Source organism: Pinus tabuliformis, chromosome 7 (genome assembly GCF_031772625.1).
Source record: "Pinus tabuliformis cultivar Carrire ecotype Pingquan chromosome 7, CPIR1, whole genome shotgun sequence".
NCBI classification, from domain to species: Eukaryota; Viridiplantae; Streptophyta; class Pinopsida; order Pinales; family Pinaceae; genus Pinus; species Pinus tabuliformis.
This window is the reverse complement of record NC_142293.1, coordinates 1,372,296,618-1,372,368,706: the sequence shown is the minus strand read 5'-3', so window position 1 is coordinate 1,372,368,706 and position 72,089 is coordinate 1,372,296,618.

Below are 72,089 nucleotides of genomic sequence, written 5' to 3'. Positions count from 1 at the left end.
AGTGCTGGTTATGGGTTGGTGATCTGAACCAAGGTTTCACTCATGTGGAGGATGATGAATGATGGAACGAGATCTCAAGGCTTGGAATGATTATCTTCATATGGTTTGACTGTGGATAGATCAGATCTACTGACACATGTTTATTATTATGATCTGGGTATGTTTTATATAGCTGCAGAGTTATAAGTTAGAATCTGCAGATCTGTACGCGGGTTGGCTTTGGTAAAAGAGCGTATACACGCAGGTTGGGTTCATCCAAGTAGCGTATACAATGTGAAGTATGATATTTGAAGATGAAGTTGGATCTGGTTGTTGTTATGTTGTCTGGTTGTTGTTGACAGGGTTACAGTGATTCAGAATTGGGTGTTTCAGTGATTGATGATGCAGGTTGTTCTACAATGGTGATTGTTTCATGGATCCAGTATGAAAATGTATGAAACGTGGTCCCGGGAAGATCATAGGCTGGCACCTACATACTGGTAAACATATCAGCCAGTACAAGAGCCAAAGGGGGTTGTAGCTCCCTTCCAGGAGAAGCTGGAAAACGAGTGAAGGTTGTAGCCTTCTGTAGGGTTGGCACCTACGTACTAGTAAATGGATCAGCTAGTACAAGAGCTATGAGGGTTGTAGCCCTCTGCAGGTTGCAGCTTGCGTGCTGGTAAATGACTGCACCAGTGCATTGTAAAAGAAGTTTCTTATTAAAGAAGAAAGAGACGAATTGCAGCAGGTGGTTTTCACCCACATTGGGTTTCCACCTTATATCATGGTGTTCATGTGTGTGGCTCTTGTGTGATGTTCTGTTCTGTTATTCTGCACCTGTTTACTGTTAATATGCTTAATAATGATCTGATGCATTTACTGAAGATTAAGATAACTGAATTATAAGATCTCTGGATATACGCGAGTTTCATTAGACACAGTAGCGTGTACACGCGGGTTTACTTAATTGAAGTAGCGTATATGTTTCTGAGTATGAAATTGAAAAAGTTTGATTGATCTGATAATACTGATTCACCCCCCCCTCTCAATATTATTTCCAACAATTGGTATCAGAGCAGGTTTTTCAGAGAAGCTTGATCGCTTGAAGGAGATTCGTAGAACAATGGGGAAGAAAGCACGTCAGAAGAAGAAGACAACTCAAAGGAACAATGACAACCTGTCGTTGAGTGGAAGTAAGAATTCAGATCCTGAATCACCTCAGAATGAAGATGGACAAACAAATGAAGCATCAGATCAAACCATAGATCAGCAAGATCTACCTAGCAAAAAGGAGAATGCCCTCAAAGAAGAAATCATCAAATTAGAAGATCTGTTGGAATGTGCCTCCAGAACTCGACAAATGCTGCTAGCACTAAATAAAGAGCAAGAAAACGAGATCCTCAAACTAAGGCATCAGTTGGATGAAGGAAGAAAAGCTGAAGAGACCTTGAAGAAGCAATGTCTAGACAAAGAAGAACAACATCAAGTTGAGGTAAATATCTTGAAAAGTAAATTAGAAGAAAAGGGTAAACTATTACGATTTCAAGATAGTACTAAGATCTTGGATGATATTCTTAGTAGTCAAAGGTCCCCTACTATCAAAACTGGTCTTGGTTTTCATGAGTCTATTGAAGGTGAATCTGGTTCACAACGTAAGACAAGAATCTCTAATGCAAAATCTGAAAGGCTCTACAAGGAGATGAAAGGTCAACCTCATCAACAATCAAGGAAAGAGACTCCTCAAAGAAAATCTTTTACTCCTCCCATGAATAATGTTGAATGCTATGTATGTCATAATCTTGGACATGTTGCAGCCATATGTAGAAGAAGAAGGTTTCAAGATCATCATGCAGAAAGATCATCACATTCAAGGTACTTTAATGGATATTGCTTTTCTTGCAATATGTTTGGCCACAAAGCTGCTGATTGCTATAGGAGGAATATGAAACATGTAAGATGCTATGCATGTAACAAGTTTGGACATAGAGCAAAGGATTGCAAGAACAAAGCTCATGATAAGAAGAAATCATCAACATGCTTGAAGATATGGAAGAAGAAGGAAGTTCAGCCAGAAAGATGTGGCACAGCACAGGGTACTCAGCACAGCACAGACATAACAGACTCAGGGGGAGCTGAAGGCATAGAACTTCAGTGTTCTAATTCTCATACGCAAGTTTCATGAAGTAAATCCGCGTATATACGCGAGTTTCACACTGCAAAATCGCGTATATGTCAGTCTGAAGAAATGCAGTGGGGACAGACTCAGAAAAGGGGTCTGATATGATCCAGTCCAGTATATGCTCTATTGGTTAACAACTACAGTCTACTGAGGATGTCTGGAAATGTCTTGATACTTATGGCACAGGCTCAGGGGGAGCATATACTTCAAATAATGCATTGTTGACATTATGGTTAGAAGTTGTTGATAAAGTCTATGAAGCTAAATGACACATCTTACTGGTTGATCAAAGGAATGGTATTGCAGGCTGTTGCTTATGGTACAGATCATGATGCTGCTGGTGGCCTTCATAAGTCTTGGTCTAGATATTTCATCACTATGTCATGTATCTCTTTTATGATGTCAAGGTCATGTAACGGCCTATGTTGGTTTCCCCACTATGCCTGGGATGAATGATGTAATGTTCATGTTTTATCATGAGTAAACTCTTAATGTATCTCCACATTGTTAGGTGGATGAGTCAATATTGGTATATCCCCACTAGGTTGGGTGATGAATGTATGTATTGAGTCTTTTGGTGATAGGAAGGTCTTCTATGGTGTATAAGTCTTTGTTCTTCTTGAAGAACATCTTTTGCAGATCTTGCCTACAGTCAAGGGGAGCATGAACAGCACAATTCAGCAAGAGCAGGATGGATAGATTGGTACACTTTGGCATACACAAAGGGGGAGCACATTTGGAGATTGCAGCAGGTACTCAGGGGGAGTATGGACAGCAGAAGGTATACCAAAGAAGAGAATATCTTGGTTCGCCCTTTGCCCTTGATGTCAAAGGGGGAGAGTGACTTGGTGTGGTGGTTGCCATCAAGTCCAAAGGGGGAGATTGTTGGCATTATGATTCAAGTGTTTTCCTTGATGGCAACTCACTCAGAGGTTGGTACAGGTACTCAGAGGTTGGTACAGGTGATGGCACTTAATCAGAAGACAGATCTTAGTACAGCAGACCAAGAAAGTTCATACACGCAGGTTTGTTAAGCCCAAGTCACGTGTACACACAGGTTGGCTTCAGTAAAAGCGCGTGTATGTGAAAACGTACCTTTGGTCCATGGCGGTTAGTCCTTGGAAGTTGTGCCTATGGTTTTGGACCATGGCGTCTCGACGAACGTGTTGATCCCTAGTTTTGAAGTTGATGGTATTGTGTTACTATGGTTTTGGACCGTGGTATTGTAAAGGGCCTAAGGCTATATAAGGAGAGGATCATTAGGCAAATGGATGCAAGCAAGGTGCAAGAGTGTGTGAGTGATGAAGATCTGAGGGAGTGTGAGATCCAAGTGTTGGTTATGGGTTGGTGATCTGAACCAAGGTTTCACTCATGTGGAGGATGATGAATGATGGAACGAGATCTCAAGGCTTGGAATGATTATCTTCATATGGTTTGACTGTGGATAGATCAGATCTACTGACGCATGTTTATTATTATGATTTGGGTATGTTTTATATAGTTGCAGAGTTATAAGTTAGAATCTGCAGATCTGTACGCGGGTTGGCTTTGGTAAAAGAGCGTATACACGCAGGTTGGGTTCATCCAAGTAGCGTATACAATGTGAAGTATGATATTTGAAGATGAAGTTGGATCTGGTTGTTGTTATGTTGTCTGGTTGTTGTTGACAGGGTTACAGTGATTCAGAATTGGGTGTTTTAGTGATTGATGATGCAGGTTGTTCTACAATGGTGATTGTTTCATGGATCCAGTATGAAAATGTATGAAACGTGGTCCCGGGAAGATCGTAGGCTGGCACCTACATACTGGTAAACATATCAGCCAGTACAAGAGCCAAAGGGGGTTGTAGCTCCCTTCCAGGAGCAGCTGGAAAACGAGTGAAGGTTGTAGCCTTCTGTAGGGTTGGCACTTACGTACTAGTAAATGGATCAGCTAGTACAAGAGCTATGAGGGTTGTAGCCCTCTGCAGGTTGTAGCCTGCGTGTTGGTAAATGACTGCACCAGTGCATTGTAAAAGAAGTTTCTTATTAAAGAAGAAAGAGATGAATTGCAGTAGGTGGTTTTCACCCACATTGGGTTTCCACCTTATATCATGGTGTTCATGTGTGTGGCTCTTGTGTGATGTTCTGTTCTGTTATTCTGCACCTGTTTACTGTTAATATGCTTAATAATGATCTGATGCATTTACTGAAGATTAAGATAACTGAATTATAAGATCTCTGGATATACGCGAGTTTCATTAGACACAGTAGCGTGTACACGCAGGTTTACTTAATTGAAGTAGCGTATATGTTTCTGAGTATGAAATTGAAAAAGTTTGATTGATCTGATAATACTGATTCACCCCCCCCTCTCAGTATTATTTCCAACACGAATGACATGGCTAAACCCAATAAGTAGTCCTTAACATCACTCAAGCCTCTCATGTGCTTCATGTCACTTTGAGGCTTCTTCCCTTATGTTGTTTTTATGCTTTGTCTTTTGTGCTGATAAAATTCTCAAGAGGACTTTTGGTTTCCCTAACAAGGGTAGATGGTCTTGCCTGCTTCATTTTTCTAATTGCCAATCTCCTTGGCTTCTAGTTTCATTCTATATATGGATGGCTACGTCTTTTTTCCTAATACAATTTTGTGAAAGTCAGTCTCTTCTTCATATAGTTTCATCCTGTATCTCGCTAGCCAAGTTTCCCAAGCATGTAGTCCTTGTACATTTTTTGTAATAAAATGACTCCTAAATTACAAAAAACAAAAATAAACAAAAATAGATAAAAATAAGTAAAAGTAAATTATGCAAAAAGATAATTTAAGAGAAGTTTAAGATGGATATAAAAACACATGATAATAAGTGGATTATGTGAATGGAGTTTTTTTTCCATTTTTGGATAAATAAAAACACATCTTTTCTCCTAAGAGATTATGGGGAAGTAAGGATTAGTCATCGACAAAAGTAGTTGATTGAGGACTAGGGGGTTGTCGATTATAGAAAGACATAGTGCACTTGAGCCCATGATTGGGTGGAGAGTCACCCCCCACATGTTGTTTGTAGTCAACATGATTATAGACCAGCACACAATAGCTTGAAGTTCACAAGTTGATTGTAACTTGAGTTCTTCAACTCTGAGGTACAATTTCTCCCACTTACCTTTTATGTTGATTATGTAATTATTAACCAGATATTCTCTATGTTTACGAGTTAATGAGTTTGAATTTCTCTTGTATGTTTAGTTATTTAATCTTGAAGTTTGGACCATTACGATCAGATTTAAAATAACTATACTACATATATAAAAAATAATATACTAAATATATTAAAATAAATCAAACTAAAACAATGGGATTATTGGGAGTTCTGAACGTCCTAAAACAACCATCATCATGAACGGTGACTGCATATTTAAAAGGCCGGCAAAGGTTTTTCTCGGAGGAGGTTTCTTGGCCTTGGCTTCGATCACTTTTGGCATATTCTACTATATTTTGACATCTCGGCTTAAGAAACTAGAAAAGCAAATGCAAAATCAGAATATTGCAATGACATAACCATATTGAGGACAACCTCTTCGGAATCAAAATATTGCCATGGCATAACCTCTATGTTGTGGTTGTCCTTGTGGCAGTTACATTTGGCAGTTGTGTTATGTTCAAGTATTAGAATGGTCAGTGAATATTGGATTAGTCTTTAACAAGTTTAAATTTTATGAGTATCTTTGTGATGCTTTAATGATTTTAAGACATGTTAATATATGAAAAGGAATTTTTTTTGGGTGGTATATCGAATATTTCATTTGAATTGAAAAAAGAATTGGACAATAATCAATATGTGATATCATGGATTTATGCTAAATTATATAGATATTTAGAATAATGGAAGAGCTGGAAATATTGATATAAATATGGAAAAATATTATTTTTGAAATACTTGTAAATATATTTAATTAAGTAAATAGATTGAGGATGGTACACGTTAATGATGATTTTTCTTACTATTATTCTGAATGTAAATATGGAAAAAAAACTATCTACTAACTTGAAGAGATGATTTGAGTATTTTTATAATTAATTGGACTATGATGTAAAAGGATGAAATATGGAAATAATAACTTTTTGAATAAATAACTTTTATTTATATAATTTGTATATAACTATACGAAATTGAGTCTTTTTAATACATGCTTGTTATCTTTTATGGAAAATATAATATATATGTTTTTTTTTTTTTTTTTTTTGGTAAAAAGTGAATATATAAATAATAAAATTTCTATAAAACAATTTATAAAATTATAGAGAACACATTGTTCTTATATAGGGTTATTTTTCAAATTTTATAAGGTCAATTTTATTTTATTTCTATTATTATTATTATTATGGAAATCATTATATCTTTGAAATTAGAAGGCCTTGTGTTAGTGCAAATTTCAAGGATCTTAACATTATAAAACATTTTAAAATTTTTTTAAGGTCAAGATCTAGATTTGTACTAGTGAAGTGTATAAATTATTTTAAAAATGATATAGGTGATAAAAAAGTTGTAACAAAAATAGAAGATGTATATTTTTTTAGATTTTGATAGCTTTCATGTCAAAATAGTAAACCATATTAATTTCTCTTAAAAAGTTATATATTTGGTTATACAACATTATTATGGATGGGTTTGTTTAGCATATATAAAATAATGTGAAGAATACATATATGGAAAGTCATTAAGATAATTTAATATTTGATGTATTTGCAACCAAAACCACTAGGTTTTTCATTTTGAACCTAACTCCAAGATAACCAAATCAGTGAAAACATATCATAAAGCTGCCATATTCACCTTCCTTGCAAAATAAATAAATACATAAATAAGGAAATGAACATTGTAGAGTTTGTTCCCATTCTAGAGTGCGTGAACATTCTAAAGTGCATGCATGTTCTAGAGCACATGCACATTTGAGAGCATGTGCATGTTCTAAAGTGCATGCATGTTCTTAGAATGCCAACACTTTTTAGACAAGCATTCACAAGGTAGGATTAATAAGAATGTGACAAAGGAATTTTGTATGCATCTAGGGCCATGAGCAGCATTCTGACCTACTGCAAAGGACCTTTCAAGGGCATCCTTGCTCTCTTAATGGGGATAGTCAACATATAAGATTTTGAACATTGAAAATGAGTCTCCAAAACTTGGATATGGTCACGAGAACAAACCTAATAATTAGGCCCTAAAGGACGCTTATAGGCTTCTGGACCCAAGAAATGATAGTTTGAATGACCACAAATTACCTGTTGAGGGTATCCTCTTCCTCTAACTGGGTATATATACACCAACAATAATTTTGAGGACTCGGTATGAGTTTTGGGGCCCTGGACATGGGTAGGAGACGAAACATGATCTTTACACCCTAATAAGCTTATACCAATTTAGGACTATGAAGAATGCCAAAAATAATTATTCATGACTTCTTGAGGGTATCATTGACCTTTTATTATGGATGTTAGTGTCATCAAGAGGTTTTGAGTAGAAGATAGGTGTCGTAGGGCCCTAGAAACGATATAGGGAAGAAAGATATGCCTTAGGTACTAAAGAAAACTTTAAGGCTTCTAGAGCCCTGAAAAATACCTCAAAACATGACACATAACCTTTGGATGGTATCCTTGGCATATAAGAAATATGTTAGTGATCCCTCACAATTTTTTGATCATCGGGTATGGGTTTTTAAGGAATTCATTTGGTTGAGCGAAGAAACTTAATATTTTTCTGATGTAACCCTCTATCTTGAACCCCATCCACCCTTAAGACCCTACCTCGACATACATCCCAATCTTCCCCTGACCCAACAATGCCCTCTTCCATTAGAACCTTCCCTCTACCCTAACCACCTTCACACTATGACCATAGCCCCTCCCTTGGTACTTCATCAACTCTATCATTAGACCCTCTTCCTTGGAGACTTATTCCTTAGTTATTCGTATGGCCCTATTCCTACCCCTAAATGCCTTTTCACCATTTAACCCTATGTTTGGCTCCCCTTCACCATATTCCCCACATTCCCTTGAGGCATAACCTTAGCCCCTAACCCCTCATCTATAAGCCTAGCTTGAATTAGAATGCCTGGCCCCCAATTCCCTAGACCTTATCCTCCCAACCTTATATCTTTTACTAAACGATCCCAAATCCATTTTACCTCATCTATGTAGATTTGGTTACCCTTTCTATATCCCCCTCTTCCCTTGTATCCTGATTTCCCAACTAGCCCCTTGCACCCATCTCTTCGAACTTGTTAACAGGGGTGGAATTCCATGCAATAGATAGGGATGCCCTCGAGTATCAAGTCCCATCTAGACCTTACACTATTTGATATGAGAGATGCATTTGTATTCTAGCTTAACTGCCATTTTATGGTTCTTGATTTTCTATTGATTATATTGAAAATGAAGAATGAAATGCTTTCTATTCTAAACGTAGAAAGTGAAAGATTCATGTGTACAAATCCTAGATAAGGGTAATTAATAGTGAATAAAGGAACAATAAATGACCAAAAAATTGTTCATAGACAAAATATAGTTAGTTATTTTTTATATGAATAAGAATTAGTAAAATCTAAACTTATTTGATAAACACAATAATCTATATAATAAATTAGTTAGCACCATCAATTCATTATTCAAGAGAAATTATAAAGGAAAATATAACATAATGAGATATTATACTAACTAATATGAGAAAAGTCAACTATAATGAAAGTAAAATATCACAAGAGTGCATGCATAAATTTTTTACTACAAAAAGTTAACAAAAACTCATATCAAACACTAGAATTAATCTTTCTTCCCCATGAATGGCTCTTCGGGATTCTAAGATTACATCCCTAGAAATAATTCTCTATGTTTTATGTTGCTGCATAAGGGTGACCTGGGTTTAGAGTTAAGCCAACAAAACCCCCTCAAACACTAACATTTTCAGAGCCTGCGAGCATGTGGGGTCCAACCAGAGGTATATTGATGGGTTTGCAAGAACCTTTGAAAGTTATGCAAGAGAAAAGGGGAAATAGAGATGACTCTGGTTTCCAATAATCCACCCTAAACTACGGTATTCATAATATGTCGCAGTTATGCCCATGTTGTGGCCGCAACATCCCCATAATTTTTGAAAAATTATTGTGGGGACCCTCCATGTAAATTTTGGTCAAATCATTTCTTTGATGCTTTATTTGCGTGATTTCCACTTTTCTCAATTTTTCGTTTTAATTGTTCCATTGTGTGTGGTTTCTCCCCAGCTTCCTAATGACTCAAATTTTACTAAATTTAAACTGACGATTTGAAAATGACACTTATTTAAAATTAGGTTAAATTTAATTATCTAAATTTAATACATATAAATTTGTATTTTACTATAATTTTTTTAAAATAATTTTTTTAAAATTTATTAATAAATATTAATTAAAAAACTTTATACTAAATTAATTATTTAATTATTTTTAAATATTCTATAAAACTACCGCAACCAAATTCTTTATATATTTATTAGCTATATAAACTAATAAAAAACAAGCCAGAAATTCCCATAGTTTCATCCGAGATCCCTGTGGGAAGTCAAACTTTAGAATAATTGACATGCATGGAAGTTTTGTTTTATAATCTAAAAATAATATAGAAAAGAGGCCCACATTAGCTCACCCACTTCATGCTCAACATCCACACTCGTGGCTTTAAGCCATGAAGCATGTCATTAACTTTTTTGCATTTCATTTTATTTTAACTTTTTATTTATTTTATTTATTAATTTTATATATATATATATAATTTTAAAATGATTTTTAAATTTTATATAAAATATTTTTTTAATAAAATGTCTATACATTTTTTAAGTAAGAAATTAATTTTGAAATTTAATCTGTGACAACTCATAATTTAATATTTATTAAGTTAAATGAGGTCTAGGACAGCTCGTTTGAAAACTAAGATTATAGAGAAGATTTTGGGAGTAGGTATTGGCCATTTACTGTGATTAAAATTTAGCAAAATGTTGGAACTTCGAATTTACAACAAAAAAATGAATTTCGTGATTTTGTTTTGGAATAGTTTTCATTATCCCAAAAGGTATGGTTGCAGCAAATTTGTTCAAAATTATTATCCCTCAAAAGAAATCTCTACATGGAGCAATGGGAGCATAGATCTTATTTTATTTAATTCACTTTGATTTTAGTGGAATGAATTGGTTTTGACAGTTTAGTGTTTTGATTTCATGTGCAAATTTAATTGGTTTTTAATTATATTTTTGGTAGCATTTTTGCAGAGAGTTGTTGGAGAGGATGAAGAAAAGAGATTTAGGGACAATGAAATTGCACGAGCAAAAGGAAAAAGGTATTTTTTCCCAACTAAAATGAGAGATCTCAGCGATTCTTTCAACAATTCTCATTTTTGGATTTTTTTTTTCTAAATTATAAATAATAGTTTTGAGAATGAGGACATTGTTCATTTATTCTACAAATTAGAGGCTCTTTGCACTTCTGTGAAGGGAATTCTTACTGTAGGTAGAGAGGGATACTCAGATCTGAGTCTTGGGGGTTCTTTTCAAGATTTAATCTTTGTATTTGAGGTAGAGCTTGCAGTATTATAGCTCTTTTCTCTAGTGCTAGAGCTCATAGTCTTGGGAAGATTGTTGAAGAGATACAATGTAAAATAGAGAAAGGAAATCAGGTTTATTGATTGTATTTTCATATACTTCTATTTGTTACTAAAATCATATTCTTTTTATTGGCATATATGTGTCAATTGTTTCATATTTTTCACTTTTGTTAGATATCAGAATGGTTGTCTACTAGATCAACTATCTTATCTATTGGTCACATAGATTTGTTATCTATTTTCAACTTTATTTTATGCTTTAATCAAATTTCTGAGTAACTATTTACTTAGGAATTTGTCATTTTAAATAGATTTAATTGTCATTGAATTGTATGAATTATTTTTGCAACTGAATGGCTTATCTATCATTATTTTAAATCGCTAAATCAAAGAATGTATGACACTTAAAATATCAATTGTTAGAACTTCTTCAACAACTTGATATTTATCATACAACACATGTTAAATCCTTATTCTTTTAAATCATTTTGCTCTTGATTTGGATGAGATCTGCATCTTGTCTTAATCGAGAGAAGATAGATGAGATCTGCATCTTGTCTTAATCAAGATAGGATAAGGTAAGATAGAGTATCTTCGTGATGCTTTAATGATTTTAAGAAATATCAATTTATGAAAAGAAAAAAATGATCATTTTATGAAATTAAATATTGAATATTTAATTTGAATTGAGAAAAGAATTGGAAAATAATCAATGTGTGATATCATGGATTTTATGCTAAATTATATAGATATTTAGGATAGTGGAAGAGCTAGAAATATTGATACAAATATGGAAAAATATTATTCTTGAAATATTTATAAATATATTTGATTAAATAAATTGATTGAGGATGGGTACAAGTTAATGATGATTTCTTACTATTACTCTGAATGTAAATATGGAAAAAAAAATCTACTAACTTGAAGTGATGATTTGAGTATTTTTATAATTAATTGGACTATAATGTAAAAAGATGAAATATAGAAAATAATATTTTTTGAATATATAAAGATGAAATACGGATATAATAACTTTTTGAATAAATAACTTTTATCTATATAATTTGTATATAACTATATGAAATTGAGTCTTTTTAATACATGCTTCTTGTTTTTTATGGAAAATATAATATATATGTTTTTTTTTTTAATTGTAAATAGTGAATATATAAATAATAAAATTTCCATAAAACAATTTATAAAATTATAGAGAACACATTGTTCCTATATAGGGTTATTTTTCAAATTTTATAAGGTCAATTTTATTTTATTTCTATTATTATTATTATTATGGAAGTCATTATATTTTTGAAATTACAAGGCCTTGTACTGTTAGTGCAAAGTTCAAGGATCTTAACATTATAAAACATTTTAAAGATTTTTTAAGGTCAAGATCTGGATTTGTATTAGTGAAGTGTATAAATTATTTTAAAAATGATATAGGGGATAAAAAAGTTGTAATAGAAATAGAAGATGTATATATTTTAAGATTTTGATATCTTTCTTGACAAAATAGTAAAAAATGTTAATTTCTCTTAAAAAGTTATATATTTGGTTATACAACATTATTATGGATGGATTTTTGTAGCGTATATAAAATAATGTGAAGAATACATATATGGAAAGTCATTAAGATAATTTAATATTGATGTATTTGCAACCGAAACCACAAGGTTTTTCATTTCGAACCTAACTCCAAAATAGCTAAATCATTGACAACATATCATAAAGCTTCGATATTCACCTTGCAAAATAAATAAATAAATAAGGAAATCAACATTCTAGATTTTGTTCCCATTCGAGAGAGCGTGAATATTCTAAAATGCATGCATGTTCTAGGGCACATGCACATTTGAGAGCATGTGCATGTTCTTAGAATGCAAACACTTTCTGGACTAGCATTCACAAGGTAGGATTAATAAGAATGTGACAAAGGAATTTTGTATGCATCTAGGGCCACGATCAACATTTTGAGCTACCGAAAAGGACCTTTCAAGGGCATCCTTTCTCTCTTAATCGGAATAGTCAACATTATAAGTTTTTCAACATTGAAAATGAGTCTCTACAACTTGGATATGGTCACGAGAACAAACATAATAATTAGGCCCTAAAGGAATCTCATAGGCTTCTAGGCCCAAGAAATGATAGTTTTAATAACCACAAATTACCTGTTGAAGGTATCCTCTTCGTCTAACTAGGTATACATATACCAATAATATTTTTGAGCACTAGGTATGGGTTTTGGTGCCTTGGACATGGGTAGGAGAGGAAACATGATCTTTACACCCTAATAATCTTATACCAATTTAGGACTATGAAGAATGCCACAAATAATTATGCATGACTTCTTGAGGGTATCATTGGCCTTTTATTATGGATGTAAGTGTCATCAAGAGGTTTTGAGTAGAAGGTAGGTGTCGTAGGGTCCTAGAAATGATATAGGGAAGAAAGATATGCCTTAGGTCCTAAAGAAAACTTTAAGGCATCTAGAGCCCTAAAAAATACCTCAAAACATGACACATTACCTATGGATGGTATCCTTGGCATCTAAGAAATATGTTAGTGATCCATCACAAATTTTTGATCATCAGCTATGGGTTTTTAAGGAATTCATTTGGTTGAGTGAATAAACTTAATATTTTTTCTGAAGTAAAGCTCTATCTTGAACCCCATCCACCCTTAAGACCCTACCTCTACATACATCCCAATCTTCCCCTGACCCAACAATTCCCTCTTCCATTAGACCCTTCCCTCTACCCTAACCACCTTCACACTATGGCCATAGCCCTTCCCTGGGTACTTCATCAACTCTATTATTAGATCCTCTTCCTTAGAGACTTATTCCTTAGTTATTCATATGTCCCTATTCCTACGCCTGAACACCTTTTCACCATTTAACCCTATGTTTGGCTCCCCTTCACCATATGCCCCACATTCCCTTCAGGCATAAGCTTAGCCCCTAACCCCTCATCGATAAGCCTAAATTGAACTAGAATCCTTGGCCCCCAATTCCCTAAATGTTATCCTCCTAACCTTATATATTTTATTAAAGGATCCCGATCCATTTTACCTCATTTATGTAGATTTCGTCACCATTTCTATATCCCCCTCTTCCCTTGTATCATGATTTCCCAACCAACCCCTTAGCACCTATTGACAGTGCTAGACTTGCCAACATGTCACAGGATCTCCTCGGTAAGAAGTCCCAATTAGACCTCATACCATTTGGTGTAGGAGTCCTAGCAATGGGTCATATGGTAATGCCTTGACTACGATTTCGCATAGAGGCAAGTAATATGTCCCTATTGGTAGCAAGGGTGTGATAGCTCAGGCGAGTCAAAGAAGGTGCATGAGAGATTCTAACACATGGAGGGTGAGGTGAGTGTGCCCCTTGGAAGCCTGTAATAGTACTCATCTTGGAAGGGAACACACTATCAAAGATGAATCACCGGATGGAAAGCAAGATAGCGAGCAATCCAAAGTGATGTCTAAACCAACAAAACATCTGCAACAAGATTCATACAATTACATACAAAATATTTCATGCACAAATGCGTAAGTTAAATAACATACATTGCTACAACAACCAGAATAGTCCAACTACAATAATAACATATGCATGAAAACATGTTGGCTCTATTATATTAAGAAGTGTAAGTTCCAGTCATACAATACATCCATGTCCAACCACTAGCTCCAATAGTGTAACGTTACAACCACCACCGCCTACTCCTCCAAAGAGATATACTAGCTCTGCACAGTGGAGAAGCCAAGGCGCGTTACAATACTATCCAATCTTTCTCTAACATACTCCTATCAAAGCTTGCCTGACCAAAAGCCTTTACAATGAGTTATGAGGGACTATTTATAGAAAATGGTGGGGTGACCCTTGACATTCCCCTTTGTGACAATTCATCTACCCTCATGACTCTTCATCTACTCTATGACTGTTACATCCAACTATCGACAGTTGAACTTACACTTGACAAGAAGTTATGTTAAATGCACATGTACCCACGTGAGACAAAAATGGCTTGAGCAAGCCATTGAAGACATCAATATGACTTAGAAAATTGTGGGAAGTCCAACTCTTTGACATCCTCGTGATGATCGACAGTAGCGAACTGAAGCCAAGATCGATAGTCTATGATGGTGTCCATGTACTCCAAGGTGACATCTTTCTAGAACCTGACTCTTTCCACCATAGCATTTGGGTACATTGATCGGGCTCCTCTTTCCAACTTGTCTAAAAGCATGTGCATCATTGTCTTTAACACGGCTAGACCAGCAACATATGTGTGCATGATGTTTGCACTTATTGGAAAGTATGGGCTAGTGGTTATGTGCATCAACTCATCAAAGTACGAGTCAAGCTCTAGTCAGACCTGTGTCTTTGTCTTCACCTAGGTGAGATTCCCAATAGATGGGATCGCATGTGCGTGCACCACAACATCCATACTCTTGAATACACGTGCATGGGAAGCCTATAGACTAGTGATAAGCTACGCGAGCCCTTCATAGCTCCAGATTTGACTGCGGATGCATGCCTTCAACTCGACCACTCTGGGATTAATCATCTTAGGAAAGTGAAACGGGTCTCCCTTGTATCTCATCGTCCATGTTTTTATGTAATCAATGACAACATGCACATTTGATAAGATACATGATCTTCTAGCACATCGCTACTGCCATTTATTGACATGGACAACTACAATATGCACAGTACAAACTTGGAATACAATGCATGCATGACTATGTTAAGGGACAATACTTCATCTAGTATTGCCTTCTTCAATTCTGCTCGAGCGAATGTTGTAACCAGTTCTCCTCCCTTCTTGGTCGTCTGTAGCTCCTTTTTCATTCACTCATTTTCAACTATCAGAAAGCAAGGACTCGAGCTAGTGGCTTCGGCAAAAGATTTGGTAGAATCAGCCAATGTAGCTAGATGTTTACGCACGTCAGACACAATCACTCGTTCCTCATACTGTGCAGGAGATGTGTGATCTTTCAGAGTTGACACCCTGCGATATTGTACAACTCTATGTTGAGACTCATCGAATGAGATGCTGTGCATCTCTCCTTCCAGCTGATCTCCAAGGATCTCAGTGTCTCCTTGATCGCTTGGGACTTGCTCATATTCTGGATGCGGTGAAGCTAGTGGGTCGACCTATTGGTGGCAAGGCATGAGGTCTGTGTCCTGCTCTAATTCCTTCCCCTCCATATCTATATCTATTTTTCAAGTGCTTTCTCTATCTCCTGAGCGAAGTGTTGTTCCTGCGATGGTTCACCCTGTTTTCCTGATGCCAGTTGTTCTGATGAGTCCACTACCTGTATGGGCGTTGTTTCATCCATCTTCACAAGATGCACCCCCTATTGTACCTATTCTTATTGCGCTTCCTTCTCCTATCTATGTAGCTCCTGTTCCTTCCGGAGTTGCTCCTTCAACTCATGCAACTCCTTCTTCATTTTCTCCATTCTCCATTTCTCTCTCTGCCTTTCCACATTTTGCTTATCGCATTATTTCCTCTTCGCCTCTATAGCCATAGCTACTTTCTCCATAAGCATATCTACTTGGAACTTGCATCTTTTCTCTTCCTCCATGTGATCAACAATCTTCCTCTTGCCCTTGTTGTGCACTGGTATGTTCACCTCTGCTACTGTTGTTGCTTATGGTGCTCTTTGGGATGCCACTTCACATTTCTTTGCTAAGCATTCCATAGGGAAGCTGACCAGTTCATTGAGTCTAGAGGAGTCGTAACAATACATCCATGGGTCCTCCTCCACCCAATGACATGCCCCTTGGATCCAGTTGAACTATACTCTCGTGCAGTGATCTTTCACAAGACAATGTGGGTCATACGGATTGTAACTTCGGAGGTTGAATGGATACCTATGCATCTACTTTGCTTTGACATCCGCATGCTTGAAACTATAGATCTCGTATAACCAAATGCATAGCGGAAGAGTGGGCCAAGGTGCCTTCTTCTTCCGATGCAGCGTAGCTATCAATCCTGTCGAGATGTGATATGTTACTTCCTGCATGACGAGTATGTCCAAGGAAAACTTCGGTAGAACATGTGGAGGCTTCTCCATGCTGTACCTCTGTATGAAGGCGCCAGATGGTGAGGCATACCAATCAACAATGTCTATCAGTGTCTCCATTGTTGCCTTCGACATGCAGGGTGGATCTTGTTCAAATATCATCTATAAATTGGGGTGACAAAATGATCAGATAGCCATGTGATAACTCCTCTGAAGCTGCATTTGGATAACATCTTACAATAAGTGTTCACAACAGTCTCTACTGGTGTCCATGCCCACTTCAAGCCCGAGAACCCTTGTTGGGCACAGATTGCATCCAAGTTGTAGGCAGACATGTAGACCTTTGCTTGCATACCTTTGGGTGGTTGTTGAGCCCTTATTACCTATTCCTTCAGCTAATGAGCCAACATGTTAGACCAGTTACATGCTTTTCCCTCTCTGGCCAGTTGGTCCAACACGATCACCCAACTGTGTGGGAAGGTTTCTATGCTTTCTTGGAAATACATGCGACTTGCAAAGATGACCAAGTATTGATATGCCTTTCACAGTATCTTCGTCTTGTAGACTTGCTAGGGTGTCATTCAGAATTTAGCCAGCTCCTTCACCCAGTTCTTCAAAATGTCTCTAGAGTTAGCATTGCTACTAGGTAAGCTGAAGGGAGTCTCCATAATGGTCACAGGCTCTGACATCTTATACATCTCGTCATAATCATGTGCCCTAAAGGTAGCAATCTTTGTCCTACTGACATTACTTAATGTCATCATCTTAGGATTAGTGTGCGAGACGATCCAATGTATCATGTCCACACATGGGAACACGGGGTATCTGCATGCAATCTGGTACAAGTTGGACTTGTGGGTGTTCACATACACTCGACAGTCTTTGAGGTCTTCTTGAAATGCCCTTGCAAATGCATCATGAACCTCTTGCCATTTCAACTTGATGTCCTTGTCTAGAATCAACTTGGTATCTTCATAGATTGGTAGACTTGCAGACACTCGCTCAACTATTGCTCCAGTTGCACTTCCATTAGTGTCCTTTGATCTTTCTCTCTTGGAGGCCATTGATCCTGAACTGCAAAGATGTGAACGAACACTTGTTAGATCTAGAGACAAAGTGACATGCATGGCAAGAAATCTTTCAGCGAAAACCAAAGCAAACTTGAGGAAATACATGCAACATACCTCGGGATTGATAGGAAAGGATTGCACAATTTCTTCTACCTGGCTGGCTGATTGGCTTCTAGAACTATGGAAAAGGAATTCTAAGCTGTCTAGGGAGGCTGACTGACTGCTATAATTGTGCAATGTGCAATCTAGGGTGGTTGATTGGCTACTGGAATTATGCAATGCACAATTTCAGCTGGCAATGGTTGCAGGCTCAGTGATTACATTGCGCAATTTTCTGGGCCAACAATCATTGTCCCTCATGATTGCATAAAGAAAGCCTGGAGGACAGCTCTTGGGTAGAAATGAACATTTCTTGAGAGGAATACAGAGCCTTCCTTACGATTGTGCAATGTTTTCTTGGTGAGACAAAGTTCGGGCCAAGGCTACCCAGACCTGTCGATGGGCAACTGTAAGCAAATGTGATGGTGAATGCATGGCAATATTGAGTGTAAGTAGAAGCAAATGATCGTGCATGCAAACAATGAATGAACGATTCAAAAAATGGAATCATGCATGTGGGTGAAGCAGGTTGCCGAATCGGCAATCGTTCGTGGGAACAGTTTCATGCATGCGACAGTAGTGAGATGCTAAAACTGAAATTGTGCTAGCACAAGCTATTATGCATGTAAATGGCAACAAGAATTTAAAGAAATCAAGCAAACAACACTCACACAAGACAAAACACAAAATGCAACAAAAATGCTGCAAAAGACAAGTTGAGACCACTTTCCCGTGAATAGTTGAGCTGGATGTGTTGAAGAGTCCCGGATGTGTTGTGGGATGTCAGAGCTCCAAGATCGATGTGAAGAAATGAGCTCTAAAGGGTCGAATAAATAAGTTTGAAGCTCATGATGCACATGCCACAAATCTAGGAAAGAGTGACAATTGGAGGAAATATTCTAACACTATCATTGCATGTAACCTCTAGTTGCTAAAAATAGCACCCTAAAATTTAGGGATGCTTTTTGCATGTTACCTTTTATATTCCGGGAAAAAGTAGCCCATGCATGCAAGTCAAGTTTCCTTGGTCCACACGAGCACATGAATTTAGTTTAATGAGTAACGATAACAACATTGAGAGTTTATATTTAGATTAAAATTGTAATTCTTAAAAACAGAGGATTTGATTATAGGATTTATTTCAAGCAAGAGTGATTTATGATTTTGAGCAAGAGAGAATATATTTTCAATTCATTTTCGATTTTCATGTAAGAGTGTGTAATTATGATAAATTATTTGATTCCTTTAGAGAATTAAGTTTCTTTCAAAGCATAAGTCAGAGATATAGCAGAGAGAGAGAGAGTGTGTGTGTTTTTATGAGTTAAATTTCATTTTACAAGTGTGAGATTGATTTATAATTCTAAGATTTTCATAAGTTGTGTGGATTTCATAATTAGATATAACCTTTATAAGAGTGCAATAAATTTTCATAAGTGTGGGATTGATTTACGTTTATGCTAAAATTGTGAAAGTTTCTTTTGAAGCAGTTGATAAAAGAGTGTGATCATTTTATTTTCTAGGAGAAACTACTCTACTCATGTGCATTCCAATAACTTAATTTAGAATCTATATTTCGATAACTCAATTTAATTTAGAGGTGTGAATAATCAAGGACTTCTAGCACATATAGTGCACTTACACTTCATCGGCTTACTAGCTTTCATCGATAATTTATGAAAGTAATCTAAAGTTAATTAAACTACTAAACAATAGGAAACACAAGATATATTAGAGGAAACATAATTTTATTATTGAATACAATAGTGAGGACTCCAATCATCTTTTACAAAATTCAGGCTCCAACCTGCACAAAAAAATCTCCAGACTCTTCAAGGCTCCAACCTTGAATGAGGACTCCAATCCTCAAATACAAATTCCAGAACCAACATGGTCTCGATGAGGAAACCTATCGTCTTGGGCTCCAACCTAAAAAAACACTTCCAATATACTTCAATTCCTTCTTCAAATTGTCTCCAAAGGCTACTCTAAGGATAGCTTCCAAGGATGAATTCAAGACTTCTTCTTAATTCACTTCAAAAACAATCCAAGGATTCTTAAAGGCCTGGTCCAAAATTAAACTCTTCAAATCTTCTTCAAGGAATTTTAAAAATTTTCTCCAAGGGTTGTTCGAAAACTCTTCAAATATTACTCCAGGATCTGATCCAAATTCCACTTCAAAAGATATCTATAAATCCGCTCAAGAATGTCTTCAAGTATGCTATTAAAGTCACTTTTGGTCTAAGCCTGCTCCAATAAGATTTGAGACTACTCTAAAAGTCTTAAATAATGTACACAATGGAATACTCCAAAAGTGCTACAAGGTTTGCTTCAAGAGGGTTCTAAATTTTGCACCAAATTCTCCAAGGTCTCCTTAGGAGGTCTCCAAAATTTGCTTCAATATTGGTATCAAGTTTAGCTCAATAGTCACCATAGGGCGAGCTCTATCACAGGGAAAAGTTATTATCACATGCTGAGTTCTATCATAAGTTCGTGGTCTATCTCATGCCCAAAATTCACTTTGAAACTTTCTCTTCATAAGGCTAAATATTGTTCTTAGAGGGGGGCTAAGTTGCAGACCTATGATTCTCCACAGGAGGCTGAAATGTAGGCCTAGTTTATACCTCGTATGTCCTCTAGATACAGGGTCAATACTCCCTCAAAGTTCCTATTACAGGGCCGTAATTTGCTCCTAGTGTAGGGATGAATTATGTACTTACCTCAAGACTGAATCTGCAAGATCAAAGTTTGCTTAGAGAGCCAAATTTTGAGCCACAAGAGGGCTAAGAAATCTGCTACAAATAGGTTTAATTCTCCATAAAAGATGGCTTAAATTTCGACCAATAAATCCTCCAAGAACCTTTAGTCAAAACATAATTAATCTTCAAGAGCAACCTCCTTCAGTTCTACTCAAGGTTCATGAGATATGAACCTTATTCATCAAACCCTGAGTTCTCTTGTTATTTTTCTTTGTTTTATTTCTCAGATAATCCATGAAAAATTATTCCACAAATACTTCCATGACTATGTAATATATAGTGGTTGAACAAGGCTAATATGAGGTTGTCTTGACCATTTGAAAAGACATGACTATAAAAGAGCCAACCTAAAATAAAGATTTGTCTAACTAGGTGCTAACTTGAGGTTAATTAACTTTCATAACCATGTTCGATATGGATTAGGGTACCATCAAAGAAATTTCATCTTAAATAATGAAATAATCTCACATACAATCTCTTAATTGAACAATGGTTTGCACTTCCCAAATAATCATTCGTGGAAGTGGTATTTGTAGCATATGATCATTGCCTAGAATGACTTGGAATTTTATTGTTGCCCAAGATATTTATATTATTCAAATACTCATGCGTTCAACATATGAGATTAAACCAATACTCACAAATGCATCAATCAAAGCATGCAGTTGCCTTTGATATTCAAAAAGTTATATAACCCTTTATCTCAATAGCTCAATATTTGTAGGTAAAGCATCATCCAATAAGATGGACTTACTCTTCATGATATTGAAAAATTGTGTATATAATTTTCCTTAACTTGCTCAGGGGAATTCCATAGATACCACACTCATGTTGAAGGTATTGGTATCCCTTTCCAAGGTATAGAGAAGACTAAATAGCATGTATAACCATGAAATCCACTTATCAATGTTGAACCCCACTTTGGCTCTACTATCATTGAGAAAAACTCCTCATAGCCATTGCTTTGACATCAATGACAACATCTCAACAATGAAGTCCTAATTCCCATCATATTTTCCACCTGAAGGATCATGACATTAATTGTAGCCCCAAATCCATCATGCAATTATGAAGGATCTAGTTGTTCACAACCAATGATACTAAAAAAGGCTCATTTAAGGGGCTATTTCTAGTTCTATTGAACATTATAAATGTGAGAAAAATAAGGGGGTCCTCACTTTATTCGACATTAAGGGTTTTATCTCTTGCCATGTCCTAGACCTTTGGTTCTTTGAAACATAAATAATTTTCAATATGAATTCCAAAGCTAGGGAAATTGACAATTTTTTGTCTAAGGAATAAGAACTTTGACATTGTTGGACCAACCATAAATGTTCATAGCTGGCTCTCCATAGTTCAAACACTTTGGGTGATCAATTGATCTCTTGGAGGAAGAGGATGTGTTATTAGATGGTTAACTGAGAGAGGATGCTTCTTTAGCTTTTCATTGATAGATATTTCCTTTAAACTAGTCAACATACATTTTTCTAACCTCATCTTGGGAAGGAATCCTTCCAAATGACCTAGTGGCTCTACTGACTTCAGCTTCATTGTCACCAATTTCTAGTTCCCAAAACAAACCACCAATCCACAAAAATAAGGATAAAGTGCAAGTGTTTTGAAAACTAGGACCCTTGGTTCTATTTTCATTATATGCCTCTACAAAGGCTTTATAAGTGAGATTCGAATGGAAGGAATCACACACCCTATATAAATAAGGATTGAACTATTCTAAAGTGTTTTTATAATCTAGAGGGTTTGGAGGCATAGGACCATGATAATGACGGTTTACAATTGATTTAGGAGTGAAGTTGTTTTTAGGGGGGAGGTATTGTTTACCTCTCTCTAATTGGATGACTTTGTTTTGCAATTCTTTCTAGCCTTGCATAATTTCCTTCATGGTTAAATGGAAGTCTTTAAATTCATTACCTAACTGGAATATTGAATCATATAAATTAGAAGTTGAAGATTTGTCTTTCGTTTCAAATGTCTTAATTTGGGATTTTCCTCTTGATTCAAATGGAGTCATTGAGTATAATTTTCTAGATAATGCCATACTATCATCTATAGCCTCGGCATTAGATTTAGCTTTAGTTTTTGGTTTTGAAATATGAAGAAAGAATGTATAGTTATTTTGTAAGAGAATTAAGGTAATAAGTAAGGATAAATTTCTTAGGTGGACTATTATCTTGAGGGTCCTCTTGGACCACTCTATAAAACCTAAAATTAAATTTATTTAATATTTCATTATCTTTTCTTTTAGTTTCAATCAATTAATTTAATAAAAATGTAATGTCTTTCTTTTGTGATCATATTTCAAAAACATATTTTCAATTGATCAAAATCACTAATGGTATTATCAAGATGATTAGAAAACCATCTAGATGCATCGCCACTTAATGCAAAAAATAACATTTCATTACTACATATACATTCTCTACTTTCATTCCATACATTATCCTAGTAAATCCTTCCCAAATTTCTTGTACAATTTGTGCTTAATCTCCCTTAAATGAAGGTTATTTGTCTCAAGAATTAGGGAGAGCATGAGGTTGACTAGTTATTGGTGAAAAAACAAAGGGTTTGTAAAGAAACATTAACCATGGTAATGCCATTATATTACTATGAGATGTGCTTTTGACTTGTTGTACTTGGAACTGAAGATTCCTAATATTAAAAAAATTCTTTAAGTGCAAGTAATGTAAATTGATATCCAAGTAAATTATGTTCCTTACTCTTAACTTTAATTCTCCTATGTTGATAAAATAAATTAGGTTTTGAAACAAAGACTAAATCACCTTGGCAAAAATATTTTGTTGTGTTCATTTTGTTTTGGTTCGGCCTTATTGTTGTTCTCTCAATTAGAGTCACCAACTAAGATCCTGCAGATTAGTCCTTCAAACAAATAATCTCATGAAAAAAACACGGATTAAAATTTTCCAAAGCGGAGTGAAGTCATATATGACCAAGTAGAATGAAATTGTCCTTGGAAATGGCACTGGAAAATGTTATTGATCAAATCAACAATGTTGCTAATGTCTTGACAACATACTAGATGGGCACACAAAAAGGAGGAACACCCTATCACCTTGACCAAAGACCCCACTATTTAGGCCCAACAACCCATAAATATCCAAGGGAGGAGTCCCTAAATTTACCACAAATAATTTTGGTACAAGACCATTTCCTTATATGGAGTCACTTAAGCTAGAGGTGTTCACTTATAGCTACTTCTTTCCATAAAAATAGCAATGTAGTAACAAAAATATAAACAAGAAACATTACTAGCAAAAACTCACTAAAAATATCGCATGCAACATATGGATTTTAGTCTCCACAAAAAATACTAACTAGAAATATAATTATATTTTAGTTTTGTTCATTGGTTAAGGTGGTATGAGTCAAAAAATCTTGTTTTCCTATGTAGTAGACTATAGGTTTTGCATAAAAATTAGAGATAACAACTTGATTTTCTTGTTCTAGCCAACCTACAGGTGCCTTGAAAATTCTAGATGGTTAGTCTACCAGTGGAAAAGATATAAGCGCAAATATAAAAGCTTTTGGAGCCTCCCCTCAACCCAAATATGGCTAAAAAAATAATTTCCAATAAGTTGAAATTACTTTTCAGATTTATGGGTGAGGTTTTTTTGTGTTTACATACCTAGAAATTACTAGATTTGGGTTTGACAATTAATTATGGATGGAACTTAATGAAATTACTCTAAATAATGAAAATAACACTTCTTAAATAATCTATAGTAAATGGAAAGGTTCTTGTTTGGTTTTACTTGGAGGGTTGTAAACCTTGCTATAATTTATAGATACAATTTAATACATACTTGAAAAGACATAGATATATAATTCTAATGACTAGATACAAGTGTAAAAATAACATACAATGAAATGCATATCCTATTTTGTCTTGATCTATTAATTAAATCAAAACTCCCCTATGTTTTAACTTGCTAAAAAGATGAAAAACATGAAATCCATGAAGTCAATATCTTAATCTAACTATAGAAATGTAAAATATTTTTTTGGATTTTTGAGAATAGGTGGTTGTTATGATATACCAATGCCCTTTTAAGTCTAACATTTTTACTGAAATTGAAGTCAATACCCCTCTAAAGTCAATATTAATGGCTTGTTTTAAGGGAGTGAGTTTGGTATGAAATAGAAATCACTCTCATTGTTTCTCAACCCTCTTGATTGCATTTGAACCTTCCTAGGAGTGACATGTCCTTGAAGTGGTTTCTCCAACCTTCGATCTTTGTGTGCAATAGAATATGAAATCTTGAAGGCAAAGTGAAGCTCCCTCAAAAGATAGTTCAAGTGTTTGGATTGAGCTACCTGTAAAACCATGAAAAATCAAGTCACCTTGTCCCCTAATTAATTCTTTCCATGTGACTAGGAAACACCTCAATGGAAAAAATTGTTAGTCTTGGAATAGTTTTATTAATCACATAAATAAGTTATAATAATTATGCATGAATCACATACCAAGAAGAAGAATAAAAACAAGAACTAGTCCACCAATGTAAAAAATAAATTATAGTGTGGTTTGTGAAATATGAGCTCTTTGTTTTGATATCACTTTTCTCAATTGAAAACAATGGATTTTATAATGAGAAGAGCCTAGAATTTATAGAGAAATGTATAATTGCTAATAAACAACTAGTAAAACTCTCCTTAATAAAATATTTCTAGTGATTCACAAGTTGGAAACTAACCATTTTTTTAATTATTGAAATATTACAAAATGATTTGATATTTCCCTAAAGGGGTTGAATTAACTTAGATTCCACAAGTAGGCCCACATATTCCATTTGCAAGTGAGTTTTAGTGGTTGAGGTTAAAGATAGTGTCTTTGATACTCCAAGACTCCCCTTCCTTTGTCCTTTACCCAAATTGACTTGCTTTAGAAGGTGGTATGACTTTCATTTGTACCTCAACTTGGTCCTTTTGAAGAATAATTTAGTTTTAATGGCTATCTATTTGGTCCTTCATGTAAGTTTCAAATCCATATTGACTTTAATGGCTAGTTGAGTCAGCTACAATGGATAGTTTTGCCTCCAAGCACCGGTTCAACTTGACTTCGCTTTGACTTTTCCTATAACAATTCAAATTGGCCACCTTGTTTTTAGATATCCAACATCTTCTCTAACTTGGCAATTTTGGAACCTAGGTTTTTCTCTGCATGTCTTGATCTATATTGGGTATGTCTTTAATTTTTTACATCATCAAGGGAATTTCCACGTTATCACTCTATATACGACATCATTAGCCTTATGACCTATATATTTAATTTCATAGATGATATCTACAAACTGACACGAATATTTTTTCTCTCTTCATGCTGACCACTTTTGACATAATACATGTCTGATTCTACACAACACTCTACCTAAAATGCCCTTGGAATTTTTTCCTAATATTTTGACTATATTTGACCAGGTTGTAACTAGTCATTGGATGATTGGATCTAAAAATTCCACGTGGCATGAAATCCTTTAATCATGCTCTACAATTTGAGACTAGGTTGACTTTTTGGCCATTGAGACCACTTTGCATCGGGAACCATGGACTTCCTTGGGAAATGTGAATATTTTCAAAAGATACTCATATACTTTAAGTGTTTTCATAATGAATATTGGACCAAGGCCAAGGTAACATACAAACTCAATATACTATGAGCATGTGGAATGACATAGGTGCACCTTGACAGGGGCTAGACTAGCTCATACACGAGTGATCACCCCTACAAATGCAGGCTACCATAAAAGCATGAGTCCATAGGAGAGATTTCCTAAAGCCATCCAATTTGGTTAGGGATGAAAGAGACCTTATGTGGAACTTCAAGGCACAGGACATGGTCTGACCAATCAACTAATTATAGACTAAATGAGAAGGACAAAGGTCTAGCATTCATAATATAGGGTCTTGCATGGATTTTACATGGATTTTGACTTGTGACCTTAAGCTTACAATGGTGATGAATTCTACATTTGAAATTATATGTACCCTTGAAGAAAAGTGGGGTAAGACCTTTATAACTCTTTTTGCTTCCATTAAGCACTAGTTGTAGTAGCATTTTCCTGCCTCCCAGGCCACTCCAATAGCCTAAGAATGATGAGTAGGATGAGTAGAGGAGGAATCTTTCCCTACATAGACATTACATTTTTGCTTCATCCCTCCTATTTCCTACCCTTAACATCCTATGATCCTATGGTGAAAAATTAGGAAAGGACCCAATAATAGCATCCCACACTCACTCCATTTATTACCACAAAAAAATTACAAAGGGGCTAAGAAGAGTAAAGTGAACCCACCAGCTAGAGGCTTGTCTATCCTTGGACCATGGCCAATAAGGGTCTCGTGGATGAGAGTGCCTCTATTCCACTTTGAAAAAAATACAATAACCAAGGAGCTCAAAAACAAAGTAACAATTCAATTATGCATAGGAATAATCATACCATGAAATACACCTAGAAATGATTGAGGCTCAAGAGAGAATATATACCTTCATATTTCAACCATCCCATCATGGAGCAAGTTTCCTTGCTTGCTCTCAACTCCATCACCTCCATGAGTCTCCTAATACCCCTCACCAAATTCTCATTTCCAGCACTACAGGAAATCATTCGTCCCCTTGACTTCCCATGACTTTGAGAATTCATAAATGAGTACCAACAATACCATCTTTTGGAGGCTTCCATCCGTAACAAGGGGTTAAAACCAATTGTGGAATATTTCACACTCTTTTCAATTATTCCTTTGTATGGCTAGAAATGAAACCTAAGCTATAATTTATCCTATAAATAATAACATAACTTATCAAATAAAAAAGTAAACAAATGATATACCAGAACAATTGTGTACCTAGTTTACGACTAAGATTATATATATATATATATATATATATATATATTTTACATAAATTTTCTATCTTTCAAATTAAGCAAATGAAACAATTAAATATATAAACAAAGAATTGATATTATTTAGTTAATTTATTTTGGAAATTTTCTTCAAAGTTATAGAATCATCAGCGATAAAATGTACTTTTAAAATATTATTATTAAAAAAAAAACAAATAAACAAAAAATTACTCTAATGTATAATTATTTATTACTACATAAATTTATATTCATTAGTGTATATATTAAAATTAAATAAATTAAATTTAAATCCTAATTCATTATAATCCATGATAAAGAAACCGAGTTAACATTATAATGTTAACTAAAAATAATCAATACAAACCAAGTTAACATTATAATGTTTTTAATATACGAATGGAAATGATATGACATAGTACAAAATTAAATTTAAATTGAGTAGTGTTGTAACGAGAATCTTTTAAATTTATGTGGAAAGAGAATTCATTATTTATTTTATGTGTGGAAATTTTATAATATTTCTTAATTTGAAATGATTTAATTTATTTTAACTTATTTAGATGTTTACTTAAATTAAGTATAATAAATAATGAATTTTATGCGAAAGGAAATTAATTAACTTTTTAATTAGATTAAACAAGTATATATATATCATGTGAGGATAATGATTAATGTTTGTTAAGGTTAGTATGGTATATTAGATTATACTAAGGTAAGAAATTATTTTAAAATAATTATAGTTTTTCTATTTTAAAAAGTTAAGAAGATTGATAGTGTGACTAATATTGTGAAAATTATATCGAATGTGAGTATGAGATGGACTCTTTAAGAGGAAGTGCTTTTTATATTCAACTATTTGAATGGCATAAAGGTGAAAGGTTCTTCATTCCATATTGTTTTGGAAATTGACTAATACCCAATTTCACTATGGAGCTCATAAGAATTTATTCTTATTTTAGCAATGTTCATTTTCTTATGAGATGGACAATCTAAGAGAAAGTGTTTTTCATATTCAACTATTTGAATGTCATAAAGGTGATAGGTTCTTCATCCCATGTTGTTTTGGAAATTTACAAATACTCAATTTCACTATGGAGTTCATGAGAACATATTCTTATTCTCCTTAAATTTTGAAGTAATAATACTTTACAGCTATCGAAAGAGGTTATATATTTTTTTGGTAAAAAACTTTGAATTTCAATTAGTCTTGAAATATTTAAATAGATTCTATGAAGTTTATTAAAGTTTTGAAAAAAAATATTAAACTAAACATTCTAAAAATTAAAAAATAAGTTATGAAAATGTATTTTTTTTTTCTAATTAGTTGATGACTATGTTTATGATGTTTTAAATTGAATTTTTAAAAACTATATTAAAAAATAAAAAAATCTTATAAAAGTTCTATTCCCCAAGTGCCATAATAATTTAGGCTTTGTTACAATAAATACATTTCAAAATCATAATATTTTATAAATATTTTATTTTAATTTAATTTTATAACATTTTTTAAATTAAAACTTAATACTTACAATATAACAAGATTTTTAACCATGGATATTTACCCCATTTTACCATGGATATTATTAACTTGTAAATAGGCTTTGTTACAATACCATGGGCCAGTACCATAGCTTATCAATACTACTTACCCAAAAAGCATAACTCATTTCAAAATCAAAATATTTTATATATATTCTATTTTAATTTTATTTTATAACATTTTATTTTCAATTAGTTTTAAAAATTTTAAACAATTTGTATGAAGTTTATTAAGCCCTTATTATGTTAAATTTTTATGTTATATTAATTTAAAATCAATTATATATATATATATATATATATATATATATATATATATATATATATATATATATATATATATATATATATATAACTTTTTGTGCAAGAGGTAGGCATTTTTTGGTGAGAAAAGAAACTCATATTTCCATTTATATTTGAAAGAAAATACATTTTGTATATACACACAACTTGTGCATTCACCAAGATCTACCCTGATCCATGTGTAGTAGATAGTAGTAAAAAAAAAATATATTACATATGCTTATAATCATTTAGAAAGTAGCGGCCAACATGGCCATGTAGAGCAGCAAAATGTGAAAAAGGAGAAAAGTAGAAATACAAGACAATGGAGAAGATCAAATGTTGCAGAAAATGCTAATCTTCTCCTTATTTACTTTCTTTTTCTAGACCTTTTTCAAATCCCCGGCTTTTGAATCCATTAGAACCATAGCCATATCACTCTTGGTTTCTCAAGATGATGCTCTTTGTTCGAATCAGAGCTATCAACTAAATGGACACGCTTTGTTCCCACCATGCCATCCTCACTGTGAACCATATTTTTCAGCTGATCTAAGTCTTGGATAGCTATTGAATTTGTCCCACTCTGAACATGAGTAGTATTTTCATTATTTTCCTAGGCGCCCCCATCTTCTTTTGTTGAATTCTTCTTTATGTCTTCTTCTTCATCTTCAGAAAGATGTGGATCTTTAAACTACCATCCCTTTGGTTTTGATGTTTTTTTATTTATAGTTTATTGTTTACTTGTGGGCAACCATTCTATAGATGTCCAATTTGGAAGCAAGAGCAATAACATAATGTTGTATTCTAATAGTCTAGAACTTGAGTCCACTAAAAAAATTATGTTTCAATATGATGTGATCTAACAAACCTTTGCCAAGATCTATCTCCACACAATATTTTGCAAAAGTAAATATGCCTTTCTATGTTCTTTCCATGTCCCTCTTTTTGAATTTTCTCAATCTATTACCAATACCTTCTAGGCTCTAAGGGTTCCAAAAAGGAAGAGGAAGATTTTGGAGCCTTACCCAAACCAGTAGTGTTGTGACTATCATATTCATTGCATCGAATTATGGAAACAATGGAGTGATAAAGAGTCCCACTTTGCTCCAAAACCATGGCCTTTCATTTAGTGCAAACTCATAGTCCTTATGTGTATCAAATTGTACAGTAAAAAAACCCTTGAAACAAAGATAGAAATCACAGTTTGGGCTCCAAGAGGAAAATCTCCATTGGTGTTAGGCTTATGCTTTGGGCTAGAAACCACTAAATTGAAAAATAACTTCCTTGGATTGCAAAGATGAGAAAAGTGTATTCACCTCTGGAATGTCAACTTACAAGGCCATAGAATGTTCTATTTTATCAATAATATAGGGGCGCTTGGAATGCTTTGTATCTATTATGTTGTGGAGGGAGACTTTTCTTTCACAACATCATTGAAGGAGGTATATTTTCCATTTTGATTTCTGGAACCTAAGACACCAGCTCCTAATGAACCTCCTCTAAGCCTTGTGTTCAAGGTTATATTTGAGTTTCCTTTGATATTATAGTCTTGTATTTGGGGAGAATCACTATGCACCTTCCCTTCAAATTGCAAACTATGACAAAATGTAGGGTACCCCTATTTTTCCTTAATTTTCTACTTTAAAAAAGTGACGGAAGTAGATTTGTTGGTCCAAATGGAGTAGGACTTCCCGCTCATATTATTTATAAAATGTTTGAAATTTTCCTACTCCACTGCATCCGTAGACACTGGTAAAGAATACCCAAAAGGGCAGAAAGTTTATCTATGTGGGTCATAAAACATTTTGGGCAAAAAGGATTTAAAAATGACCCCCTGCTGAATATATCGCCCATGGGACAATGGTTATCTAGATTATTGTGATTATAAACTTGGATGATTTATTAACCTAGAACGTTCATGAACTCCCAACAAAGTATATTACAACAATAAAAAACCAAAAATAGTAGCACAAACATTTGTTTTGTCGGCCCCCTTCGCCACGATTGTAATAATGCATAGATATCAACTTCAAATACCTATATGGGGCACAAATATACATATCGGTACTGTTCCACATACAAAAACTAGTTCCAAAATGAGACAAAACCTAGTGAGGCTATGTCATATCTATGATCAATGACCTTTGGTGCAGAGAAAGTTTTGACCTGGCGATACTCAAGGTCAAAGCCACAAAAGGGACCATGAGAGAAAAGGTGAACAAGCTCCCCATGCCATGGGCTCACATGTGCATCAAAACTTACTGTAAACTAGACTATGGTGCAGTTTCTAGAATATCTAATTATTGGAACTCTAGCTTCCTCCATCTTCTAGTCTCCAAGTTTATACACGCATAAGATGCAAGTACTAAGAAACAACAGTGCATATTACACTTGTTTAATTATTATCCTTCTTTTTCTAAATGATCTCCTCCTTTATCCTCCAATGGTCTATCCAAGGCTAGGAAACCTTATGTCATCCTTGCTTGAGCCAGAGGTGGGGGTTTTGGTTAGAGTTAGATTTTTTTTGAAAACCCTCTCGTTTCCATGTTGTTTAAATTTTTCTTATACATAAGATACCTACTCATAGTCTTGCTATCAATGGGTAAAAGGCTTGCTCCAATCAGAAGGACATGATAGGGAGTATTTTCTTTAATCTTGATATTGTAGGTTATAAATAGATTTTTGATCCATTTTATCTTCCTCCACGAATTTGTGAAGATACTGTAACCTAAAACCTCAAATCCGTATAAAATAACAAAAGTGACAAGAGTATTAAAGAGGAGTTCTTTTTCAATTCCATTTCTAAATACATGTTGAATTACAATTGTTTTCAAGCCCATAAAAATATCATCCTTTTCTCAATGCTATAATTCTTATTAAACTTGTGAGGGATATCAATTCCAATATATTTGTATGTAGTTACTCCAATTATTAGTTGTTGTCATATATGAAAGTATCATATGATATCTTTCTATATTTGGTTATCATGACCTTAGTTTTATGAGAATTAATAGCCATACCCATCCTAGAGAAAAAAATATTAGAGGATTCTTAGTTCTTTCCAAGATCATAATGGTTCCTTTCCAAATGAAACATATTGTAAGTGTAAAGGAGAGAAGTTATGACTATACTAGTGAGGATGGGCCAACACGACTTCTATCTTCCAAACACTCTTATAGTTTATCAGTGTATGTGCCAAAAATGGCAGTGAATAAGTAACATAATTACTTAAATTCGATATTTAATTACATTTAATTTGATTTTACCAACCCTCAATGGTTCCAAATGTTTTAATAATATTCTTATACATCATTGTTACAACAACCCTCAACTCAAGAGGAACGATTATCTCTTCTAACCTTTTCCACAGTTATTTGCTAGAAATGACGTCAAAAGATTTTCTAAAATTAGTGAAACAATAGAAGAGACTAATTTTATTATTTCATCATTACTCTAAAATGATATTGAGTGTAACAAGGTGTTACATAGTTGAATAAATTTCCCCAAACCTAACTTTGACTTTTCTCTTTAACCATGGATTTTTTACCATAAATTAATCTTATTTTCCAAAAAAAGTTCCATACAACTTGGCTAAGAAGTGCCTAATCACAATCGTCCTATAATTAGAGGGATTTCTTTAATTCTCACTTTTAAACATAGGAACAAGGAGGCCCCACATCCAAGACTTAGGAAAGCCTTACTTCACTACCAAATTGAAGAGCTTATGCATGTGGGTGATGAGGATAGGCCCTTTGATGTTAAAAATTTTAGTTTAATAGTCTTCAATATCATTATCTTTTCCATTAGTGAGCTGCTTAACTCCAAACTTAATATCTTCTATAGAAAAGATATCATCCTCTATAAGGGGCATTCAAAATGTTGTCCATAAATTTAGGGGATTCGTGAAGGTCTCTAAGGTAGATTCTAATTATTTAATGGAATCTTACTATTTTATTTAGTTTTATGAATTAAAATTTTCCTTCAAAACTTTCTAGAATCATATTTAGACAGGTTCAACAACTACTCATGTTATCTATTTATATAGTACATTTTCTTCCTTTTAATAAGAGATTTGTACATATTTTTGTTATCAAGATTTAAATATTTTTTAGGAGCATTGCTAATTGCTTTTCTAAAAAATTTGCAATCATTGTCATATCAAGAATTGGTAGTTCTATTATTTATCATTTTGGGATTCAACTGCGTTAAGTAAGTCATTCACGTATGACCATTTCCATGAGAGGTAGTCGTAACTGACTAATTTCTCATGATTTTTGAATAGTTCACTTAGCACTCATTGCATCGGGTGATGCTCACAGGGGTGAAGAAATGGGATTGAAACTAGTGAAATGAATCACATAGCATCAATCATCATTTCCGAGGCTTGCACCTGGTAACCAGGAATTCCCAGGAGGTCACCCATCCCAGAACTCCTCTGGCTCAAGCGCGCTTAACTGTGGAGTTTTCCCCACAATCAAGCCCACTTAGCTTGCTACCCCATTTGCAAAACCTTAGCAAGTATTGTGCCTCATGAACCATTCAAGTAGAGATCCCTTGACTCTTTTTGAATTTAAGTATGGGGGTTTACGCAGTGCATTATATTAGATATCATTTTGGGATTCAACTGCGTTAAGTAAGTCATTCACGTATGACCATTTCCATGAGAGGTAGTCGTAACTGACTAATTTCTCATGATTTTTGAATAGTTCACTTAGCACTCATTGCATCGGGTGATGCTCACAGGGGTGAAGAAATGGGATTGAAACTAGTGAAATGAATCACATAGCATCAATCATCATTTCCGGGGCTTGCACCCAGTAACCATGACTTCCCAGGAGGTCACCCATCCCAGAACTCCTCTGGCTCAAGCGCGCTTAACTGTGGAGTTTTCCCCATAATCAAGCCCACTTAGCTTGCTACCCCATTTACGACTACCTCTCATGGAAATGGTCATACGTGAATGACTTACTTAACGCAATTGAATCCCAAAATGATATCTAATATAATGCACTGCGTAAACCCCCATACTTAAGTTCTATTATTCTTTTTATATGACACCTCAATAGAGAATCTGTTGACATAAACAAAGAGGATTACATTAAAAACTATGCTAGAGGTTTTCAATGTTATTCTTATAAGTTAAGATGCATACGTCATTATTTAATTCCTTTAAGAAGAGATCCATTTTACTTTTCTTGAAAAACAGGAGCCTTTGATTCTCACAATTCTCTTACATGTGGCTTCTGTGCATGACACGATTTAGACTTAAGGTCAAAGGTATATGATCAGAGTCACGATCATGGCAATTTAAAAAGTCAAAATTTACAATTTGATTGGAAACATGGATATTAGATATCAAATAATCCAAGATATTATGATTTAGCAAACGAGTACAATTCATCTGTTTGGAGTTTGGCCACTTGATTATGTCATTACAAATTATAAGGCCTTAAGAATTATAAAGATTGATTACCTAGTATGAAATAAAATCCTAGTAAGGTCTTTAGATTTTCTTCTGTATCTATTAGCAAAAACAACGTCCCCATCTAGCCAAAGAGGATTAGGGTTGACATAATTTCTTAGAAGAATAGTTTGGTTGGTTATGGTTGTAGCATTAAAGTCTCCTAACAAGAGAATATTACTTTGATTCCTCAAATTGTCAATATCTTATTCTAGAGTATTACAACGGAAATTTTTATATAGATTTTTTCTTATATAAGTTAGAGTTGATAGGTACAAACTAACAAATTGTGATTTAAATCCTCTTAGAATTAATGTTAGATATTTCGATCTAATTGTACTGATTGAAAGGGTCTATCTTATGAAGTCGAATGTGAGGAGAAACATTTTTTTATATAACAATTTATTCCTTCAATCCATCCATGAGTGAATTTCTTGTTATGTGCTAACCAAAAAATGAATCCATCTATGTAAGGGACCTTATAGATTCATCATGCTCGCAAGTTTTGACTTAAACAATAATATCAATTTCATTAGAGATCCAACTTACCATAAAACCTTTATGCCATGGAAAGTCATGATAGTTCAAAAATTGTTTTGGAATGTTACAAATTCTCTTTCATTACTCTCAATTTTGTCTTTATCTCTATTAATAGCTTTTCTATTTCTAATGAGCATCCATTTGTTGTCCATTTGTTTCCCATTCTAGCTTCATTTGCATTTTGAAACTCCTTCCTTAGCTTAGTCTACTAGAGCAAGGTCCTCATTTAGAAATATCCATGTCTCTTTTAAGTTTGGATATTTACTAAGATACATATTTTATTTTTTAATTTAAATGATAATTTAAAACATAATTAATGTATTTTGATGTTTATTTATTATTTTACAATATTTTAAATTCGAATTTATTGAAATTGAAAGATATCAATTTTTTTAATGTGTAATTTTTTTTTTTTTAATAATTTGTTAATGTAACATTGTGTTCATTCGTGACAATATCATACTTGGTTATAAATCATGTCACTCCTAGTACAATGAATTTAATATTAATGTAACACTCCATATTATTAGGTTAATAAATAATAATAAATAACTAATAACATAATGATAAATAAAGTGAAGGATTATAATAAATAAATAAATAAAAGTAACTATTTTAATATGTAAAAAATGGATAAAAATAAGTAAAAATAAATTATGGAAAAGTACAAGTTAAGAAAAATTCAAGACATACACAAAATGCATGATGACTAGTGAATTATGTGCATATAGTTTTTTTTTGGATAAATAAGTTTTAGTTAATGTAGGGGGACAAAGATCTCAAGCATCTTTTCTCTTAAGAAATTATGATAAAGTAAGGATTAGTCATTGGTAGAGGTATTTGATTGAGGGCTAGGGGTTGCCACCTCTAAAAACACATAGTGCAAGATAATTAAAAATAAATGCTAATAAATAAATGAGAACGATAATAATACATAAAGTGAGTGATTAAAATAAATAAATAAAAGTAAATATTTTAATAAATTAAATGGATAGGGAAGCATTTACCATATTAATGGTTGGCACGCCAGTTGCATTCACTTTAAGGGATCAATGTAGTCCTTGTAAAATTTTTTGTAATAAAATGACTCCTAACTTACCAAAAACAAAAATAAACAAAAATAGATAAAAATAAGTAAAAGTAAATTATGCAAAAAGATGATTTAAGAGAAGTGTAAGATAGATATGAAAACACATGATAATAAGTGGATTATGTGAATGGATGTTTTCTTTCCATTTTTGGATAAATAAAAACACATCTTTTCTCCTAAGGGATTGTGGGGAAGTAAGGATTGTCATCGACAAAAGTAGTTGATTGAGGACTAGGGAGTTGTCACGTATAGAAAGACATAGCGCAATTGAGCCCATGATTAGGTGGAGAGTCACCCCCCACATGTTGTTGGAAGTCAACAGGATTAGAGACCACCACACAATAGCTTGAATTTCACAAGTTGATTGTAACTTGAGTTCTTCAACTCTGAGGTCCAATTTCTCGCACTTACTTTTTATGGTGATTATGTAATTATTAACCAAATATTCTCTATGTTTATCAATTAATGAGTTTGAATTTTCTTGTATGTTTATCTATTTAATCTTGAAGTTTGGACCATTACAATCAGATATAAAATAACTATACTACATATATTAAAAATAATATACTACTTATAAAAATAAATCAAACTAATTATATATTGAGTGAGAATTAAGTCTTAACTAATTATAATCAATAAATTGCAAAAAAAAAACGCTATAAATTAAAAATTAAATTTAAACTCATTGTAAAAGTGTAACTAAATATTCTACAACTTAATATGGGAAAAAGCTTACCACAAAAGAATATAACATAATCATAGATTACAAAAAAAAAATATACAACTTGGCTCCATTTTAAACAATACCAGCCTAGATCCCTTTAACTCTGGATCTACTAAGCTCTCAGAATGATCAAATATATTTTCACTCTAAAAGAGGTTCGTATCTCAAGAGATTTGATCCCTCTTTCAGTTTAGTAGATCTAAAATTGAATGGATCTAGGTTGGTTTAATTTTAATTTTAATTTTAATTATTACTTTTATGTTTTTATTTTATTTTGACCTAGTCAAAATGTTAAATAGTACAACATCTCTACCCTACTAGACAAATACATATCTATATATATATATATATATATATATATATATATATATATATATATATATATATATATATATATATATAAAATCAAACACAACCCATATCTAAATAATAATATTTAAAAAAAGTATACACAACCCATATTTATATTAAACTGGAATATAATATATGAAATTAAATTAAATTATTAAAAAAATTATCTCTCATTTTTTATAAATCCATAGTTATGATAAACTATAATAAATAAATAAATATATATATATATATATATATATATATATATATATATATATATATATATATATATATATATTTATTTATTTATTTATTATACATAGTTATTTACAAATAATAAATAAAATGATTCAAGCTTTTAAAATAAGCATGATAAAGAATGTCCAAGCAGTAAGTTTACCTCAACCCATTTCATTTTTTATATGATTTGAAGTGCACTTCACACACAGTGTCGTGTATGCAGAAGCTACCTTTGGAGTACTTCGGCAAGGGGACTTAAACCTTTTTATGAAACCCGTCCCTAAAATTTCTAGTCGGTTGTTTGCATTTTGTTGCACCATTTTGCCCCTTTGTTCTATACTAAAACAATACCAGTCTCATAATTGCCTACATCCTCAGCATTGTGCAATATTTTCAGCCAATGTTTCTATTAGATCTCATTGAAAAGCACGTGCTACAAGCCTTGTTCCAGAAGTTTATGACTTTGTAGCCTCACACTTTTGATCTCTCCTTCTGCATTCTCATGTTTAGCTAGTTAGCGTGAATCTGAAGTTTGATCGTAGATACAGTTCTGTAACCAGTAATAGGATTGCATATGATAAAGTACGTTTCAGCAACTTGATCTTATTTTGAAATTGTGTTGTCTAATTGGCAGGGGTGCTGCACTGACTTCTGATATGAGGCACACAACAGCTGCCAATATTAGAATATTACAAAGAGAACAACTTCCTCGGTGTGCTTTCGAAACTGATCAGTTGGTTCAGGTATGTACAATACTCACTTTCTAATAAATTGTTTTTGCAAATCAAAAGAGATCTCGTCAACATTGCAAAGCTGCAACAAGCCATCTTAGGCATGTGTTTTAGTCTTATAGATTTCCAGCACCGTAACACCATAGTTGATTTGATCACACTATCTATTCCTTGAATCGCCATAACAAGAGAGATAGTTGTGAAATTTGAATCACCTTTTCATAATTGTTGGATCATTATCTCATTCAAATATAGAATTATAACTAGTTAGAGAATGTTAGAAATATTTTGCTTATAAATATTTTTCATGCCAATGTTATTAAATTACGTCATTATTATTTATAATATTAAGATTTCAGATTTTATTAGTTTGAAGTTATAGGTTTTAACAACTTGAAGTCATTGTTTCTTTTATAGTCTATTTACTATCTTGAATACACGGCTAGGATAGGAAACCGTGCAGTTACAAAAGACACTGCAATCTTCAATATTTTAACATTTCAAACAGTTCAAAAACCCCAATTTATTTAGCTCTTCATCTGCAAAAACAGTTCAAACTACAAAAGACTGCCACTCAATCTGTACCAAGAACCATAGCTTCACCCAGGTCGTCTCGGCCCAAAATGGTGGTCGAAACCGACATTTACGGAAATTTCCATAAAACCCATGTAGCTAACAGAAGCCCACAGTATCACGGCAAGCAGAAACCGCATTGTGTTTTCACCGCAGACAATACAACAAATACAAACGAAAAATCGCAGAGATTGCAGAGCTAAACAACCAAGTAACAATAATAACCCAAAGGGCGCGAACAGGGTCCGATTCATACCAACGTTACACATCCGCTTGGGAGTCACTGGACCACGTGCCCTTCACCTCGAACCATGCGAGGCCCCCATTAAGACCCCAAAACCTTTCCACCCCCAAAACCAACCTTTCCACCCCCAAAACCTTGGTTCGACTTAGGTTATATCGCTCATAAAAGTCATGCAGGTAAGAGAAACCCTCAGTATTTAACCAGAATGCCATTAACTTATAATGCTCAAATAACCATGGACTCTTGCATGCAGGTAACAACAACCCTCAGTATTTAACCAGAATGCCATTAACTTATAATGCAGTAGCCGAACTTAACCTCTAAACAATACAACCAAGAATCACAGCTTCACGCAGACATTTACCAAAATTTCCATAAAACCCGAGCAGGCAGGAACTCCACCGCAGACGAAAAATCGCACAGACTGCAGAGCTAAACAAGCAAGTAACAATACCAACCCAAAGGCCGCGAAGACAGTAAAACCCAAGCCGAACTTTCCAGCATCTCGAGGAGGGACAGCTGGCTGACGATCAGACCACCACAGCGCATGCCGACCACAGCTAAAACAAACCCTCAGTATTCAACCAGAATGCCATTAACTTATAATGCTCAAATAACCATGAAAAATCACACAGACTGCACAGCTAAACAACCAAGTAACAATAATAACCCAACGGGCGCGAACAGCGTAAAACCCAAGTCGAGTAACTTTCCAGGATCTCGACGAGGGACAGTTGTCCGCCCACAAGAGCACCACAGTACAAGCTCAATTGTTGATGCCTTGCTATGAAGTCACTTTATTTACTGATCATGTTTTCTTTGTATGGTCAGATTTCTCATGCCAAAGTTAATCTTCTTGAAGTTAGACCAGGAAAATCTGAAGCACTGATTGAAATTTCAGGCAATCCACAGCAAACAAGTGCACCCATTTTGTATGCAGTTCTTGATCTCCCTCCGACATTTTCCAACATTTGCCAACAATTCGTCTACTGTCCCTCTGTTGCTACTTTTTGATTTTGATTTCTTAGAACAAAAGCAGATTCCTTGCTGCAATTAAATTTCTATTTAAGATAATTAACCATAAATCTGTCTGCAAACACCAACCCCTGTAGTACTAACTATATGCTTTGTTTCAAAATTCAGTCAAATCGCAATATAAACAGTATTGGCAATTTCTCTGAGTTTGAGGACCCAATTCTTCGTCAACGGACTTCTGCCAGATTTGAAAGGTACACAACATTTGCAAAATTTTGTCAATTGCTGCTATCATGATGGTTTTACTGATCACTATTTCTGTACTAATGTCCCTGGCATTGTATATCACCTTTGGCAGTGTGACAGCAGCTGGTGAGCTTATCACAAAAACTACAGTTGAACTTGTAACATCTGAACGCACAGTTGCAGCCATTCTAGGAAAGTCTGGAAATGATCTTGTTAACATTCAGCAGCTAAGCTGGCATAAAGAAGCATAAATTTCTGCAAATTCCATGGGATCCCCTTCAACTGAAATTTTTGAAACATCCAGACTTGGAATGAAGTGTTGTCATTGCTAACAAAATGACATTGTATTGACAGAATGACAAAATTTTACAGCACAAATCCTATGTTCTTAAATGATCATCTTGTATTTGAACATTCATCTAGTGGAATGTTGCATTAATTGTTAGTTAATAAAAATTGGCATTGGCAGTTTTTATTTTGTCTCTATGGCTCTTGATTCATTATGCTAATGTTTAATAAATTAGGCTCTTTATGTGTTATATATTTGATTTCATGTACAAAATCAATGTTATAATTCAATTTGAACAAGTTTCATAAATATAAATTACTATCTACTATATTTAGTTACTTGAAATCATTTATCTAATATTTGGGTTTGTTTGTTTCTAATATTTGATAGCCATGTTGGTCATGCTTTACCATATTCACCATTTTCTATCTACTATATTTAGTTACTTGAACTCATTTATTTAATAGTTGGGTTTGTTTATTTTTAATATTTGTTAACTACATTGGGCACGCTTTACCATCATTCACCATTTTAATGATGATTGACCATTTTGACCATGGATTAGAGAGATGACCATGCATTAGCATCACAACCATGTTAATTGTGATTAAACACTTTTTACTATTATTAATCATGATAAACATGCCAATTATAATTAAATTTAAATATCTCTGATCCAATATAAAAATATTATTATTATTTGTTTTTATTTAATTATAATATCATACTCTATCTTTGATGTTTAAATAAATAATGCATATTATCATTTAAATTACCCATATAATATTAAATACTGGTTATCTATTCATATTTAATTATAAGTATTAAATTATTTATAGTTTTAACTAAGTATAAATTTCCTATAATATTTTTATTGTTCGGTATTCATAATGGAAAGATTACACTTCCAATCACAAAGAAATAAAATTCCTTGAATAAAAAGATTCCCACATTGAAATGAACTTTTATGTATTTTTTAAAACACTATTAATTGAATATGATTTTCATAATTTATAACATGTAATATCATTTCTCCCAGTTGTATTAACCTGCAATAATTAGCTTATGCCAAGGTAAGCCTTTCTTGTCACCAGGTATAAAGTTTAATAACATAATAAGTTTTAAAAAGTCAAGCTGTCAAAACATTATTTCTAACTAATAAATAGAGTAATTTGAAGTGGTATAGTCAATCTCCATTCTTTTATTATTTTCAATTATCGCATTTTTCGTCATTCCATATGTCATCATACCTGCTATGCTTATATTATGCCAAATAAATCAATTATATTAAACTATACTCCCTAATTAAGATAATCACAAAATAGAAAAACAACTATGTTTAATGGCATCTGTTTATCTGTGACGTAAGTCCTTTCATCATACTTCAAAAAAATTTCAATAAAAAACTAACTTACTTAAATGGAACACAGATATTGCAGAAAGCAAGAGTATACAACACCAAAAGATAATGAATTTTTTCTTGCACATCATGATCAATTTACATTTCAACTCGTAAAGTTTAAATGTTCTTTTAATTTTAATCTGTTTATTTTAGTTTTTAATTTATAAAATAAACTTATCAAAATTACTTTGCTATTGTACTTAGATGCTATTTTTACTAACCCAAAACTATAAAAAAGACCAAAAGTCATGTCCTTTTGCATCACAACAAATTATTAATTAAATGCAACAAATTACTAATTAGAAATTAGATGCAGGGTTTATTTTCTTTGCTAATTAGTAACTGAACAAATTTAAAGTTCACACTAAAGTTATGATAAACAATATTTTTAAATAAATATATCTTTTGTTCTTTTGACCATGGAATAATTCCCCAATCATTGGCATTAACCTGAATGGTATCACTTATGTCCAAACATGTTACTAGATATCTAATCTTTTAATCATGGGTTCAAGACTCCATAATTTTTAAATGCTTAAGTTCTTCTTTGACTTTCGAGAATGATTTATCTAAATATTGAACACTCTCCACCACGAATTTAATTAACAAATTTATATTCATAATAATGTTTATTTGCTCATTATCATTTTATGAATATTTCCATAATATTCAAATGTAAAAAAATAACAAAAATGTAAAATTTTATTACATTTTAATTATTAATCTAAACATTTTTTAAATCATGACACATTGGAAAATTACATCTAAAACTAATCTTACATTTATCACAATTCTTATTTAACAAACGCAAAGTTCATTATATTTCACTCTTTGCACAAAGTCAAAAAGTCCATACAACAATTCGCTATCCAATTCACTAAATCTTAATACAAGTAAGCATGCCTACAACACACTAGTAATGCAAACCAGCTCTGATGATAATGCAAATTAAACACAAATTAAATCTCATAATAATAACTCACCAAACTGTTCTGTTAACTGGCAGGGACTAGCGCCACAACAGTGGCTCCTTGTTTAAATGTTTACGTAAATTAAGTATAATAAATAATGAATTTTATGCGAAAGGAAATTAATTAACTTTTTAATTAGATTAAAAAAGTATATATATATCTATATATATATATATATATATATATATATATATATATATATATATATATATATATATATATATATATATATATATATATATATATATATATATATATATATATATATTTTTTTTTTTTATTTTATTTTTCCGAAGAAAAATCGTAACTTTTTATTAAAAAGATAATGAAAAGTTACATCTGCTGAAACAATGAAGCATGCTGAGATCTACCACAAGGGCTCGGGTGCTTACGCATCCCACACAGCGTTAGAAGACTAACGTGCAAAAAAGAAATAAAGAAAAAGAGAAAATGGAAGAGAGAAAGAAAAGAGGCAAAAAGCTGAAAAATCCGGCAAGTTCAAGTTTTTCGCCCCTTTTTCTTTTCGACCTTACGCCACTCTCCTTGGGTGGCTTCGGTCGAAACAATGACTAACTGCGTTTCTGCATTCTGAGAGCCATTTTCTTTGTCTGAATCTGAAGTATCTGAGAGATGGTGTCGCTTGGTGTCCCCTGTACTGTGGTCCACGCTTGTCATCTCTGCCTTGTTTTCTGATGTGGTTCCTTTCTGTTTCTCCACTTCTTGAGCTGCCTCGGTCTTCTCTGCAGGGATTTCTTCCTCCTCTGCTTCTGATTCTTCGTCCTCTGAAACTGATGGTGAGAATTTCCATCCTTTCCTCTGATTCCCTTTCTGCTTCTTTTTGCTCTTGTCTTCTGGGCATGCGCTTTGTAAATGTCCTGTCTGCCTGCAAAGTCTGCACCTGAAGGCGGTATTTTCATAATCTAGCACTTGCAGCCAGTTTTGTTGTTTGTAGATCAGCCTTATATTGTCCGGCAACCCTTTACTTAAATCTACTTCCACACAGATGCGTGCGAAAGTGTAGATCCTTTCGTCAATCCTTTCCAGATCTGTTTTGATATATTTCCCGATGCTGTTCCCGATGCCTTCCAGGACTCGTTCATTCCAAAAATGCAGAGGTAGATTATATAGTCTAACCCAGACCGGCATTTTGGTTACAGTCATTTTGTTTGGGTCAAAATTTGGAAACCATGGGGTCATGAACAGCCCCGATGTTCCCCAAAACCATGGTCCTGTATTGATGACTGTATCTCTGACTTCCTTGGATGTAAATTTAACTATGAAAAAACCCTTTGAGCAGAGACGAATATCACATTCCATGGTCCAGCTGGTGAAGATCCAATGGAATAGATCCAAGGGTTTTGGCCAAAAACTATTGAAACGGCAGATGAGGGCTTGCGTTTCATAGGACTTTACAAAATCGTCCAGCCCAGAAGAATCTAAGTTTAAAGCTGGGGTTTGCTCTGCCTGATCTGCTATGTATGGCCTGGGTATATGGCCACCTTGATCTGGAGAAGACCCTGAATCTCTACTGCTCTGTAAAATATTTTTGTAGGATAACCCTCCCTTGGGTTGATGCTGGGGTACAGTATTTTTCCCCTTGTCTCCGCTTTGCTGTCCCTTAGGTGGAGCCCCTCCTCTCAATCTGAGATTTAAAGAAATGGTTGACCCTGGTCCAATCTCGTAGCTTCCCATCGATCTACAGTCCTGTAGAGACCGCCTTCCACTGACCAGATGTTGGATCTGGACTGGGTATCCCATTTCTGCCCATATTTGTTGTTTCAGTTGCAGGGAGGTGCTTCCTGCATGAATCCATACTAACCGAGTTTTCCCTTGTGGGGGTTTAATCAGAATTCGAAAACAAAAATTTGTTACCTGCTCTGGCTGAGGGCCGTACTCCAGATCTGGCCCTGACCTAATGGAGCTGTTGCTCATTTGCTTGTCAAAATCTTCGACCCCTCTGTTGTAAGGCTGCGTCGGTGTGGTAAGAGCCCGGATCTGTGCTGCAAAGAGCATTGGAGCCTCAGAACACCGTGAGACCAGTGCCCTGCTCCCACCCCATACCTGATCTACGACTTTGCCATTTATGATCCGCCCTGGATTGGCAAATCGTATCCACGGGGTGCCACAATGGGGCATGTAGGCTGGCAAAAACCTCTTTCCGCCATAGTCTCGAGCATATTTGCCATACCGGTGCCAAAAGGTCTCGTACGTTGGCGTAACATGACGAGGCAGGGTAATGACCATTTGTTTTTGGGTATAAAACTCCTGCCATAAGATTCCTGGTGCTGGAAGGATCTCTCTGCACCCAGAAGGAGGAGAGGTGTGGTTTGCTCTGGTTCGCTTCGTAATATTCTTTTTCATCCGCTGAATCGATCCAGAACCCAGAAATGGCACCGTGCTCATAGTATCCGTCGACCAGGCATCTAGCCAATCCAAAAACGATCAACTCTTTTGGAACAGCGGCGGCGCTGTGAAGATTTTCTGAAACCCTAGATCCAACATACGCCTCCATCGCTCTCGTTGAAACGTCCTTCATTTCCTCACCGTCAATTCAGAGCTTCCTATATATATATATATATATATATATATATATATATATATCATGTGAGGATAATGATTAATGTTTGTTAAGATTAGTATGGTATATTAGATTATACGAAGGTAAGAAATTATTTTAAAATAATTGTAGATTTTCTAATTTAAAAAGTTAAGAAGATTGATAGTGTGACTAATATTGTGAAAATTATATCGAATGTGAGTATGAGATGGACTCTTTAAGAGGAAGTGCTTTTTATATTCAACTATTTGAATGGCATAAAGGTGAAAGGTTCTTCATCCCATATTGTTGGAAATTGACTATTACCCAATTTCACTATGGAGCTTCTTATTTTAGCAATGTTCATTTTCTTATGAGATGGACAATCTAAGAGAAAGTGTTTTTCATATTCAACTATTTGAATGTCATAAAGGTGATAGGTTCTTCATCCCATGTTGTTTTGGAAATTTACAAATACTCAATTTCACTATGGAGTTCATGAGAACTTATTCTTATTCTCCTTAAATTTTGAAGTAATAATACTTTACAGCTACTGAAAGAGGTTATATATTTTTTTGGTAAAAAACTTTGAATTTCAAGTAGTCTTGAAATATTTAAATAGATTCTATGAAGTTTATTAAAGTTTTGAAAAAAAATATTAAACTAAACATTCTAAAAATTAAAAAATAAGTTATGAAAATGTTTTTTTTTTTTTTTTTTCTAATTAGTTGATGACTATGTTTATGATGTTTTAAATTGAATTGTTAAAAACTATAGTAAAAAATAAAAAAATCTTATAAAAGTTCTATTCCCCAAGTGCCATAATAATTTAGGCTTTGTTACAATAAATACATTTCAAAATCATAATATTTTATAAATATTTTATTTTGATTTAATTTTATAACATTTTTTAAATTTAAACTTAATACTTACAATATAGCAAGATTTTTAACCATGGATATTTATCCCATTTTACCATGGATATTATTAACTTGTAAATAGGCTTTGTTACAATACCATGGGCCAGTACCATAGCTTATCAATACTACTTGCCCAAAAAGCATAACTCATTTCAAAATCAAAATATTTTATATATATTCTATTTTAATTTTATTTTATAACATTTTACTTTCAATTAGTTTTGAAAATTTAAATAGATTTTATGAAGTTTATTAAGCCCTTATTATGTTAAATTTTTATATTATATTAGTTTAAAATCAATTTTATATATATATATATAACTTTTTGCGCAAGAGGTAGGCATTTTTTGGTGAGAAAAGAAACTCATATTTCCATTTATATTTGAAAGAAAATACATTTTGTATAGACACACAACGTGTGCATTCACCAAGGTCTACCCTGATCCATGTGTAGTAGATAGTAGTAAAAAAAATTATATTATATATGCTTATAATCATTTAGAAAGTAGTGGCCAACATGGCCATGTAGAGGAGCAAAATGTGAAAAAGGAGAAAAGTAGAAATACAAGACAATGGAGAAGATCAAATGTTGCAGAAAATGTTAATCTTCTCCTTATTTACTTTCTTTTTCTAGACCTTTTTCAAATCCCCGCCTTTTGAATCCATTAGAACCATAGCCATATCACTCTTGGTTTCTCAAGATGATGCTCTTTGTTCGAATCAGAGCTATCAACTACATGGATACGCTTTGTTCCCACCATGCCATCCTCACTGTGAACCATATTTTTCAGTTGATCTAAGTCTTGGATAGCTATTGAACTTGTCCCACTCTGAACATGAGTAGTATTTTCATTATTTTCCTATGTGCCCCTATCTTCTTTTGTTGAATTCTTCTTTATGTCATCTTCTTCATCTTCAGAAAGATGTGGATCTTTAAACTACCATCCCTTTGGTTTTGATGTTTTTTTATTTATAGTTTATTGTTTACTTGTGGGCAACCATTCTATAGATGTCCTGTTTGGAAGCAAGAGCAATAACATAATGTTGTATTCTCATAGTCTAGAACTTGAGTCCACTAAAAAAATTATGTTTCAATATGATGTGATCTAACAAACCTTTGCCAAGATCTATCTCCACACAATATTTTGCAAAAGTAAATATGCCTTTCTATATTCTTTCCATGTCCCTCTTTTTGAATTTTATCAATCTATTACCAATACCTTCTAGGATATAAGGGTTCCAAAAAGGAAGATGAAGATTTTGGAGCCTTACCCAAACCGGTAGTGTTGTGACTATCATATTCGTTGCATCGAATTATGGAAACAATGGAGTGATAAAGAGTCCCACTTTGCTCCAAAACCATGGCCTTTCATTTAGTGCAAACTCATAGTCCTTATGTGTATCAAATTGTACAGTAAAAAAACCCTTGAAACAAAGATAGAAATCATAGTTTGGGCTCCAAGAGGAAAATCTCCATTGGTGTTAGGCTTATGCTTTGGGCTAGAAACCACTAAATTGAAAGATAACTTCCTTGGATTGCAAAGATGAGAAAAGTGTATTCACCTCTAGAATGTCAACTTACATGGCCATAGAATGTTCCATTTGATCAATAATATAGGGGCTTGGACTGCTTTGTATCTATTATGTTGTGGAGGGAGACTTTTCTTTCACAACATCATTGAAGGAGGTATATTTTCCAATTGGATTTTTGGAACCTAAGACACTAGCTCCTAATGAACCTCCTCTAAGCCTTGTGTTCAAGGTTATATTTGAGTTTCCTTTGATATTATAGTCTTGTATTTGGGGAGAATCACTATGCACCTTCCCTTCAAATTGAAAACTATGACAAAATGTAGGGTACCCCTATTTTTCCTTAATTTTATACTTTAAAAAAGTGGCGGAAGTAGATTTGTTGATCCAAATGGAGTAGGACTTCCCGCTCATATTATTTATAAAATGTTTGAAATTTTCCTACTCCATTGCATCCGTAGACACTGGTAGAGAATACCCAAAAGGGCAGAAAGGTTATCTATGTGGGTCATAAAACATTTTGGGCACAAAGGATTTAAAAATGATCCCCAGCTGAATATATCGCCCATGGGACAATGGTTATCTAGCTTATTGTGATTATAAACTTGGACAATTTATTAACCTAGAACGTCCATGAACTCCCAACAAAGTATATTACAACAATAAAAAACCAAAAATAGTAGCACAAACATTTGTTTTGTCGGCCCCCTTCGCCCCGATTGCAATAATGCATAAATATCAACTTCAAATACCTATATGGGGCACAAAAATACATATCGGTACTATTCCACATACAAAAACTAGTTCCAAAATGAGACAAAACCTAGTGAGGCTATGTCATATCTATGATCAATGACCTTTGGTGCAGAGAAAGTTTTGACCTGGCGATACTCAAGGTCAAAGCCACAAAAGGGGCCATGAGAGAAAAGGTGAACAAGCTCACCATGCCATGGGCTCACATGTGCATCAAAATTTACTGTAAACTAGACTATGGTGCAGTTTCTAGAATAGCTAATTATTGGAACTCTAGCTTCCTCCATCTTCTAGTCTCCAACTTTATACACGCATAAGAGGCAGGTACTAAGAAACAACAATGCATATTACACTTGTTTAATTATTATCCTTATTTTTCTAAATGATCTCCTCCTTTATCCTCCAATGGTCTATCCAAGGCTAGGAAACCTTATGTCATCCTTGCTTGAGCCAGAGGTGGGGGTTTTGGTTAGAGTTAGATTTTTTTTGAAAACCCTCTCATTTCCATGTTGTTTAAATTTTTCTTATACATAAGATACCTACTCATAGTCTTGCTATCAATGGGTAAAAGGCTTGCTTCAATCAGAAGGACATGATAGGGAGTATTTTCTTTAATCTTGATATTGTAGGTTATAAATAGATTTTTGATCCATTTTATCTTCCTCCACGAATTTGTGAAGATACTGTAACCTAAAACCTCAAATCCATATAAAATAACAAAAGTGACAAGAGTATTAAAGAGGAGTTCTTTTTCAATTCCATTTCTAAATACATGTTGAATTACAATTGTTTTCAAGCCCATAAAAATATCATCCTTTTCTCAACGTTATAATTCCTATTAAACTTGTGAGGGATATCAATTCCAATATATTTGTATGTAGTTACTCCAATTATTAGTTGTTGTCATATATGTAAGTATCATATGATATCTTTCTATATTTGGTTATCATGACCTTAGTTTTGTGAGAATTAATAGCCATACCCATCCTAGAGAAAAAAATATTAGAGGATTCTTAGTTCTTTCCAAGATCATAATGGTTCCTTTCCAAATGAAACATATTGTTGTAAGTGTAAAGGAGAGAAGTTATGACTATACTAGTGAGGATGGGCCAACACGACTTCTATCTTCCAAACACTCTTATAGCTTATTAGTGTATGTGCCAAAAATGGTAGCGAATAAGGAACATAATTACTTAAATTTGATATTTAATTACATTTAATTTGATTTTACCAACCCTCAATGGTTCCAAATGTTTTAATAATATTCTTATACATCATTGTTACAACAACCCTCAACTCAAGAGGAACGATTATCTCTTCTAGCCTCTTCCACAGTTCTTTGCTAGAAATGACGTCAAAAGATTTTCTAAAATCAGTGAAACAATAGAAGAGACTAATTTTATTATTTCATCATTATTCTACAATGATATTGAGTGTAACAAGGTGTTACATAGTTGAATAAATTTCCCCAAACCTAACTTTGACTTTTCTCTTTAACCATGGATTTTTTACCATAAATTAATCTTATTTTCCAAAAATAGTTCCATACAACTTGGCTAAGATGTGGCTAATCACAATGGTCCTATAATTAGAGGGATTTCTTTAATTCTCACTTTTAAACATAGGAACAAGGAGGCCCCACATCCAAGTCTTAGGAAAGCCTTGCTTCACTACCAAATTGAAGAGCTTATGCATGTGGGTGATGAGGATAGGCCCTTTGATGTTAAAAATTTTAGTTTAATAGTCTTCAATATCATTATATTTTCCATTAGTGAGCTGCTGAACTCCAAACTTAATATCTTCTATAGAAAATATATCATCCTCTATAAGGGGCATTCAAAATGTTGTCCATAAATTTAGGGGATTCGTGAAGGTCTCTAAGGTAGATTCTAATTATTTAATGGAATCTTATTATTTTATTTAGTTTTATGAATTAAAATTTTCCTTCAAAACTTTCTAGAATCATATTTAGACAGGTTCAACAACTACTCATGTTCTCTATTTATATAGTACATTTTCTTCCTTTTAATAAGAGATTTGTACATATTTTTGTTATCAATATTTAAATATTTTTTAGGAGCATTGCTAATTGCTTTTCTAAAAAAATTGCAATCATTGTCCTATCAAGAATTGGTAGTTCTATTATTCTTTTTATATGACACCTCAATAGAGAATCTGTTGACATAAACAAAGAGGATTACATTAAAAACTGTGCTAGAGGTTTTCAATGTTATTCTTATAAGTTAAGATGCATACGTCATTATTTAATTCCTTTAAGAAGAGATCCATTTTACTTTTCTTGAAAAACAGGAGCCTTTGATTCTCACAATTCTCTTACATGTGGCTTCTGTGCATGACACGATTTAGACTTAAAGTCAAAGGTATATGATCAGAGTCACGATCATGGCAATTTAAAAACTCAAAATTTACAATTTGATTGGAAACATGGATATTAGATATCAAATAATCCAAGAAATTATGATTTAGCAAACGAGTACAATTCATCTGTTTGGAGTTTGGCCACTTGATTATGTCATTACAAATTATAAGGCCTTAAGAACTATAAAGATTGATTACCTAGTATGAAATAAAATCCTAGTGAGGTCTTTAGATTTTCTTCTGTATCTATTAGCAAAAACAAGGTCCCCATCTAGCCAAAGAGGATTAGGGTTGACATCATTTCTTAGAAGAATAGTTTGGTTGGTTATGGTTGTAGCATTAAAGTCTCCTAACAAGAGAATATTACTTTGATTCCTAAAATTGTGAATATCTTATTCTAGAGTATTACAACGGAAATTTTTATATAGATTTTTTCTTATATAAGTTAGAGTTGATAGGTACAAACTAACAAATTGTGATTTAAATCCTCTTAGAATTAATGTTAGATATTTCGATCTAATTGTATTGATTGAAAGGGTCTATCTTATGAAGTCGAATGTGAGGAGAAACATTTTTTTATATAACAAGTTATTCCTTCAATCCATCCATGAGTGAATTTCTTGTTATGTGCTAACCAAAAAATGAATCCATCTATGTAAGGGACCTTATAGATTCATCATGCTCCCAAGTTTTGACTTAAACAATAATATCAATTTCATTAGAGATCCAACTTACCATAAAACCTTTATGCCATGGAAAGTCATGATAGTTCAAAAATTGTTTTGGAATGTTACAAATTCCCTTTCATTACTCTCAATTTTGTCTTTATCTCTATTAATAGCTTTTCTGTTTCTAATGAGCATCCATTTGTTGTCCATTTGTTTCCCATTCTAGCTTCATTTGCATGTTGAAACTCCTTCCTTAGCTTAGTCTACTAGAGCGAGGTCCTCATTTAGAAATATCCATGTCTCTTTTAAGTTTGGATATTTACTAAGATACATATTTTATTTTTTAATTTAAATGATAATTTAAAACATAATTAATGTATTTTGATGTTTATTTATTATTTTACAATATTTTAAATTCGAATTTATTGAAATTGAAAGATATCAATTTTTTTAATGTATAATTTTTTTTTTTAATAATTTGTTAATGTAACATTGTGTTCATTCGTGACAATATCATACTTGGTTATAAAGCATGTCACTCCTAGTACAATGAATTTAATATTAATGTAACACTCCATATTATTAGGTTAATAAATAATAATAAATAACTAATAACATAATGATAAATAAAGTGAAGGATTATAATAAATAAATAAATAAAAGTAACTATTTTAATATGTAAAAAATGGATAAAAATAAGTAAAAATAAATTATGGAAAAGTATAAGTTAAGAAAAATTCAAGACATACACAAAAATGCATGATGACTAGTGAATTATGTGCATATAGTTTTTTTTTGGATAAATAAGTTTTAGTTAATGTAGGGGGACAAAGATGTCAAGCATCTTTTCTCTTAAGAAATTATGATAAAGTAAGGATTAGTCATTGGTAGAGGTATTTGATTGAGGGCTAGGGGTTGCCACCTCTAAAAACACATAGTACAAGATAATTAAAAATAAATACTAATAAATAAATGAGAACGATAATAATACATAAAGTGAGTGATTAAAATAAATAAATAAAAGTAAATAGTTTAATAAATTAAATGGATAGGGAAGCATTTACCATATTAATGGTTGGCACGGAGTTGCATTCACTTTAAGGGATCAATGTAGTCCTTGTAAATTTTTTTGTAATAAAGTGACTCCTAACTTACCAAAAACAAAAATAAACAAAAATAGATAAAAATAAGTAAAAGTAAATTATGCAAAAAGATGATTTAAGAGAAGTTTAAGATAGATATAAAAACACATGATAATAAGTGGATTATGTGAATGGATGTTTTCTTTCCATTTAAGGATAAATAAAAACACATCTTTTCTCCTAAGGGATTGTGGGGAACTAAGGATTGTCATCGACAAAAGTAGTTGATTGAGGACTAGGGAGTTGTCGCTTATAGAAAGACATAGTGCAATTGAGCCCATGATTAGGTGGAGAGTCACCCCCCACATGTTGTTGGAAGTCAACAGGATTAGAGACCACCACACAATAACTTGAATTTCACAAGTTGATTGTAACTTGAGTTCTTCAACTCTGAGGCACAATTTCTCGCACTTACTTTTTATGGTGATTATGTAATTATTAACCAAATATTCTCTATGTTTATCAATTAATGAGTTTGAATTTTCTTGTATGTTTATCTATTTAATATTGAAGTTTGGACCATTACAATCAGATATAGAATAACTATACTACATATATTAAAAATAATATACTACTTATAAAAATAAATCAAACTAATTATATATTGAGTGAGGATTAAGTCTTAACTAATTATAATCAATAAATTGGAAAAAAAAACACTATAAATTAAAAATTAAATTTAAACTCATTGTAAAAGTGTAACTAAATATTCTACAACTTAATATGGGAAAAAGCTTACCACAAAAGAATATAACATAATCATAGATTACAAAAAAAAATATACAACTTGGCTCCATTTTAAACAATACCAGTCTAGATCCATTTAACTCTGGATCTACGAAGCTCTCAGAATGATCAAATATATTTTCACTCTAAAAGAGGTTCGTATCTCAAGAGATTTGATCCCTCTTTCAGTTTAGTAGATCTAAAATTGAATGGATCTAGGTTAGTTTAATTTTAATTTTAATTATTACTTTTATGTTTTTATTTTATTTTGCCCTAGTCAAAATGTTAAATAGTACAACATCTCTACCCTACTAGAGAGAAATATATATACATATATATATATATATATATATATATAAAATCAAACACAACCCATATCTAAATAATGATATTAAAAAAAAGTATACACAACCCATATTTATATTAAACTGGAATATAATATATGAAATTAAATTATATTATTAAAAAAATTATAAATCATTTTTAATAAATCCATAGTTATGATAAACTATATATATATATATATATATATATATATATATATATATATATATATATATATCAATGAGTACCTTGATAATTTACTTATTCACTATCAAAACCAAACATAATAAACATTTTAGTTTCATAATTTTATAAACATTTTTATTAAAAATAATTTAATAAAAAATCAAAATAAATATCTTAATTTCATAAACATTTTTATCAAAAATAATTTAATAATATATAATTACATAAAATAAATTTAAATTAAATTTTATTTATATAACTAATAGTTATATAAATAAAATGGCCTCGAGATTAGACAAATAGTTTTTTTATATAGAATATTAAGAAAAAGCAATTATGTTAAAAAACAAAATAGATTTCAAAGTCAGAATAATTAAATTTATGTGAGAAAAAGTCTAAAAGTCTAACATTATCTTTCCGGTTAAATAAAAAATATATATTAAATTTATACTTGAAAAAATCAATGTTATTTTTAAATTTACTCCTTTTGAATAATATTCCACAATTTAGAAGAGAGTTTATCTACAACGATGTGGACCTATAACATTATCTTTCCGGTTAAATAAAAAATATATATTAAATTTATACTTGAAAAAATCAATGTTATTTTTAAATTTACTCCTTTTGAATAATATTCCACAATTTAAAAGAGAGTTTATCTACAACGATGTGGACCTATAAGTTGAATATTAAGGGCAACGATAGCATAAACCAAATTAATGACGTCATATTAGAATTAAATCTGAATAATATTTTTTAATTAACTATGATGGATAATAAAAGACACACAAAGTAATCATGGTCAACTATTAAAAATTAATAATAATACAAAACTAGTTGTAACATTATAATTAATAGAATCGAAAGTAGCAGAATACATAAACTAAAATTGAATCAAAAATAGGTCAAATGAAAACAATTAATACAGTCACCGTTAGAAGTTTTTCTGAAGTTTTTCTTGTGTTGCGCACCATTGTTATTCAATAACTGAGTAAACAATGGAGAGGTTGGATTACTTCATTTGTTCAGTGGTGGCATTCTTGGGCCTTGCGGCGGCTGTGTTGGCTTTCCTTGCAGAGGCTATGCGCAACCCGGTGAGTGACCCTTCTACTCCTATTTTATTTTGTTTTCCTTTGCATCTCAGGATTTCCCCAAAAAAAAAGAAAAAAGAAGAGCGTTCTAATAAAATAAAGAAAGTTTATAATCTGCATATATTTTAAGCAAATTCATAAAAAGAATATAATAGATATTTGTTTGAAACAATGATGGTAAAGACAAATTGCAAAAATTAATGTGAAATAGGATTTTTTTTTACCCATCCATCTTTATAGAGAGACTTCTATCCAAAATAATAGTAAATCATAAATATAATTTTCAATATTTATTTGAAATTTGAATCTATATTTTATATAAAATTGTAAAACTCATGAAATCATTTTGTTTCACTTAGTGGCATTTAATGATCACTATATCTATGAAAGAGTAATTTCCACCTTCTTTGCTTCCTTACTAGTCTTCAAAGGAGAGTTTAAATCTTCAACCTACATTTTCAATGGTCATTGATATTTTTCTCCATATGTAATGTGTGTTATATTTTTACATTATAATATTTTTTTCATTTTCAATTATATGTAATTTGTGTGTTATATTTTTACATTATAATCTTTTTCTTTTCAACGATGTTGGCTCATATAATTTCCATATTTTTGGTTTGGGGTCTTTTTTTTCCTTTCTGGACGAGATGTTACTTAAAAACACAAGAACCCTTAGTTTGTCCTATTTGATAGTAAATTTGACAGTAGAATGATATGCTCTCATCATCTAATAATTAATTTTAACAAAATATTTTTTTTTAAATATCATCTTATTTGAAAAAAGTTTATTAAACTTAATTTCAACACATAACTAAACATATATAAAAAGATCTAATATAATTATCTATGAATATAACTTAATATATCTTTACAGGGTTTGATTATTAATCTTATCCAAAAAGCTTCACCAAAAAATTATAGTATGCTAAAAAAAATAGTGAAGTTTTGAACTAATTTTATAGAGTTTTCAGTATGGTATACATTTTTGTAAAGACTTGTTATCTCTCTATCAATATCTACATTTCGTGATATTAATTTTTGTCACTTATTTTTGTTGTTTTATTTATATTTATTTTTAATAGAATGATGAAATACAGTTAATAAGTTTTCACTACTTAATTTTAATTTTAACCGTCTTTATTAAACATTATTTCAAAAATTATATTTTATTATTTTTAGTACTGTTAAAATTTAAATATTTTTAATAATGTTAGAATTTAAATATTACTATGTTGTATAGTATGAACTTAAACTTATATTGTAGGTAAAAAAAATAAATTAAAAATAATTAAATTTAAAAAAAATCTAATATATAATAACAAAAAAATATAATGGTAGATTAACATTATTAATAATAAAATTGAAAAATTAAATAAGATAATGTTAAATTAGTAGATAATGTTAGATAAGGTTTGAGTGAGCTTAATGGTTAAGAGCATGTGTTTCTTCATAAAAGGTTATTAGTTCAAAACCAGAAAGAATAGCAGTAACAAATTATTACACCGATAAAAAAGAATCTCATACACCAATTTAGTGTCTAACTTAACTATAACATTAAAATTAGATAATAATAATTATTAATAAGCTATTTAAAAAATAATTTTAATTTAATTAGCGTTGAATAATTTAACTCTTGTAGTGGCTATAGTCATCGTAAATGTCGCAGCTCCTTGTATTTGTCGTGCTGCTCAATATCGATCAAACTGGAAGAAGAAGCCTCTTGTCAATATTTGCTTTCTTTTTTCCTGGTATTTAACAATTTCCTCTCACTATTCTAATAGATTCATGTTCTGAAATAATTATATGCTTCACATTCATATCACAATGTTCTTAATCATTGAAGGCTTTTATATATATATATATATATATTTTTTTTTTTTTTTTTTTTCATTCCTGATTATGTGTCATTTTACAGGATTGCTTTTTTATTCGCCATTGGATTCCTTATCCATGGGATTATTAGGAGTTCCGAACGTCATAAAACAACCACCATCGTGAACGTTGAACGCATACTTAAAAGATTTAAAAGGCCGGCAAAAGTTTTTGTCCGAGCAGGTTTCTTGGCCTTAGCGGCCTTAGTGTCGAGCGCTTTGGGCATATTCCACTATATTTGGACATCTCGGAATCAAAATATTGCCATGGCATAACCTCTATGTTGTGGTTGTCCTTGTGGCAGTTACATTTGGCAGTTGTGTTATGTTCAAGTATTAGAATGGTCAGTGAATATTCGATTAGTCTTTAACAAGTTTAAATTTTATGAGTATCTTTGTGATGTTTTAATAAAATATTAATTTACAAAAAGAAAAAAAAAAATTGATTTTTTTGGGTGGTATATCGAATATTTCATTTGAATTGAAAAAAGAATTGGATAATAATTAAGGTGTGATATCATGGATTTTATGCTAAATTATATAGATATTTTGAATAATGGAAATAATAACTTCTTGAATAAATAACTTTTATTTATATAATTTGTATATAACTATATGAAATTGAGTCTTTTTAATACATGCTTGTTATCTTTTATGGAAAATATAATATATATATGTTTTTTTTTTTTTTTATTGTAAATGGTGAATATATAAATAATAAAATTTCCATAAAACAATTTATAAAATTATAGAGAACACAGTGTTCCTATGTAGGGTTATTTTTCAAATTTTATAAGGTCAATTCTTTTTTTTTAGTATTATTATTACGAAAATCATTATATCTTTGAAATTCATACTAAGAACTGAAACTAGTGATTTCTATTAACAAAATATAACAACAAAATCCAAAAACATCGAAATCTCTCAGTTTGATTCTCATAGTTTTTTAATGCAAAAAAGACAAAACTGCTTACTACTTTCTAGTGGTTCTGGCCAGAATAAAAGAGGAAACCACTTTTAATTATAACGGTCACGTGTCCCAAAACTTATCCAAACACTTAAGCTAATTAAACTACTTTCTCTTAACTGCCATAAATCAACCTAGTTTCAAGCCTATGGCTTGAAGTGGGTTGAGTCAAATAAGAAGCTTGATATGGAAATAAAAGGTGAGTAACAATAATAAAAAATAAATAATTATAACAAGAAAAATTCATTATTGTTAACAAAAGTTTCAACAACAATGGTTTTTTTTGTTGGAAAATGTTTCGACTGGAGAGAATATCAATATCCATACTTTTTTGTGAGTTACCTTATGAGTTTTAACTTCAAACCTAGGTTTTTCATTTCAAACCTAACTCCAGGATAACCAAATCAATGAAAACATATCATAAAGCTGCCATATTCACCTTGCTTGCAAAATAAATAAATACATAAATAAGGAAATGAACATTGTAGAGTTTGTGCCCATTCTAGAGTGCTTGAATATTCTAAAGTGCATGCATGTTCTAGAGCACATGCACATTTGAGAGCATGTGCAAGTTCTAAAGTGCATGCATGTTCTTAGAAAGCCAACACTTTTTCGACAAGCATCACAAGGTAGGATTAATAAGAATGTGACAAAGGGATTTTGTATGCATCTAGGGCCACGAGCAACATTCCAACCTACCGCAAAGGACCTTTCAAGGGCATCCTTGCTCTCTTAATGGGGATAGTCAACATATAAGATTTTGAACATTGAAAATGAGTCTCCACAACTTGGATATGGTCACGAGAACAAACCTAATAATTAGGCCCTAAAGGATGCTTATATGCTTCTAGGCCCAAGAAATGATAGTTTTAATGACCGCAAATTACCTGTTGAGGGTATCCTCTTCCTCTAACTAGGTATATATATACCAATAATAATTTTGAGCACTCGGTATGAGTTTTGGGGCCCTGGACATGGATAGGAGATGAAACATGATCTTTACACCCTAATAAGCTTATACCAATTTAGGACTATGAAGAATGCCACAAATAATTATTCATGACTTCTTGAGGGTATCATTGACCTTTTATTATGGATGTTAGTGTCATCAAGAGGTTTTGAGTAGAAGGTAGGTGTCGTAGGGCCCTAGAAATGATATAGGGAAGAAAGATATGCCTTAGGTCCTAAAGAAAACTTTAAGGCTTCTACAGCCCTGAAAAATACCTCAAAACATGACACATAACCTTTGGATGGTATCCTTGGCATATAAGAAATATGTTAGTGATCCCTCATAATTTTTTTATCATCGCGTATGGGTTTTTAAGGAATTCATTTGGTTGAGTGAAGAAACTTAATATTTTTCTGAAGTAACCCTCTATCTTGAACCCCATCCACCCTTAAGACCCTACCTCGACATACATCCCAATCTTCCCCTGACCCAACAATGCCCTCTTCCATTAGACCCTTCCCTCTACCCTAACCACCTTCACACTATGACCATAGCCCCTCCCTTGGTACTTCATCAACTCTATCATTAGATCCTCTTCCTTGGAGACTTATTCCTTAGTTATTCATATGGCCCTATTCCTACCCCTAAACACCTTTTCACCATTTAACCCTATGTTTGGCTCCCCTTCACCATATGCCCCACATTCCCTTGAGGCATAACCTTAGCCCCTAACCCCTCATCTATAAGCCTAGCTTGAACTAGAATTCTTGGCCCCTAATTCCCTAGACCTTATCCTCCTAACCTTATATATTTTGCTAAAGGATCCCAAATCCATTTTACCTCATCTATGTAGATTTGGTTACCCTTTCTATATCCCCCTCTTCCCTTGTATCCTGATTTCCCAACTAGCCCCTTGGCACCCATCTCTTCGAAATTGTTAACAGAGGTGGAATTCCATGCAATAGATAGGAATGCTCTCCAGCATCAAGTCCCAACTAGACCTGACACTATTTGATATGAGAGATGCATTTGGATTCTAGCCTAATTGCCATTTTCTGGTTCTTGATTTTCTATTGATTATATTGAAAATGAAGAATGAAATGCTTTCTATTCTAAACGTAGAAAGTGAAAGATTCATGTGTACATATCCTAGATAAGGGTAATTAATAGTGAATAAATGAACAATAAATGACCAAAAATTTGTTCATAGACAAAATATAGTTAGTTATTTTTTATATGAATAGGAATTAGTAAAATCTAAACTTATTCGATAAACACAATAATCTATATAATAAATTAGCTAGCACCATTAATTCATTATTCAAGAGAAATTATAAAGGAAAATATAACATAATGAGAGATTATACTAACTAATATGAGAAAAGTCAACTATAATGAAAGTAAAATATCACAAGAGTGCATGCATAAATTTTTTACTACAAAAAGTTAACAAAAACTCATATCAAACACTAGAATTATTCTTTCTTCCCCAAGAATGGCCCTTCGGGATTCTAATATTACATCCCTAGAAATAATTCTCTATATTTTATGTTGGTGCACAAGGGTGACTCGGGGTTTAGAGTTAAGCCAACAAAACCCCCTCAAACACTAACATTTTCAACAACTACGAGCATGTGGGGTCCAACCAGAGGTATATTGATGGGTTTGCAAGAACCTTTGAAAGTTATGCAAGAGAAAAGGGGAAATAGAGATGACTCTGGTTTTCAATAATCCACCCTGAACTATGGTATTCATAATATGTCGCAGTTATGCCCATGTTGTGGCCACAACACCCCCATAATTTTTGAAAAATTATTATGGGGACCCTCCATGTAAATTTTGGTCAAATCACTTCTTTGATGCTTTATTTGGGTGATTTCCACTTTTCTCAATTTTTTGTTTTAATTGTTCCATTGTGTGTGGTTTCTCGCCAGCTTCCCAATGACTCAAATTTTGCTAAATTTAAACTTACGATTTGAAAATAACACTTGTTCAAAATTTGGTTAAATTTAATTATCTAAATTTAATACATGTAAATTTGTATTTTACTATAATTTTTTTATAAATAAAATTATTTTTGATTTATTAAGAAAATTTATACTAAATTAATTATAATTTAATTAATTATTTAATTATTTTTAAATATTCTATAAAACTACCGCAACCAAATTCTTTATATATTTATTAGCTATATAAACTAATAAAAAACAAGGCAGAAATTCCCATAGTTTCATCCGAGATTCCTGTGGGAAGTCAAACTTTAGAATAATTGACATGCATGGAAGTTTTGTTTTATAATCTAAAAATAATATAGAAAAGAGGCCCACATTAGCTCACCCACTTCATGCTCAACATCCACACTCGTGGCTTTAAGCCATGAAGCATGTCATTAACTTTTTTGCCTTTTATTTTAATTTTATTCTTTTATTTATTATATTTATTTATTTTATATTTATTTTATATATATTTTAATTTTATTATTTTATTTATATATATATATATATATATATATATATATATATAATTTTAAAATGATATTTAAATTTTATATAAAATATTTTTTTAATAAAATGTCTATACATTTTTTAAGTAAGAAATTAATTTTGAAATTTAATTTGTGACAACTCATAATTTAATATTTACTAAGTTAAATGAGGTCTAGGATGGCTCGTTTGAAAGCTAAAATTATAAAGAAGATTTTGGGAGTAGGTACTGGTCATTTACTGTGATTAAAATTTAGTAAAATTTTGGAACTTCGAATTTGCAACAACAAAAAATGAATTTTTTGATTTTGTTTTGGAATAGTTTTCATTATCCCAAAAGGTATGGTTGCAGCAAATTCGTTCAAAATTATTATCCCTCAAAAGAAATCTCTATATGGAGCAATGGGAGCATAGATCTTATTTTATTTAATTCACTTTGATTTTAGTGGAATGAATTGGTTTTGACAGTTTAGTGTTTTGATTTCATGTGCAAATTTAATTGGTTTTTAATTATATTTTTGGTAGCATTTTTGTAGAGAGTTGTTGGAGAGGATGAAGAAAAGAGATTTTGGGACAATGAAATTGCACGAGCAAAAGGAAAAATGTATTTTTTCCCAACTAAAATGAGAGATCTCAACGATTCTTTCAACAATTCTCATTTTTGGAATTTTTTTTCTAAATTATAAATAATAGTTTTGAGAATGAGGACAATGTTCCTTTATTCTACAATTTAGAGGCTCTTTGCACTTCTGTGAAGGGAATTCTTACTGTAGGTAGAGAGGGATACTCAGATCTGAGTCTTGGGGTCCTTTTCAAGATTTAATCTTTGTATTTGAGGTAGAGCTTGCAGTATTATAGCTCTTTTCTCTAGTGCTAGAGCTCATAGTCTTGGGAAGATTGTTGAAGACATAAAATGTAAAATAGAGAAAGGAAATCAGGTTTATGGATTGTATTTTCATATACTTCTATTTGTTACTAAAATCATATTCCTTTTATTGGCATATATGTGTCAATTGTTTCATATTTTTCACTTTTGTTAGATATGAAAATGGTTGTCTACTAGAACAACTATCTTAACTATTGGTCACATAGATCTGTTATCTATTTTCAACTTTATTTTATGCTAAATCAAAGAATGTATGACACTTAAAATATCAATTGTTAGAACTTTTTCAACAACTTGATATTTATCATACAACACATGTTAAATCCTCATTCTTTTAAATCATTTTGCTCTTGATTTGGATGAGATTTGCATCTTGTCTTAATTGAGATAAGATAGATGAGATCTGCATCTTGTCTTAATCAAGATAAGATAACGTAAGATAGAGTATCTTCGTGATGCTTTAATTATTTTAAGAAATATCAATTTATGAAAAGAAAAAATGATCATTTTATGAAATTAAATATTGAATATTTAATTTGAATTGAGAAAAGAATTGGACAATAATCAATGTGTGATATCATGGATTTTATTCTAAATTATATAGATATTTAGGATAGTGGAAGAGCTAGAAATATTGATACAAATATGGAAAAATATTATTCTTGAAATATTTATAAATATATTTGATTAAATAAATTGATTGAGGATGGGTACAAGTTAATGATGATTTCTTACTATTACTCCGAATGTAAATATGGAAAAAAACAATCTACTAACTTGAAGTGATGATTTGAGTATTTTTATAATTAATTGGACTATAATGTAAAAAGATGAAATATGGAAAATTATTTTTTGAATAGATAAAGATGAAATATGGAAATAATAACTTTTTGAATAAATAACTTTTATTTATATAATCTGTATATAACTATATGAAATTGAGTCTTTTTAATACATGCTTCTTGTTTTTTTATGGAAAATATAATATATATGTTTTTTTTTTAATTGTAAATAGTGAATATATAAATAATAAAATTTCCATAAAACAATTTATAAAATTATAGAGAACACATTGTTCTTATATAGGTTTATTTTTCAAATTTTATAAGGTCAATTTTATTTTATTTCTATTATTATTATTATTATTATGGAAGTCATTATATTTTTGAAATTACAAGGCCTTGTACTGTTAGTGCAAAGTTCAAGGATCTTAACATTATAAAACATTTTAAAGATTTTTTAAGGTCAAGATCTGGATTTGTATTAGTGAAGTGTATAAATTATTTGTAAAAATGATATAGGGGATAAAAAAAGTTGTAATAGAAATAGAAGATGTATATATTTTAAGATTTTGATATCTTTCTTGACAAAATAGTAAAAAATGTTAATTTCTCTTAAAAAGTTATATATTTGGTTATACAACATTATTATGGATGGATTTTTGTAGCGTATATAAAATAATGTGAAGAATAAATATATGGAAAGTCATTAAGATAATTTAATATTGATGTATTTGCAACCGAAACCACAAGGTTTTTCATTTCGAACCTAACTCCAAGATAGCCAAATTAGTGAAAACATATCATAAAGCTTCCATATTCACCTTGCAAAATAAATAAATAAATAAGGAAATGAACATTCTAGATTTTGTTCCCATTCGAGAGTGTGTGAATATTCTAAAATGCATGCATGTTCTAGGGCACATGCACATTTGAGAGCATGTGCATGTTCTTAGAATGCAAACACTTTCTGGACTAGCATTCACAAGGTAGGATTAATAAGAATGTGACAAAGGAATTTTGTATGCATCTAGGGCCACGAGCAACATTTTGACCTACCGAAAAGGACCTTTCAAGGGCATCCTTTCTCTCTTAATCAGAATAGTCAACATTATAAGTTTTTGAACATTGAAAATGAGTCTCTACAACTTGGATATGGTCACGAGAACAAACATAATAATTAGGCCCTAAAGGAATCTTATAGGCTTCTAGGCCCAAGAAATGATAGTTTTAATAACCACAATTACCTGTTGAGGGTATCCTCTTCATCTAACTAGGTATATATATACCGATAATATTTTTGAGCACTAGGTATGGGTTTCGGTGCCCTGGACATGGGTAGGAGAGGGAACATGATCTTTACACCCTAATAATCTTATACCAATTTAGGACTATGAAGAATGCCACAAATAATTATGCATGACTTCTTGAGGGTATCATTGGCCTTTTATTATGGATGTAAGTGTCATCAAGAGGTTTTGAGTAGAAGATAGGTGTCGTAGGGCCCTAGAAATGATATAGGGAAGAAAGATATGCCTTAGGTCCTAAAGAAACCTTTAAGGCATCTAGAGCCCTAGAAAATACCTCAAAACATGACACATTACCTATGGATGGTATCCTTGGCATCTAAGAAATATGTTAGTGATCCATCACAAATTTGTTAACATCGGCTATGGGTTTTTAAGGAATTCATTTGGTTGAGTGAATAAACTTAATATTTTTTCTGAAGTAACGCTCTATCTTGAACCCCATCCACCCTTAAGACCCTACCTCTACATACATCCCAATCTTCCCCTGACCCAACAATTCCCTCTTCCATTAGACCCTTCCCTCTACCCTAACCACCTTCACACTATGGCCATAGCCCTTCCCTGGGTACTTCATCAACTCTATTATTAGATCCTCTTCCTTAGAGACTTATTCCTTAGTTATTCATATGTCCCTATTCCTACCCCTAAACACCTTTTCACCATTTAACCCTATGTTTGGCTCCCCTTCACCATATGCCCCACATTCCCTTCAGGCATAACCTTAGCCCCTAACCCCTCATCTATAAGCCTAGATTGAACTAGAATCCTTGGCCCCCAATTCCCTAAACCTTATCCTCCTAACCTTATATATTTTATTAAAGGATCCCAATCCATTTTACCTCATTTATGTAGATTTCATCACCATTTCTATATCCCCCTTTTCCCTTGTATCATGATTTCCCAATCAGCCCCTTAGCACCTATTGACAGTGCTGGACTTGCCAACATGTCATAGGATCTCCTCGATAAGAAGTCCCAATTAGTGGGTCGTACGGTAATGCCTTGACTACGATTTCACATAGAGGCAAGTAATATGTCCCTGTTGGTAGCAAGGGTGTGACAGCTCAGGCGAGTCAAAGAAGGTGCATGAGAGATTCTAACACATGGAGGGTGAGGTGAGTGTGCCCCTTGGAAGCCTGTAATAGTACTCATCTTGGAAGGGAACACACGATCAAAGATGAATCACCAGATGGAAAGCAAGATAGCGAGCAATCCAAAGTGATGTCTAAACCAACAACACATCTGCAACAAGATTCATACAATTACATACAAAATATTTCATGCACAAATGCGTAAGTTAAATAACATACATTGCTACAACAACCAGAATAGTCCAACTACAATAATAACATATGCATGAAAACATGTTGGCTCTATTATATTAAGAAGTGTAAGTTCCAGTCATACAATACATCCATGTCCAACCACTAGCTCCAATAGTGTAATGTTACAGCCACAACCACCTACTCCTCCAAAGAGATATACTAGCTCTGCACAGTGGAGAAGCCAAGGCGCGTTACAATACTATCCAATATTTCTCTAACATACTCCTATCAAAGCTTGCCTGACCACAAGCCTCTACAATGAGTTATGAGGGACTATTTATAGAAAATGGTGGGGTGACCCTTGACATTCCCCTTTGTGAAAATTCATCTACCGTCATGACTCTTCATCTACTCTATGACTGTTACATCCAACTATCGACAGTTGAAGTTACAATTGACAAGAAGTTATGTTAAATGCACATGTACCCATGCGAGACAAAAATGGCTTGAGCAAGCCAGTGAAGACATCAGTATGACTTAGAAAATTGTGGGAAGTCCAACTCTTCGACATCCTCGTGATGATCGATAGTAGCGAATTGAAGCCAAGATCGATATTCTGTGATGGTGTCCATGTACTCCAAGGTGACATATTTCTGGAACCTGACTCTTTCCACCATAGCATTTGGGTACACTAATCGGGCCCCTCTTTCCAACTCGTCTAAAAGCATGTGCATCATTGTCTTTAGCATGGCTGGACAAACAACATACGTGTGCATGATGTGTGCACTTATTGGAAAGCATGGGCTAGTGGTTATGTGCTTCAACTCATCAAAGTACGAGTCAAGCTCTAGTCAGACCTGTGCCTTTGTCTTCACCTAGGTGAGAGTCCCAATAGATGGGATCGCATGTGCATGCACCACAACATCCATACTCTTGAATACACATGCATGGGAAGCCTATAGACTAGTGATAAGTTGCGGGAGCCCTTCATAGCTCCTGATTTCACTGCGGATGCGTGCCTTCAACTTGACCACTCTGGGATTAATCATCTTAGGCAAGTGAAACGTGCCTTCAATTCTGCTCGAGCGGATGTTGTAACCAGTTCTCCTCCCTGCTTGGTCGTCTGTAGCTCCCTTGTCATTCACTCATTCTCAACTATCAGAAAGCAAGGACTCCAACTAGTGGCTTCGGCAAAAGATTTGGTAGAATCAGCCAATGTAGCTAGATGTTTACGCACGTTAGACACGATCACTCGTTCCTCATACTGTGCAGGAGATGTGTGATCTTTGAGGGTTGACACCCTGCGAGATTGCACAACTCTATGTTGAGACTCATCGAATGAGATGTTGTGCATCTCTCCTTCCGGATGATCTCCAAGGATCTCAGTGTCTCCTTGATCACTTGGGAATTGCTCATATTTTGGATGCGGTGAAGCTGGTGGGTCGACCTCTTGGTGGCGAGACATGAGGTCTGTGTCCTACTCTAATTCCTTCCCCTCCATATCTGTATCCATTTTTTCAAGTGCTTTCTCTATCTCCTGAGCGAAGTCCTGTTCCTGCGATGGTTCACCCTGTTTTCCTGATGCCAGTTGTTCTGATGAGTCCACTACCTGTATGGGCGTTGTTTCATCCGTCTTCACAAGATGCGCCCCCTATTGTACCTATTCTTACTATGCTTCCTTCTCCTATCTGCATAGCTCCTGTTCCTTCCGGAGTTGCTCCTTCAACTCATGCAACTCCTTCTTCATTTTCTCCATTCTCCATTTCTCTCTCTGCCTTTCCACATTTTGCTTATCGCGTTGTTTCCTCTTCGCCCCTATAGCCATAGCTACTTTCTCCATAAGTAGATCTACTTGGAACTTGCATCTTTTCTCTTCCTCCATGTGATCAACAATCTTCCTCTTGCCCTTGTTGTGCACTGGTATGTTCACCTCTGCTACTGCTATTGCTTCTGGTGCTCTTTGGGATGCCACTTCACATTTCTTCACTAAGCATTCCATAGGGAAGCCAACCAGTTCATTCAGTCTAGAGGAGTTGTAACAATACATCCATGGGTCCTCCTCCACCCAATGACATGCGCCTTTGATCCAGTTGAACTATACTCTCGCGCAGTGATCTTTCACAAGACAATGTGGGTCATACGGATTGTAACTTCGGAGGTTGAATGGATACTTATGCATCTGCTTTGCTTTGACATCCGCATGCTTGAAACTATAGATATTGTATAACCAAATGCGCAGCGGAAGAGTGGGCCAAGGTGCCTTCTTCTTCCGATGCAGCCTAGCTATCAATCCTATCGAGATGTGATATGTACTGCATGACGAGTATGTCCAAGGAAAACTTTGGTAGAACATGTGGAGGCTTCTCCATGTTGTACCTCTGTATGAAGGTGCCAGATGGTGAGGCATACCAATCAGCAATGTCTATCAGTGTCTCCATTGTTGCCTTCGACATGTAGGGTGGATCTTGTTCGAATATCATTGTAAACGGGGTGACAAAATGATCAGATAGCCATGTGATAACTCCTCTGAAGCTGCATTTGGATAACATCTTACAATAAGTGTTCACAACAGTCTCTACTGGTGTCCATGCCCACTTCAAGCCCGAGAACCCCTGTCGGGCACAGATTGCATCCAAGTTGTAGGCAGACATGTAGAACTTTGCTTGCATACCTTTGGGTGGCTGTTGAGCCCTTATTATCTATTCCTTCAGCTAATGAGCCAACATGTTGGACCAGTTACATGCTTTTCGCTCTCTGGCCAGTTGGTCCAACACGATCACCCAACTGTGTGAGAAGGTTTCTATGATTTCTTGGCAATACATGCGACATGAAAAGATGACCAAGTATTGATATGCCTTTCATAGTATCTTCGTCTTGTAGACTTGCTAGGGTGTCATTCAGAATTTAGCCAGCTCCTTCACCCAGTTCTTCAAAATGTCTCTGGAGTTAGCATTGCTACTAGGTAAGCTGAAGGGAGTCTCCATAATGGTCACAGGCTCTGACATATTATACATCTCGTCATAATCATGTGCCCTAAAGGTAGCAATCTCTGTCCTGCTGACATTGCTTAATGTCATCATCTTAGGATTAGTGTGCGAGACGATCCAATGTATCATGTCCACACATGGGAACGCGGGGTATCTGCATGCAATCCGGTACAAGTTGGACTTGTGGGTGTTCACATACACCTGACAGTCTTTGAGGTCTTATTGAAATGCCCTTGCAAATGCATCATGAACCTCTTGCCATTTCAACTTGATGTCCTTGTCTAGAATCAACTTGGTATCTTCATAGATTGGTAGACTTGCAGACACTCGCTCAACTATTGCTCCAGTTGCACTTCCGTTAGTGTCCTTTGATCTTGCTCTCTTGGAGGCCATTGATCCTGAACTGCAAAGATGTGAACGAACACTTGCTAGATCTAGAGACAAAGTGACATGCATGGCAAGAAATCTATCAATGAAAACCAAAGCAAACTTGAGGAAATACATGCAACATACCTCGGGATTGATAGGAAAGGATTGCACAATTTCTTCTGCCTGGCTGGCTGATTGGCTTCCAGAACTATGGAAAAGGAATTCTAAGCTGTCTAGGGAGGCTGACTGACTGATAGAATTGTGCAATGTGCAATCTAGTGTGGTCGATTGGCTACTGGAATTACGCAATGCACAATTTCAGCTGGCAATGGTTGCAGGCTCAGTGATTACATTGCGTAATTTTCTGGGCCAGCAATCATTGTCCCTCAGGATTGCATAAAGAAAGCCTGGAGGATAGCTCTTGGGTAGAAATGAACATTTCTTGAGAGGAAGAAAGAGCCTTCCTTCTTAGGATTGTGCAATGTTGTCCTGGTGAGACAAAGTTCGGGCCAAGGCTACCCAGACCTGTCGATGGGCAACTGTAAGCAAATGTGATGGTGAATGCATGGAAATATTGAGTGTAAGTAGAAGCAAATGATCATGCATGCAAACAGTGAATGAACGATTCAGAAAATGGATTCATGCATGTGGGTGAAGCAGGTTGCCGAATCGGCGACCGTTCGTGCGAACAGTTTCATGCATGCGACAGTAGTGAGATGCTAAAATTGAAATTGTGCTAGTACAAGCTATTATGCATGTAAATGGCAACAAGAATTTAAACAAATCAAGCAAACAACACTCACAAAATACAAAACACAAAATGCAACAGAAATGCTGCAAAAGACAAGTTGAGACCACTTTCTCGTGAATAGTTGAGCTGGATGTGTTGTGGGATGTCAGTGCTCCAAGATCGATGTGAAGAAATGAGCTCTAAAGGGTCGAATAAATAAGTTTGAAGCTCATGATGCGCATGCCACAAATCTAGGAAAGAGTGACAATTGGAGGAAATATTCTAACACTATCATTGCATGTAACCTCTAGTTGCTAAAAATAGCTCCCTAAAATCTAGGGATGCTTTTTGCATGTTACCTTTTATATTCTGAGAAAAAGCAGCCCATGCATGCAAGTCAAGTTTCCTTGGCCCACACGAGCACATGAATTGAGTTTACTGAGTAACGATAACAACATTGAGAGTTTATATTTAGATTAAAATTGTCATTCTTAAAAACAAAGGATTTGATTATAGGATTTATTTCAAGCAAGAGTGATTTATGATTTTGAGCAAGAGAGAATATATTTTCAATTCATTTTGTATTTTCATGTAAGAGTGTGTAATTATGATAAATTATTTGATTCCTTTAGAGAATTAAGTTTCTTTCAAAGCATAAGTCAGAGATATAGCAGAGAGAGAGTGTGTGTGTGTGTTTTTGTGCGTTAAATTTCATTTTACAAGTGTGAGATTGATTTATAATTCTGAGGTTTTCATAAGTTGTGTGGATTTCATAATTAGATATAACCTTTATAAGAGTGCAATAAATTTTCATAAGTGTGGGATTGATTTACGTTTATGCAAAATTGTGAAGGTTTCTTTTGAAGCAGTTGATAAAAGAGTGTGATCATTTTATTTTCTAGGAGAAACTACTCTACTCATGTGCATTCCAGCAACTTAATTTAGAATCTATATTTCGATAACTCAATTTAATTTAGAGGTGTGAATAATCAAGGACTTCTAGCACATATAGTGCACTTACACTTCATCGGCTTACTAGCTCTGGTCGATAATTTATGAAAGTAATCTAAAGTTAATTAAATTACCAAACAATAGGAAACACAAGATATATTAGAGAAAACATAATTTTATTATTGAATACAATAGTGAGGACTCCAATCATTTTTTACAAAATTCAGGCTCCAACCTACACAAAAAAAATCTCCAGACTCTTCAAGGCTCCAACCTTGAATGAGTACTCCAATCCTCAAATACAAATTCCAGAACCAACATGGTCTCGATGAGGAAACCTATCCTCTTGGGCTCCAACCTAAAAAAAAACTTCCAATATACTTCAATTCTTTCTTCAAATTGTCTCCAAAGGCTACTCTAAGGATAGCTTCCAAGGATGAATTCAAGACTTCTTCTTAATTCACTTCAAAAACAATCCAAGGATTCTTAAAGGCCTGGTCCAAAATTAAACTCTTCAAATCTTCTTCAAGGAATTTTAAAAATTTTCTCCAAGGGTTGTTCGAAAACTCTTCAAATATTACTCCAGGATCTAATCCAAATTCCACTTCAAAAGATATCTATAAATCCGCTCAAGAATGTCTTCAAGTATGCTATTAAAGTCACTTTTTGTCTAAACCTGCTCCAATAAGATTTGAGACTACTCTAAAAGTCTTAAATAATGTACACAATGGAATACTCCAAAAGTGCTACAACGTTTGCTTCAAGAGGGTTCTAAATTTTGCACCAAATTCTCCAAGGTCTCCTTAGGAGTTTTCCAAAATTTGCTTCAATATTGGTATCAAGTTTAGCTCAATAGTCACCATAGCGAAATCCCTATCATAGGGAAAAGTTATTATCACAGGCTAAGTTCTATCATAAGTTCGTGGTCTATCTCATGCCAAAAATTCACTTTGAAACTTTCTCTTCATAAGGCTAAATATTGTTCTTAGAGGGGGGCTAAGTTGCAGACCTATGA